The sequence below is a fragment of the Dermacentor silvarum genome, chromosome 2 (assembly GCF_013339745.2).
Source record: "Dermacentor silvarum isolate Dsil-2018 chromosome 2, BIME_Dsil_1.4, whole genome shotgun sequence".
Lineage (NCBI taxonomy): Eukaryota > Metazoa > Arthropoda > Arachnida > Ixodida > Ixodidae > Dermacentor > Dermacentor silvarum.
This window is the reverse complement of record NC_051155.1, coordinates 136790726-136862551: the sequence shown is the minus strand read 5'-3', so window position 1 is coordinate 136862551 and position 71826 is coordinate 136790726. Positions and strand designations below refer to the sequence as shown.

Below are 71826 nucleotides of genomic sequence, written 5' to 3'. Positions count from 1 at the left end.
TAGCCACAAAACACCAATAGACATTATATATCAATGTGCAATAAACATTACACTACTTCTGTGAAGACACGTTTCACTTTCGTGTTATATACCGATTCCTATATAAGAGGGATCAACCACCTTTTTATTTTCTTTCTGTATTTAGCAAGGGCGCATACAGGTTGGTATCAAGAAGGAGGGATGGGGAGTTATCATATCAGAGCAAATGAAGAAGCGCGCGCGCGCGCGCGCGTGTGTGTGTGTGTGTGTGTGTGTGTGTGTGTGTGTGTGTGTGTGTGTGTGTGTGTGTGTGTGTGTGTGTGTGTGTGTGTGTGTGTGTGTGTGTGTGTGTGTGTGTGTGTGTGTGTGTGTGTGTGTGTGTGTGTGTGTGTGTGTGTGTGTGTGTGTGTGTGTGTGTGTGTGTGTGTGTGGTGTGTGTGTGTGTGTGTGTGTGTGTGTGTGTGTGTGTGTGTGTGTGTGTGTGTGTGTGTGTGTGTGTGTGTGTGTGTGTGTGTGTGTGTGTGTGTGTGTGTGTGTGTGTGTGTGTGTGTGTGTGTGTGTGTGTGTGTGTGTGTGTGTGTGTGTGTGTGTGTGTGTGTGTGTGTGTGTGTGTGTGTGTGTGTGTGTGTGTGTGTGTGTGTGGTGTGTGTGTGTGTGTGTGTGTGTGTGTGTGTGTGTGTGTGTGTGTGTGTGTGTGTGTGTGTGTGTGTGTGTGTGTGTGTGTGTGTGTGTGTGTGTGTGTGTGTGTGTGTGTGTGTGTGTGTGTGTGTGTGTGTGTGTGTGTGTGTGTGTGTGTGTGTGTGTGTGTGTGTGTGTGTGTGTGTGTGTGTGTGTGTGTGTGTGTGTGTGTGTGTGTGTGTGTGTGTGTGTGTGTGTGTGTGTGTGTGTGTGTGTGTGTGTGTGTGTGTGTGGTGTGTGTGTGTGTGTGTGTGTGTGTGTGTGTGTGTGTGTGTGTGTGTGTGTGTGTGTGTGTGTGTGTGTGTGTGTGTGTGTGTGTGGAGGGGGGGGGGTTGCTTGTCGGAGAACACTATGGTTGGTGGTGGTCATTTGTGTTTTCACTTTGCTCTGCAGTACTGCGCATGCGCAGTACCGTGTCGCCAGGCTCTAGGGAACCCCGACGCTTGCGTCCCCCTAATCTAAGACTCTCCATTAAATACACCAGGACCATGACATCAACAGGGGTCGAATGCTTCAGCCTGGAGCCAACGTCTCAACAAGGGGACTTAATTTGTCTTCGTCAAGGCAGTCGCCCCTTGTCGAAACGTAGCTGCATCCTGAGACATCACCTGTTCGAGCACACTTCATCACTTCAAGTGCCCATTTTCCTGTGAGCCTCTGTGTTCTCTGGATCTTCTGGACCAAGCAATGGACCAAAAGGAGTACCAGCATGTATCCGGAAAGATAGAGAAGGGGGGGGGGGGGGCAGACACTCCCCCCCCCCCATCCATTTGTCCCTAGATTCCCCAGTATTATTTCGCGGTCGCGTGTCGAGGCGCATACTTGGGACGCATGACGGGTGCGTCGGTTCTCCGGAAACCCAGCCATGCCACCAGGTAGGGACCCAAAAGCACGGCCAACTGTTGAATGCCCAGGATGACGTAGACATCGTGCGTCGCCAGTCCGCACTCGTCGTAGAACCGGTACTCGTACGGCCACTGGCACATGGATCCCGCGTACGTCAGCAGGTAGGCGGCTGTGGCCGCGCGCAACCGGAATGGCCTTTTGGGCGTGGAAATAAAAAAATAACATAAATGTTATGCAGCAAATAGCGCCGAATTGATGCAACGTCACATGATATATCTCAGCGTCACACCAGTGAATGGTTGATCTGCGCCATTACCGAGCATCGTCCACCGACAGGAACGAGCGAGGCATCTGAAGAGGCACTGCTGACGACGTCCCTAGATGGCACTGCGCTACATGCAAGTCGCTTGCCTGTAGGCTCCCTACACGAACTACACCTTCTACCAGCGTTTTTACAGCAAAACATGATCATAATGAATCGAATATTGTGAATTATTCAAATTGGTTTCAAATCCCAATTAGGTACATCCCAAATGCCAGTCGTTGTGTGTGTCACGTCTCTCCTCTGTCCTTCGTCTTTTGACTGGTTTAAATTCTCAAGAATATGTACCAACTGACCCAGATCGCTACTCTACTACGTGGTAGAGGTATATCAGAAGGATTGTTTGCTGGGCCAGTTGATATAGCAACCTCTAAGCAGATCCTTTCCAAACCATCCTTCTGTAGGATATTACTAGTTCCCAGCGATGTGTTCGTTTTTCTTACCTCAGTATCAAGTTCTATTTGTTGCACTGCTCGCCTCCCTCTCTCTCTCTCTCTCTCTCTCTCTCTCTATATATATATATATATATATATATATATATATATATATATATAGATAGATAGATAGATAGATAGATAGATAGATAGATAGATAGATAGATAGATAGATAGATAGATAGATAGATAGATAGATAGATAGATAGATAGATAGATAGATAGTAGCTCTTGAAAAAGGTCGGTCCACCGACCGAAAATGTAGAGCAAATAAAACTAGATAACCGCGAAGTTGCACTTCTCTCCTCGAAGAGGCAGGACGTGTGCCGAGTGAGCTCCTGAACAGCACATCGCAATGTGTTGAACTCGATTTAAATCATGGATCCGGGACCTCAAAGAGGTGCGACGTAATGACAACGCTATTTCTCTCGCATCTATTACTGAATCGCCACTGAACTTTTTTTTTTTTTTAGCCCTCGACTGGTGCAGTAGCCGTACCTCATCCTCTGCCTCGTCCAGAGCCAAGCAGATACCATAGTCGTGGGGTGAGGCGCGACAAACTCAGAACGGCCTCTGCTGGGCAGTCTCCGGAATGGCGCCCTCGCCATCACCGCGCTCACTGTCCGTCGCACGCGTCAGTTGGCTCAGCAGCGTTGACAGGAAGTGTAGAGATCACTTTGGTAACGTTGATGTGGTGCAGAGACGCTTGTGTGTGTTTGCAGTGGTGCCGATGAGGTTAAGCGACCGCGCGGTGACTAGATTTTCTTATTCTTAATCCAAATCAATGGCTGATACCCATTACGGGGGATTCCATGGCCAAGGATCAAGCGGTTTTGCCAGTGTTTTTACAAAATTGTAACAAAAGTAAAACTTATAATATTAGAGCATGGGTGAGAGAAAATATAAATGTAGAAATGAGAAGAAATCGATAATGAATTCGTGATAATATACTCGTGTGGCAAACTTTTATTCTTCTTCTGGCGCGTCGCCGGTTTATACATGAGCGGGTAGGGGGGGGGGGGGGGGGGCGGCAGAGTGAGGTGAAGAAGAAGCGAAACGATGGAGTAGATCAATTTGTGGCCTATCCCCCTTAGTGGGTGCGAGCCATGACAGAGGTTCATCATCATCATCATGAAGGATCGTACAAATAAAGCCCCAGTGTTCGTAACTGTGCTTGGTGGTTCCACATTCGCAATTTAAAATCAAGATGTCGGCGTCAGCTCTTTTTGGTTCCTTCTTCTTCTCAGAATTGTGAATACAAATTATTTTCTTCGGTCTCTTTACTAAGCTGCAGTTATGTTACCGTAGCGTCGTTGTCCTCAGCACGGGTATAGCACAAGTATGCCATTTGCAGTATGCCACTGCAGGGCTATGTGCCAATTCCACTCCAACTCCATTCCGGAATCGCGGGCCGCTATACCATTCCCATTCCATCTGCCTCCCTAGAGGCCAACATTCTATTCTCATTCCATTCAGGGTGTTTTAAAGTGTGGAATGATTCTGTTATAAAGCCAACTCCAAAGTTGCGACTCTGCCACTTTTATTGAGATAGCAATTATATTGACACTTCAAGCGGATTTCTGCCGTCGGCGTCGCCGTGAGGTTCCGTATAAAGTCCAAGGGCGATAAAATCATCGCCGCGCGCCGTATGCGCGAGTGACCCGTGCGCTATCACGGAGAGCGAACGCACGGCGGAAAGCAAACGCGACTTCCGTCGCGCGAAAGCCTGCGGCGGTATTTTTCTTTATTTATTTATTTATTTATTATTGCGATAGCAATTATATGGACACTTAAACGGGATTTTTGCCGTCGCCGTCGTCGTCGCCGTCGCCATCAGGTTCCGTATAGATTCCAAGGGCGATAAAATCGTCTCCGCGCGCCGTACGAGTGAAAGCGGGGGGGGGGGGGGGGGGGGGGGGGGACGCGCGCTATCACGGAGAGCGGAAAGCAAACGCGATTGTCGCCCAAAAGGCCGTGGGGGTATGGGGGGGGGAGGGGGGGAGGTGGGGCGACGCTGTGCTACGGCACCAAATGCTTATCTTGCAACCCAGCGCAAGGAGAACTGGCAACGCAATCTCCCACGCGAAAGCAAAAAAAAAAAAAAAAAAAGCGGGGAGGCAGCGCGGGAGGGACGGGGGGTGCAGCTTCTACTCTGCCAACAAATACGCTTGCACTGGCTGTGGTGCCGTCGCCCGCACCGTCTCTTTATCTCCACCACGGCCGGGCTCGACTGGCGCGCGCACTCACTTCTTAAGAAGCGAGCGAGCGCGCGCGCCAGTCGAGCCCGGCCGTGTCTCCACAAGGCTCTGACCTTTATCCGCTGTCCATTCGCCGCTCAGTTTCCGTTGAAGCGATGGACCGCCGACTGTGTTGAACCCTTCACTGTAGCCTTGCTGCTGAGCCCTGCGGTGTGTGTGCCGTTAGTGTGTGGTGTGGTTTTCTTCGTACTTGCCGTGAGTGTACCGCCTTTGTTCAGCTCGGCGTGCGCGCTTAAGGATGCCGCACGACTTGGGCCGAAATTCGTTGTCCCGCGCCGGCTGCAGCGGCCGCGCCAGCGTTTTACCGAACATGGACTTCTTGACATCGACGGCATGGACTCTTCAACGTTCAAACTCATGTTCCGGTTCCACAAAAATGACTTTGACGATCTCTGTAGTGCCCTGCTAGTGCTATTGTAACAACTGTAAAACAACTGCAGACTTACTTTTTTGATTTCTCGTTCGCCGAGTAGCGCGATTAGACACCAAAAGGCGAGGATATCTTCCTCCATTGTTCGGAATTGAACGGATCGCTCGTCTGCAGTTAGAAAGCGATTCGCGCCGGCTTTGTTGTTGCTCTGTCCGTTCGCCATGGCAGCCATCTTTTGCCAGTCGTTGTCTGCGGTCATTCAGTGTGATCTATTCATGTTTGCTTGTGCGCGATGACACCACGCTTGTCAATTCAGTTAGAAAGCGAATGTGTCCAAGTTTATGCGGCCGATAAAACTACTCTACTATCCCTACTCCGAATAGCTCTCTACCAATTTGCTATCGCAATTGATGCTTCGCCTTTCGGGCGAAACTGCGACATTTTTATTTTATTATTAAATACTGCGGACACGTGGTCCAAGCAAGGAGGACGACATATGGTACATACAATGAAAATCAGATAGACAAAACAAACAGAACCATAAAATTACATGATTAGGAAGTGGGTTCAATTATACAATTCCATTCGGTTACAGTTCGAGGAAAAAAAAGAAAACTTATATGTGTTTGTTCTTGCAAAGTAAGGGGTTAATGCATGATATCATGTCTGCGGTGGCTTGTAGTTCTGGTTGATAACTCCGATAAATGTTCAGATGGGTCAAGGGGTAAATTGTTGGTGTGAAGTAGTTTAAGGAATTGAAGTCTCTGTTTCTTTCTTCTAAGTTCGAGTGGTTCAATGTTGTTAATTTCCGTAAGTTCGGTGGGGGAATCACACCTGGAAAACTTGTTAAATATAAATCTGACCGCTTTTCTCTGAAATCTCTCAAGACTATTGATATTAGTTTTTGTGTACGGATCCCAAACTATGCAAGCATATTCCATGCAGCTTAGGTCTAATTAGGGAGATGTAGCATAGCATTTTAACGTTAGATGGGGCTTTCTTAAGTTTGTGTCTCAACAGGCATAGTTTTCGGAAGGCTGAAGCGCAAGTTTTAGATTCCACGATAGTGTATTGTTAAGGGTCACTCCTATTTATTTATAGCTAGTGACTTCATGAAGAGGTGATGAACCTAACTTACATGTATAAATCAAGGGTGATTTCTTATGTGTCATTCGCAGTAGTACGCTTTTATCTGTGTTTAGTGTCATTCCCCAGCACCTGCACCATGCAAGAATATTATTTAAACTACAACATAAACTAGTTGGATCATGGAGAGAAACAATATCTTTAAAGAGCACACAATCATCGGCAAATAATCGAATTTGTACACCACCTTCAACCGTGTTTACAATATCATTAATATATAGAATAAAAAGAAGAGGACCGAGCACACTGCCCTGGGGAACACCCGATGTGACCGGAAGGCAGCCCGATTTTTCGTCATTTATATCAACGAATTGTTTCCGGTTAGACAAATAAGCAGAAACCTAAGAGATAAACATCTGAAGGATTCCTGGATTTTCAAGTTTTATAATTAATTTATCATGAGGGACCGTATCGAATGCCGTACGGAAGTCAAGGAAAATTATGTCAATTTGTCCGTTTTTGTCAAGGGTTGATGCAAAGGAATGAACTACAGTGACCAGCTGTGTGACAGTCGAATACCCTCTTCTGCAGTCGTCACTTTAGCGCAGTCTCAGAAGCAGATCCAGCACTTTAGCGCAGAATGCGTCCTGACGCTGTTCGTCACCCATGTTGCCACAGTATCACAGTGGTGTATAGGATACAGCAAGGATTTGGCCTTTCTCTTGAACAATGGGAGGTGTCCTTGAGAGACAATCTGGTGCGCTGTGAAGGATTCCTGACTTGTAGGTGACATGAAAGTCGAACTCCTGCAATATCAGCGACCAATGGAGAAGACGTTGGTTACCTTCCTTGTAGCGCAAAATCCAGCAAAGGGCGTGGTGGTCACTGACAACTTGAAATTTGCGGCCTATCAAGTATGGTCGCAACTGTTCTAATGCCTATTTCACAGCAAGGAATTCCAGTTCCGCCGAAGAATAGTTTACCTCTGCGCCTTTAAGTGCCCTGCTCAGGTATAACACTGGGCGATCATCTTCTTGCAGCAACAGACCTGGTAAGCCGAGACGAGATGCGTCTGTGTGTACTTGCAACATAAATTCTGGCTTCTCCGAGAATAGCTTGAGGACAGGCGGCTGACACAAAGCGCACTTTAATGTCTCAAAGGCCACTTGCTGATCCTCTTCCCAGGAAAAAGCAGAATTCTTCTTTAGGAGGGATTGTAGAGGTGCAGCGGTAACGCTGTAGTTAGGCATAAACTTCCTGAAGTACGACGTAAGCACCATGAATGACTGGAGTGCACGGTTCGAGGAGGCCGGAACATCTGAACAGCTGCCAGTTTCGATGGGTCAGGACTTGCACCATTTTTTGTGACAACATGCCCAAGGTAATTAATAGCAGTACAGAAGAAGAAACACTTCCGTGGTTTGAACTTCAAAGCTGCTTTCCGTTCCTCAGGTGAGAAACATGGTCTTCAAATGTCTGACTGAAGACTACGCAATCGTCTATGTAGACGAGGGCATTGTCATACTTAATTCCGTCAATGATTGTATCGACGGCTCGTTGACACGAGAAAGGAGCACCTTTAAGGCCAAACGGCATCCGTAAGAATTCGTAAAGACCCCAAGGTGTAACAAAAGCCGTCTTCTGTATGTCATCTGGATGCATGGCTATCTGATAAAAACCAGACACCAAGTCCATGACAGAAAAGTACTTGCTTCCGGTGAGCGCCTGCAGGGCATCTACAATCCTTGGAATAGGGTAAACAATATCTTCAGTGACTGCGTTGAGCCATCGATAATCGATGCGCATGCATGTTGTCCAGTCTTTCTTCGCTACTAGGACCAGCGGCGAAGCCCAAGGACTCCGAGAAGGCCGGACTATGTTGGCATCGATGAGGTCCTTGATCAAACTCTTGACGAGGTCACGTTGCTCAGGAGACAATCTGCGAGGTCGTTGGAAGATAGGCTTTGTATCCCCAGTTGTAATGCAATATTGCTCAATGTTACATGAGCCTTCATCCGTACTTGATTGTGCGAAGCAAACAGCATGTTGTGCCAACAACTAGCTCCTTCACGACCTGCAGCTCACTTGAGGATAACGTTGTTCCAATGTTAAAGTTGACGTCACCAATTTGGATTGAGCGATGCTGCGGGTCAGCAACTGCATAGGCTACTGGTTCATCAAGATCCTCAGGAGAAGGCAGGCATGAAATTTGGAGGATCTGTTGACAGTCTTCCACGGAGAGTTCAATGTCCTCTATTCCACTTGCTTCTTCCACCACTCCAATTGTCATCTGAGATGGAAGCACGATGGCTTGGGATGAACAGTTCGTCAGCAAAACCTTGACTATTCTTTCGGATGCATCTGCAACCATGGGCTCCACAATGACCGAATAGCAGTCGTACAAGAACTTTGTCCCTGTGATGACCATCACACAATCTTTATCTCTAGACATGCGATGCCAGTCCACTGGAACTAACTTCCGCGATAAAGCAGGTAGTGCTTGTTCCGTAATGAGGTGGACCTTTTGTAACATCTGAGGAACAGACACGGCAAAGCTTTGCTGAACCCCAGTCGATGATGGATCTTGAAGTCCGTAGGAAGTCGTCGCCTAGAAGCACTCCGTCATGAGGTAACCGCTTAACCACGACAAATTTATGCTGCAATGTTTGGCTGTCGACTGTTACAACAGTTTTGACTTGACCCAAGTTTTCCAAGTGATGGCCGCTTGCTCCTACCAAACGATAGGGACGAAGGCCCAATGGTTAGCTCGAGTCTCTCAACCAGTGATGCAGTAATCAAACGTTTCACAACACCTGAGTCCAAGATGCCTTTAAACGAGTCTCCGTTGATGGTGACAGGAACGGAAAAAATACCTGCTTCTGTAGAACAAGACACCTGCTCAATCACTGATGATTTCTGGCGGGCATTGGCGTCACCAGTTGATCGCTTCCCTGCTCTTTTGGGCTGGTGGACTCAAATTCCTCCTGCTACTTCAAAAATTCTGCAGTTAGTGGCAGACGACACTGTGTGACAAAATGTCCACTTCTAGTGCAGTTTAAGCGCAGTTTACGAATCCTGGAGGTATCCTCTTGGGATCTGTTAAAAACACGCGGTGAATAATTATCGGATGTCTCGGAGGCGGCTTCACGTTTGCATGTTCTCTTTGAGGCAGGTTTTTCTGTGGTAACTGATTCTCTGAGGAACCACTCGACTCTATGCTCTCCTTGAGTTGACGATTCCGCATAGACTTCCGAGACGAACGCTTTACCAAAACCGGGCGTTCCGCGGTCTGCGGTGTGGGAGGTTCAACCGCAACCACAATTTTAACGTTTTCCTGGTAATTGCTGATCTGGTCGAAGCGCAGAAAAGAGTCTATCATGTCATCCAGTTTCTCTAAATTCTTGTCAAAGAAGTGTTTCTTTGCCTTGTCTGAAAGCGTAGCCATGATGAACTGACACTTCTTCTTTTGCAATACTGTATAGTTACGTTGTTCGATGAGGTCCAGCTTGCGGTATGGGAAGTCTGTACACGACTCTCCAGCTTGTTGTGTAGCCCCGAACATTCGTCGCTTAGAGGTTACATCACAATCTATGTTGTAACGGCGACGGAACGCTGCCTTCACATCAGCCCAAGTAGCGATATTGGCCATCTTTACGTGGTGGCGCATCCATGTGAAATCCTTAGCTGGGAGCCTGGAGATAATGAAAGGTATCGCGACCTCTTCAAAAACGCTGAAGGTCCTGAACCAAAAATCAACATGATGAAACCAGGCTGTGACATCTTTCCCAAGATGCGGTAAGGAGCTAGCCGCGAAACTTGAACGTCGGTCGCGAGCATCTTCACCCGTTTACGAAGTTTACGTTTACGGAGAAACCGCAACAAGTGTCGTCTGTTTTCGCTCGTGACAGGCACCAAAGGTCATTTTCGCAACTTTTAGTGAAGAATAAATATAAATTCAAATATAATGAGAAAAACATTACTCGTATTAACAGGTACGACAAGAAATCATTCCATCAGCGAGGTTATCTCGATTCATGTTCTGAGCGGTTGTCTGTCCCTTTAAGTCTCCTTACGTGCATTGAATGTGGAAGCATTCTCGGCGTGCCGACTGTATCGACGTCCGTATTATTTCGACCTCCATTCCACGTGACATTCTCACATGACGGGTCACCACTTGGTCGTGTTACCTTGCAACTTAAGGCTCTTGGTCACGTGACTGTCACATGCCGTAATCACTTGGTCATGTGCTCGAATTGGGCCAAGTCAATTGTGCGAGTGGGCCAGGTCGGTTTTGAACGTGGGTCGACTCAGGTTTCAAATTGGGCGAAGTAAATTTTTTAGGGGTGGGCCACCGAAATTTTTTGGTGCACCAAGTCAATTTTGGCAGTGGGCCAGGTCGGTTTTTAACGTGGGTTAACTCAATTTTTGATTTGGGCCAAGTCAATTTTGTGGGTGGGCCAGGTCAGTTTTGAACGTGGGTCTACTCAATTTTCTAATTTGGCGAAGTCAATTTTGAGTGTGGGCCGGCCAAATTTTGGGGGTGGGCCAAGTCAATTTTGGGAGTGGGCCAGGTTGGTTTTGAACGGGGGTCTACTCAATTTTCGAAATGGGCAAAGTCAAACTTTTAGGGGTGGGCAACCCAATTTTTTAGGTGGGCAAAATCAATCCTGGAAGTGGGCCAGGTTGGTTTTGAAAGTGGATCTACTCAATATTTGAATTGGGTAAAGCCAATTTTGAGAGTGGGCCGGCCAAATTTTTGGAGTGGGACAAGTCGGTTTTGAACGTGAGTCAACTCAGTTTTCGAATTGGGCAAAGTCCATTTTCTGGGTGTGGGCCAGGTTGGTTTTGATTGCCATTGAAACGTGACCTCATCACTTGGTCACGTGGGTTTTCGTACCATCGGATGTTAACGCCGGATGCAGGATCTTCCGCTTCATGGGGCATATAATGCTTTCGCATTATTATCTTTGACAACGTATACATTACACGTAAAAAATGGATGAAAACACTAGCAAGATGAAAGGTAATTGAATAAGGAAAAGCTATAAACAAACTTTTTTGCGTCGGATATGAAGCAGTCGACTAGTCTAAGTGCATCATGGGCGACCACAATAAAATATATTGACAGGAAAAGGTTTTATTGCCAACATAATGAATGTGCATTTAAGAATACATTCTCAGAAAATTGAACCTTAGCGCTGCGGGCACCGGATAAACGGTGCCGATAGGTGTCGGAGGGGACCTGAGCCACAGGCGTGCTCTTCTGAACCAACCCATTGTTAATCAGGCTTGTGCTGCAGGAGTAAATTAAAGCCCCTGTGGTACTATAATTTGGGGGAAAGTATACATTACTAGTTCAACAATAAATTTGGGTGAGGCTTTATTGGCGTGGTACTTTGCGTTCCATCAAGGAAATGAACAAAACAGGATTACTATGAAATAGAAGAATAAGCGGTAGTAGAAAATAGACTATAGCTTGAAAGGTGGCGCACCTTTCGAAAGAAAAATTGGCTGTGGTTTAGCTCTGGTTAAACCTAGTCGAGTAGCGATAGCTACAGACCCCTGGCTGAGCTTGTTGTTAGACATGTTGTTATTAAACTTAGTGGTTTCCCACTAGACTAAGAAATGAGAGACGTTCTGGTCAACCAACGGGTAAAACTGAATTTTTCACAGCAATGAATACGCTTCTGATCCGTAAAGTAATGGGCTTTTGTGGCGAAATCGTCAATGGCGCTACAATCACAGCTACGAAGCGCGGGGTGTGACGTCCTATAGAAGACGCAGTGAGCGCCCAACCGCAAGAGACTTTACCAACGGCAAAAAAAAAACTAAATCATGGGGTTTTACGCGCCAAAACCACGATCTGATTATGAGGCACGCCGTAGTGGGGGACGCCGGAAATTTGGACTACCTGGGGTTCTTTAACGTGCACCCAAATCTAAGTACACGGGTGTTTTTCGCATTTCGCCCCCATCGAAACGCGGCCGCTGTGGCAGGGATTCGATCCCGCGACCTCGTGCTCAGCAGCCCAACACGATAGCAACTGAGCAACCACGGCGGGTTTTACCAACGGCAGGAGCGGTGGTCGCGCAGCGACCGCGACGAGGCAACACCACCTAGATAGCACAAGGCCTACACACTCCGATATATGACGTCATGCTACCTGGCCTAGCTAACTGCGATAGAATCTAATGGGGGTACTCCCGCGTAAGCAAGCATGATTTTGACGTCACCGCTTTCGTCACGCCAGCCTCGGCAATGGGAATTTCGGGTCAGGTAGCATGACGTCATAGATCGGAGTGCGCAGGCCTTGTGCCGTCTAGGTGGTGTTGGCCGAGGCGAGTTGCCGGAGCGAGACCCGTGTTGTGACGTCACACAGAGGGCGCGGCGAGCACGCCAGCTGTAGGGTGCCTCGATGCCAGCGCCGCCGTCGCTGGCATCGAGGCACCCTAGCCAGCTGTGGCGGTTGCCAGACAACGGCGGACGCGTGCTTGTAGGAGCGGTGGCCGCGCGGCGACCGCGACGAGTCGAGTCGCCGGAGAATCGAGGCCCGTGGTGTGACGTCACACAGAGGTGGGGGCGAGCGCCCAACGGCAGGAACGGTGGCCACGCGGCGACCGCTACGAGCCGTGTTGCCGTAGAATCGAGGGCAGTGGTGTGACGTCACAGTGCGGCCACGGTTCAAAGTGTGGCGACGGCGAAGGGGCAAAAACCTGGCGTAATGTAGCTATCGCTACAAAAACAGCACTAGAGACGCAAAACACGTTTAATTCCATATGGTTAGGTTTTCAAGGCATACTGGGCGCCTAGCTGTGGGTGCCGTGGGAGGGCACGAGAAGGCTTCGGCAGTGAATGGTAGGCTACTCAGAGCAGCGTTGATGACTCGTCTAGAAGCGGCGCTGGGAAAGGTTGCGCAGCGATTGTACACCCAGTAGAGGAAGAACGTCTGTGCCTTCAACAGACGGGTTGAGTTGAATGTGCAGCTCTTATACCAGTCAGAATAGCTGTTCAGAGTAGCCGCAGACATCAGGCCCAGAGCCGCGTGTAGCGCAGTCCGCCACGTTCTTTCATCCGAGTCGTCATTGAAGTATTTCTCCTTGAAGCACATGCGAACGGGCGGCAGACTCAGTCCACTTTCTTGGGACTGCCATTCCCCGTCAAGGAGGAAGGACCACAGTTCACTAGCCAATCCGACAGCCAGGTCGGAAAGGTCAAAGATCCCTTCTCGCGTTGAGCCGAGGTTGAGAAACAGGTATAGGTTCGCAGGAATGTAAATGACGTTTGCGCGCCTGACGACTTCCGGCATGAAGAGGTCCCTCGCTTCAGGAATGCTGCGCGCAAGTTTTACCCGCCTGATCTCGAAAGAATGCGAGCGAAGGGCCAGCAAATTTGCTGCGAAAGAATTTGACATATTTGGAAAAGGAACTCCCAAGCCTACAATATCACTAGGCAGCAATAGCTTGACTCGATTCAGTTGTTCAACGAGCGGCGTTACGTTGCTCCTGCCAAAGAAAAGTGACGACGACTTCAGGGCTGCCGAAGAAACTGCATCCCGGACTTGAGAAAATACATTCCGGGCGTGTTTGTCGGCCGCAATGCTCCGCATGCACTCCACTTTGACAACGTCGTCCAACTCGCATATACCAAAAAACCCGCACGTCGATCTCTGTAACCACGGACTCAAAGCAGGTGTTTCGGGTTGAAGAACTTCCACGCCGTTGATAGCAGCGCAGGTAACCACGTACGCCAGGGCCGCGGGCTGGTTTACGGCGTTCCCAATGAACTGAACGAGCTCTTCAAGTCGCTGAGAATCTCTCGCCGACAGCTCAGTCACATTCGGCAGCGTCGGAAAGACAAGGTCTCTCAGTATAGCCTGCCAATCGCTCTCACCGAGATCACGAAACGGTACCTTGTCGATACCCTGGGGGACATTTCGAACTCCTCCTGCTTCTCCCCCGAAAGCTTTAAGTTCTTTGTCTAACTCAGTGATATCATTGACCTCTAAGGTGGTGTTGAGAACATCGTTAAAAGCGCGAACAGCCAGGGTAATTGTTTGTTCTTGATGTCCTACGCCCAAGCACCGCAGGTTGCTTTCGAGCTGCAGGGTGGTCGCAGGCCCTGACTGCGTCGGATCCACGCCGAACGTCACAACCGGCGCCATGGCGTATCTGAGGCTCATTTCAGCCAACAGACGCACTATTTGCGGAGTGGTCATCGACGCGGATACGTTCCCCATCCTCAGCAGGGCGCGTGCGAAGTCGGCGACGCGTTCTCCCTCGTCCAGGCCGAGCCAGTTCAAGAACGCGGGACGCAGCAACGACACCCTCTCCGTGGCGACGCCCGTTCCGCTGGTCGCGGAGCAAACGTCTCTTTCAAGCTCCCAGGCCAAAGCTACTCTGAATGCCGGCGGCAGGTAGGAGGAATCGGGCTCTTCCGCGGTCGAGCACACATAGCTGTATAAGTCGGTGCAGGGGTCGCCGGTTGCGTTGAGCAGAGAAATGATCGGGACCATTTCGGCCCCGCAGTCGAGAACCGGCTCCTGTTCGTCCTGGCGGGACAACCGCAGTTGCTTGGGGACTATCAACAGCACGACGGCGATGAACGCAACCACCAGCGTGAAAGATGCGACGGCAATGAGGAGCAGTCTGCTGTGGGAGAGGGACTGCGCGGTGTGGACGTCGACTACCACGGCCGAGGGCACGATGACGGGGGACGACTCGCACTTGACGTTGTTTACGGCATCATCCATGGTTTCTTTGTTTGTTTGCCCTGTGACTTTGATAGAGGTAGAGCCACCTTTGATGGTGCACTGGTGATGATGATGATATCACTTCGGGGGATTGGCCTGGTGCACTGGTATGAAATGAACATCGTCGTCTTCATGTTCTTCTTTTTATGTCCGATATTATCTATATTTATTTCACATACATGATTAACTTAAAAGACTTTATGAGGGAAGGGTATTACATGAAGGGTTAGAATCAGAATCAAAATTCACTACTAATACAAATGCGTACAGCATGTTTTTTTTTTAGATACACCAAATTTTTTAAGATTGCTTGTGGTGGATCACAATTATAATCCTTTATCTAAATTACTCGATGAGGCAGCCATTACTTCTACGATAAATCAAGTTAATTAAATAATTAGCACAGTCACACTAATTACCGGTAATTAATTATTTTATGGCACATATTTTAATCTACGAATTATAGTCGGTAAATTCACAAGGCGATAGTATCCACTTGGAACGAATTCTCATGACTGCACCAGTTCCGAGATATTAATATTTAAAGTTTCTAACGAAGTGCATTGGCGTTCCAGTTACTTCTTTTAGGAAAATGCAGTTTCATGTATTGAAGCACAAAAGTAACTGGAACACCAATGCATTTCGTTGGATACTTTGAAAATTATTACCTCGAAGCTAGTGCAGTCCTGAGAACTCGTCCCAAGTGGATACGCCTTGCGAACTCACCGGCTATAATTCGTAGATTGAAATATGTGTCGTAAATTCATTAATTTGAAAGTTAATTAGCGTAAGTATGTTAATTATCTAATTAAATATTTTGATTTCTTGTAGAAGTAATGGTCGCCTCATCGAGTAATTTAGATCAATGGTTAGAATTGTGCTATCTGCCACAGGAAATATTTAAAAATTTGGTGCAGCTAAAAAAAAAAACACCCTATCCTCCTGAGACCCAAACACAACTATGGGACATAATCGGTCTTCAAGTAGTTTTATTGTTTGCTGTTATGCTATGAACTTGACAAAAAATTTTTAAATTTAGATACCATGATTAAATGCTAAAAGCTGCGTCTCAATGTAAGTAAAAAATAACTATCTCCATCATCTCCTCACGTTTGCTATGGTAAAAACTACATGAATTAACTGCAATATTAAAATCAGAATTATTATTATTATCATCATCATCATTATTTTCATACACCCTTCTGGATTCTCCATTGCCCAGGGTGCATGAAATGAAAGATATTGGTGTGTACTTCGACAAAACGTTAAGCTTCTCTTCATAGGTCAGATATGTGAAATAACGTGCCCTTCGAGCTCTTTGTATTGTTTGTCATTTATCGCATGACTTCCACTCCTCTGTTGCCTCTCTGAAGTTGCATTCTACTGTGTGCCTTCCACTGCTAAAGTATGCCTCTGGATTTACTGGCGAAGCATGCAAATCTAGTTCTGACCTCAGTGAACACTTCCAGAATAAATTTGTACCTATACTCAAGCCCAGTTTTTGCCGTTCTGGCGAACATAGTCCAACCATCTCAAGTATACCTCAAATCACACCTCTAAAATCAAAACGCATCATAAGGTGGTCATGTCATTATACATCGTCCAAAGATTCTTGATCATGTGTGGCGAGACGGGTTTGTTGGTTCATCTTCAATGGCAGTAGTGGAGCGCTTAGTAAAGAAGAAGACAAAAAGGAGACACGTGAACACACGGGCGCTGCTCATAACAATGAAGTTTAATTCCTTGACAGAGCCGAACAAAAGAGAGACGTGCCTCGAATGCACGGCACCGACCACGAGGACACATTGCCACAGGGGAGCAAGATCGACAAGACAGAGCGTACAAACAAGAAGAATGAAATTTACTTACACATGCGCCAAAAATTCAGTTCTTTGTCGGACAACGCTAAGGAAGCTTTGCTGATACAGGAACCGCCGTGATAATCAATCTGCTCCCTCTCCATTATTAAACGGGTGATTTCACACTTGCTGTTTCCTACTATCTGCGTTTTATCTAAGGGAGGGACACACCCACAAGCATGGCAATGAATAGTTAGAGAACCATCTGTTGTAGTTGTGATCCTTAAGCCGTTCGTTCACGTACCGTCCCGTTTGCCCAACGCAACACCGGCCGCATTTCAAGAAATGCGATAGACGACTTCCGACTTGCACTCAATGAACTTATTTTTGTGCTGCTTTTTGCAACTTTACTTTCTAAGTCGGATCAGTTGTCCTACACAAACTACCCAGCTTGCTAGGTACTAAGAACACAACTTGTACATTGTCCCGAGCAGCTAGTTTCTTCAGATTGTGCGAAACTTGGTGGATATAGGGAATGACGGCTACATTACGCTTCTCAAAAGGAGGTCCAATGTTCGTGTTGAAAACACCAAGATTGGTTTTCTTGCGTCGGGGACCCCTTCTGCGATTGACACTAACATATCAGTTGGATAACCGGACTAAAGAAGCCGTGAAACTTGCTCGTTGAAGCTGGATGACACTAAATGGCAACAAGACTTATCAGTTGCGAAATTAAAGCACACCTTAGTGACACTACGTTTTACCAGTTTAGTATGGATGGAATACAATGCCAAAAGCGCTTTATTAGCCCTGGGTGTACAACACCAACAGGTGCGGTGATCAGTGGACACAAATTTCACGTCTAGGAACCTGATGGTTCCGTTAACAGGCATTTAGACAGTCAGAAGAAGGGGAGAACACAATTACGTATAACCAATACGATGTCATCACACTCTTTCTGAAAACGCTCAAAGGGATAATCAAGAAACACAATAAAATCGTCTACATATCTGAAGATTTTCATTAAATTACTAAAGGATCCAAGGTGATGGGACAACCCACGGTCAAACTTTGCTAGAAACAAATCGCTAGGTAGGAGCCGATACAGACTCCTTTCTTTTGTAACAGCTAGAGGAATGTTGTTCTATTGAATGAAGGTCGAACAAAGGTAAAAGTTAGGCATTTCTAAAAAAAACCACCGACGGAGACCCCAGCTTCACAAGAAAATTTTACGGAACCATATTCATCCATGCATTCCTCTACACAACGTAACATTTCATCATGTGGCAAGCAATAGTATAAGTCAGTCACGTCTACCGAAAAGGCCTTCAGGACAACGTCTGCGTGGGCCTTTACAAATTCAACCACTTGATCAGAATTATTTACCAGAAACGGGTCTTTGATTTCCAGCTATCTTAAAATGTCATTTAGATATGAGGCGACTTGCTTTTGCCACGTGCCCAAATGATGACCTTGAAAGGGATCCCCTCCTTGTGTGTTCTGGCACTAAAAAATACATCTAATTACATGCTTTCACATTTTTCGATACTTTAGCGCAGTTTATCAAGACTCAGGTTGTTGCAAAGTTATAGCGCCTGAGCCTTTACTGTAGGCAAATAAACTGCCATAAGCTCATTAAAGACAACTGACACAGCCTAGTTAGCCTTTCTAAAAAAAAACCTTCCCGTGAAAATAGAACAAAAACGCCCTCTTTATCCGCGGAAAGCACACATAGAGAGCGATCATAAGATATGACGAAACACGCTTCACTGGAAGACCGCAGGGCGGAGGCTTACACCGATGCAGGGTATTCACTCCCTCAGAATTTAGCTTGTGTGCTTCCTCCTCAGGAACCCGCTCGGATACTTCACGTACAACAGAAAGAAGCTCAGCATTCGTCCTTTTAAAGCCTACCCCAAACTTTGGTCCGAGTTCAAGGACGGAGTCTGGAAGGCAAAAGCCTTCAGGGACGTGGACACTGCTGCTGACCTTTTGGTGGGATTTGGCAGTGAGGTTCCGGAGATTTCGAAGCTGTACGTTCCAGAGGTGCTCAGTAGCTTGGTCAGCAAGGCACCGAAACTGCTTAAACTGAGCCGACTTGATAAGTGTAACGCACTTTAAGTCTTGTTGCCATTTAGTGTCATCCAGCTTCAACGAGCAAGTTTCACGGCTTTTAAAGTCCGGTTATCCAACTGATATATGTCAGTGTCAATCGCAGAAGTGTTCCTCCGATGTACGAAAACCGATCTTGGTGTTTCCAACACGAACATTGGGCCTCCTTTTGAGAAGCGCAGTGTAGCCGTCATTGCGTATAACCACTAAGTTTCGCACAATCTAAAGAAACTAGCTGCTCGGGACAATGTACATGTTGTGTTCTCAGCACCTAGCAAGCTCGGTAGTTTGTGTAGGACAACTGATCCGACTTGGAAAGTAAAGAAAAGTTGAAAAAAGCAGCACAAAAATAAGTTGATTGAGTGCAAATCTGGATTCGTCTATCGAATTCCGTTGAAATGCGGCCGGCCGCCGGTGTTACGTTGGGCAAACGGGATGGTGCCTGAACGAACAGATTAATGAGCATAACTACAAAGTTAGCAAAACGCATTCAGATGACTTTCTAGCTATTCATTGCCATGCGTGTGGGTGTGTCCCCCTCTTCGATAAAACGCAGAAAGTAGGAAGGAGAAAGTGTGAAATCACCCGTTTAATAATCGAGAGTGAGCAGATTGGTTATCACTGTTTTTCCTGTATCGGCAAGACTTCCTTAGCGTTGTCCGACAAGGAACTGAATTTTTGCGCATGTGTAAGTAAATTTCATTCTTCTTGTTTGTACCTCTGTCTTGTCATCTTGCTCCCCGATGGCAATGTGGTTCACGTGGTCGGTGACGTGCATTCGAGGCACCTCCCTCTTTTGTTCCACTCTGTCAAGGAACTAAACTTCATGTGAGTAGCGCCCGTGTGTCTCCTTTTTTGTCCTCGTCTTTACTAAGCGCTCAACTACTGCTTGATCATGTGCAATTTTCCGTGCCGCTAAAGTATACCAGGCAGCATTACGCGTTTCCCGCGCGGCCTTCGGGCATTCGAGACTGTCATATGGCTCGACTCCAAAAAACATGTAATAAGTATTCTGTCGGCATTGACATATTTCAGAGTTCATTTTCTCTGTTTTGTATATATGTAGATTATCATGTTGCATGATAACTCCCTTTTATGCCTGCCTCCTCGTTTTCTGTTTCCCTTTTTGTTTCTATATCTCACATTGTTTTGTCTACCACATTTCTCTTCTCTGTAGATTTTTGCCCCGCGTATTACTCTTTAAGTGCACCAGTACGAAGGCTCCGTAGCTGTTCCTGGGCACTATAAGAAAAAAAAATGACCGACCGGCAATTCTGTGAGTCTTTTGCGCAGGCGGCAAACCCATACAGAGAGTAGGTTGTAAAAATGCCCATAAGCATGGACAAGAAAAGAAATAAAGGCTTCAACAGTGCAACAAAACTGCAATATTTGACTAATTATCGAAGTTTAGCTAATTAACTCATAAAATATATACATAACGGCCCATATATTGTAATGTACAATTTGTAGCCGGTGACTTCGAAAGTCGTATCCACACCGAACGAATTCCGTGGATGACACCAGTCTCTGGATATGCATTCGCAATGTTTGCGATGAAATGCATTGGTGTTTCTGAGCTTCAATTTTTGAGCTTCAATACATAAAAAGGCGTATTGTTAAGAAAAGTTCACCGACGATTACGATACTCCCTAATACGAAATTTCAGCGCGCTCTACACGTGTTTTCATTTCGCGGTATGTTGGCTGGCGCTATGTTTTCATTTCGCGGTGGTGTGGCGCGATTGCCTCGCTAATCGGGAGATCGCGAGAGGCAGCGCGTGGGTGACACGTGGGCGAGATTCGCAGCAGCCGCCGCAGGCAGACATCCGCTCATGAAGCGCTTTGGTGAACAGACGACATGCGCTACTCTGGCGTGCGATCGCGCAAACAGCTCGCTTTTCCGTTCCTTCGCTTGCCCTCTCTGGATTGATGCGTCAGCGGCTGTTGGGCGGTACCACAGATTTCCCACTTTGTGACGTAGCAGTAAAACCGAATGTGCGGAAAGCGAGCTGTTTGCGCGATCGCACCCCTGATGCCATCTCGTAGCCATCGTCGCCGCAGAGTCTGTCTTGCAGGGCACTACGCTATTCTTCTCACGCTTTCGCCATGCCCCCTCCTCCAATTTCCTCCTCGCACTCTCTTCGCTATCACCGTCTTTCATCTCCCGCTGCGCTCCACGTTCGCTCTCGTCCTTCGCTGTTCTCGTTCGCTCCGTTACGAGGTACGACGCCGATGCAGGAACGGGCGCCTAAGAAGCTGCGCTCTAAGAGTAAATAGAACAAAGCATTTTTACCGTAAGTTTGACAGCGCTAGAGCTAGCTTCAAAATTTGTCTCAAGTGGACGTACCTTATGAAATCACTGGGTTCAATTAGTATGTCATAATATGTGAGGTAAAGTAATTATTGGAAAAGTTGTTTAATTAACTTTGTTAATTACGCAATTATGCATTTTGATTTAGAGTGTAAGTAATATGACCGCCTCTTCGAGTAATTCAGCCGAATGAATAGATTTGTGACATCTGCTATAGGCGATCTTGAGAACTTCTTTTACTGTTTATGCATACGGTACGCAGACGCAGTATAGCGCGACCCCTCCACTTCCCCACCGGAGCGTTGTGCGTGACTGGAAAACTGCGCGCTTCCTTGCCGCTTCACGCCCTTGTGTGCGCGAGCCGCTATTGCCGGCTCACCGTCGCATGCTTTCACTCTCACATACAGCGTACGGCACGCGGCAACGATTTTATGGGCCGTGGGATTTATACGGAACCTCACGGCGACGGTGACGCCGACGGCAGAAATTCGCTTGGAGTGTCCATATTATTACTATTGCAGTAAAACGAAATCAAGAAAGAAACAATTTATGATGATTCAAAGGGAAGCTCCTTACTTTTAGAAGCCAGATCAAGGTGTCTTAGAAAGCTTAGTCATAAAGCGAACTACAACAAGGACGAAGAATATTGTGCTTGCTGCGGTAAAGCTAGGGAAACGATGGAACATGTTTTATTAGGATGTGAAGATATCTACTCAGCTGTTGATATAGGCTCAGCTCTCCTCCTTGAAGCCCTTGGGTTCAGGGATAGCAGGCGGAAAGTAAACATGTCCGATATAAAGATTGTAGTAGAAGGCAATTGGGGGTTTGATGTCAGAAAAGTAGGGAGACCACAAACAACGGAGGCGATAACTGTACGATAACACAAAGGACAGTGCCATACTAGGAGTATTCCATGCTCGAGCTGGTTGCATAAGGACAAAAACATACCGAAGCAAATATCTTCTAAACAAAAAGGCATGTATGTGAGTTATGTTTCTCTCCGTGGTGGTGGGGGTGTGCCGCTGTTCGAGTTCAGGCCGTTGCTGGTCTGGCGCTCCTGATGGCACCCTCGTTGATCCGGGCTCCTAGCCCTCAATCTTTCGTTCGTTGTCAGGCTACACGTTGCATACAAGGCTCGCAACAACTCCTCCGTATGTACACGTTTATTTACATATGTACATTTCGCCAACAGCTTGCGGAGTCATCGAGGGGGGCGACAACAGTGACGCCCGGCAAGTGAAGCGTTTGTCGGCACCCGTTTGCCGCGTTTGACGGTTTGAAACATCCTGCACATGTGGTCCATGCCCATCGGCTCAGCGACGCCTGCCACCCCGCTCTATATGGCCTATCTTGCTAGTCGATAGGGCGCGGCACTCCCGGGGCCTACGCACATATGGAAACGTTTCTGTAATGTCCTCATATGCCCGTTTACATGCATACAAGTAACATATCCAAGTAAAGGTCGTCGAACTTAACATCAGCTCTCCTCCTTGAAGCCCTTGGGTTCAGGGATAGCAGGCGGAAAGTAAACATGTCCGATATAAAGATTGTAGTAAAAGGCAATTGGGGGTTTGATGGCAGAAAAGTAGGGAGACCACAAACAACGGAGGCGATTAATGTACGATAACACAAAGGGCAGTGCCATACTAAGAGTATTCCATGCTCGAGCTGGTTGCATAAGGACAAAAACATACCAAAGCAAATATATTCTAAACAAAAAGACATGTATGTGTATGCTGCAGCTAAAATCCGGAGACCACTGAGCGCATCCTAATGGAATGCGACGGTATTCACCCAGTGACACTCGTAGGTAACGGACACCTTCCAGAAGCGCCTGAATCTGAGTCGAAGGTTCAACCGGTCAGCAGCCGAGATAAGCAAGAGACGTTTAGAGTATTGGTAGAAAAGCCTGCGAGGCGGCGAAGAGGCAAGACCTTCACGTCCCCACGTGGGAGGCTTAGGCCCAGCCAACTAAGCTGCTGGTTTCAATAAAAGTTTGTTCCTCCTCCTCCATTCGATTCGCTTCTGGCACTACTCGATTCCTATTTGATTCGGTCTCTAAAATTGCTCATCGCACCCCCCTAATATATGCCACGAAGGAAAAAAATATGTTATAGTTGAATGTATAGTTGAGGAGTGGTCACAGCACTGCGATCATGATTGGGAGGTACGTGGTTCAATACGCGTGTTAAAGGTTTTTTTGTTTGTTTGCTTGCTTGCTATATTACTTTTTTTCTACTTCTGCAGTAGTTGTTCTTTACCTATATATGCTTCACCACCAGGCCTGACATTGGTGTCCTACCAGGGGGGAGCGAAGCGACCCGACACAAAGCGCGGGGGTTAGGGCTTAGGTAGATGCCGCTTTAGCGGCCGCATACCAATGAGTAATGATACACTGTTACTGCGAATTAGTTGTATCGTAAAATATTCATTCCAGGTTATACTGCCTTTATTCATGGCTGGGCGGAGTATACGCAAAGCGTGCCTGTTTGACACGTGCTTATCATGCCGTCGAAGACGGCCCTGGCACTGCGAAGCGGCAAACCCTATGCTACGTGAGCCCAGGTGACCCCGAGCAACCACTTAGTGCAAAAAAAAAAAAATTTACGCTTTGCCATTTTGAAACAAGATTCCCAAGAAAACGTCCCCTGATTTCTCTGACCATATGGACCTGCCTGCAAGGAACCGCTCCCGCTGGCAACACTGTCCAAAAAATCAGTAGCCCCTCCCCTGCCGAGGAAATGGGGGTAAGCGAAGCGTGTCGTGTGTTGCTTCGGTGTCCCTCGGAACGAATTGCACTGACTAGCACCACGTTGTGCTCGAACCACAACCGGTCACACACACTGCAGCAGGCTCCGAAGTTCCGGTTGAGAAACTAGCGTTGAAACCTGGCCGTCGCACCGGGGAAGATGACGCTAACGATGCCGAGGCGTGCACCACCATTGTCGGGTTCCTGGAGGGCAACACGACGGTGTCGTTTGGCCTCAACATCGCGCTCCCGTAACTCGGGTCCGCGGCTCTTCGCTGGCGTGGCCTCAACATCGCGCTCCCGCAACTCGGGGTCCGCGGCTCTTCACTGACGTTTCGCCTGGGCTTCGGAAGCCCTCACACTAAAATCTGCACGTCGACGACGAGCTCTTTCCCGAGTGCGTTCGCGGCGCCGTTGCTCAAACGTTACCTGCTCCTCGGCGGAACGCACCACGCGCGGCCTTCCCATCCGGACGCCGAAACTGATCTGAGGCGAGTGATGCCCGGCGGAGCGCACGCCAATCCCCCTTCCTTTCTTTTCCCTCCTCGCGACACGCCAAAAGACCCTGAATGGTCGCGCGCGTCACGCGATCCGGCGCCGGCGCAGCTTTCCCCACACCTGCTCTTTCTTTCTTGTCCCTGGCTCATACCCGCATATCAATGGCTCATACTCGCATATGCAATGCGGGTATGCGCCACACGTGAGTTTTTGCGTGACTACAACACCACCGAAACTTGTCAGCCAATACACGCTTCGCTTGAAAAACAAAGTTGGCTACGATATTCAGGGCTTTTAGGGTCACGACGGCAGTTTCGCTTGGTGCTGTTCTCAAGTTTCTCGATTGCTGCGTTGAATCAAGGTGCTTCGTCGAAGCCGAAAGGGTACTTGCTGCTGGTCACCTTATATTGTTCGGTCTCAAGATTTCAGCGACGAAACAGCGAAAATAGTTGCTGCGCGTGCAAATGTCTGGCTTGCTTGGCGAGTCGCTTGAGATTTACAAATAAATAAATAGCCTTTAAAGTGAGCCGGAGGTTGAAGAAGGCATTTGTATGAAAAACTTTATTTCGTCAGCGTTAGTTCGGAAAGTGTTCGTGTGTAGCAGACCTTTCTGAAAGGTGCAAGCACTTTTGAGCGGCGTTGCTGCACTGCTGTTTTCTGACTTCATATAGGCATGCAACTCCGCGCTGCGACTTGCGTTGCGGTTGCAGTATATATCGCATAACATCCCACAATATCATGTGGGATGTTATGCGATATATACTGCAAAGTACTACTTCAACGTACTTTCTAGGTGCGCCACCGTCGACTTGGCTTTCGCAAGCAAAAAGTAAAGAAAAAAGCAAGCGCTTTAGGAGAGGAGGCTGCGGTGGATAGAGTAGATGGCGGTACTTATATAGTAGGGACTTTAACTCGCGGTTAAAACCCCTATATTTATAAAAGTAGCGCCATTCTTAGATCTTGCCGCCACCGCGCTCACCCCGGCGCTTCCTCCTCGCCCTCTCTTAGCCGCCTCCTGTCGCCCCAGCCTCCTCCGCTCCCCCATTGGTCAATCCGTGTCACGTGGAAGTTCGCGTCGCGCTTTTGTATATTTTTTTCTTTCCAGCGCGCTCCGACTGCCATTCTCGGGCCTGTGCGACGAAAGTGCTGTACGCACAAACGGATCAAACGTGTTATGGACAAGAACTTCGTTGTGATGGCATGCTGCTGCGCCTTAAGTTGCCGCAACCGACGAGGCGAGGGCGAAAGGCTTTTTTTTTTTTTTTTTTTTTTTTTTACCATCCGGCGTGCGCAAACGCTTGCTGCACACTTGATATTTGCCCCGTCTCGCATCGTCGCGTTGCTACTTCCAAAACGGCATTATTAAGACCAGTTACTGACTGACGAAGCAAAATCGCGCCTCAAAAACGTCTCCGCAGGGCGCGATCGAAGTTTTCCTCGGATTTCCTCTAGTAGCGCGTTAGCTTAGAAGAACTTCTTGCTGGGCGAGTTGGTGCATAGCTGTATCGGGAAGCGTTGCGCGTACAAACGGACAAACACAGGAAAAAGACGGATAGAGCGCAATTGCGCTCTATCCGTTCACGTCTTTTTCCTGTGTTTGTCCGTTTGTACGCGCAACGCTTCCCGATATAGCGCGTTAGCTGTCGTCTGCCACGGCAGGCCCGACGCAGGCGGCGCCACTGTCGATATCGCGCCTCGATCGCGCTGGTCGCGCCGAGCGCGATAGTGGAACGGAGGAGGAGGGAAGTAGATGGCGCTACTTTTATATATAGGGGTTTTACTCGCGGTAACTTCAGCGCGCCCCCTGGTGCAGTCAGATCGGTCGCGCGCGGCCAGATCTGTCGGTGACGATAGCTGGTGGATGGGTGTTCTGTGGTATCGCTTCTTCACCGCTTTTTCACCGCTTGTTCATGCAAAGGGAAAGGAAGGCGCTGCTCTGATAAGGACGCTGAACGGGCGCGCACGTGTGCGCCCGGCCGTTTTCTTTTTTTCTAAACTTTGACTGTCGTGACAGACCACGGTGTAAGATATATCTTACATCGTGTGACAGACTCGCCCGTATCGTGCATCGCGCCGTGGCACGGGTGAGTTTGCTGGCCGCGCGGCAAACACACATCAAAGAAAATAACCCCGCAAGATTTTTCTGCTTGTTTATCCAAAGGGGGAATAACAGCGAAAGGCTATAGGATGCGACGTTAATGGATTGCATATGGCTTGTTAAAGTGGCACGGAATGTAACACTGTGCATCGGGCACGCGCATTTTAAATCTTTTTCGCTTTCACGTCGCACGCCCAAGCATGTCGCACATTTTCTGACAAAAACATCTAAATAAGTTCTTGTGTTAGACGCTCTCAAGACGTTCACCAAAGTATACTCCGGTGACGCCAGATGTGGGCTGTTACCACAGCTGAAACCATAGGCGCCGACTACGGAAGGGGGGGGGGGGGGGGGCTGAGCCCCCCCCCCCCCCCGGGATCCGTAGCCTACGCCCCCCTCCCCGCCCGCCTTTAAAATTTCATTACCGGAGTTCTGTTACCCATGCGCGCACATAATTTGAGGATTCTCTTGCGTTGCCTCTACATTTTCACTTGTGTTGTGGCTAAAAGCTTACGGCACCATTGTTGGCGCGGACGTGCACGGCTTTTAATTTATACTTTCGCTTTATTTCGGCAAATCCTGACAATAGGAGGACAAGCGCATTAGAAGCACCTCATCCGTGTTACCTCACTTTAATAAATAAAAAAAAAATTCCGCTGCGAACACCACGCACAGACACAATATATTTAAATATATACAAAGGACAAAGGTTATATTTTTTAAAGAGAAGGAGGTAGCCAACTAAATGGATAGCCTATACCTAGAGAATGAATATGTTTATGTATGTCCCCCTCACTTCAAATTACTTTGCGTGCTTTTTTGACCCATGAAAAAAACCTGCCGACTTCAGTGACCCCTTCGGCAGAGTCTTCTATCAAAGGCGTGTGAAAAGCACGTGAGTGATATGTGTCTCAATATTGATTCTCTTTCCAGTAGGCAATGCTAACGACTGGCGACAAAACAAATGGGAAAAAGCAGCTCTTCTAATTATTTACATTTACGCATTAGGGATGGAAACATCACCTCTTGCATGCAGAGGCCATAAATACGGGGTGTTTCAGCAAACACTTTCAAAAAATTTTTAAAGGTTGCCTGTGGCAGATAGCACAATTCTAGTTCATGAGCTGGTCTACTCGAAGAGGTGGACATTACTTGCACAAAAAACTGAAATGCATATCATGGCAAATTTACAATATCATGGCCATCCAGAAGCACCAGCGGCGGCTACCTCATCCGTGTTACCTCACTTTAATAAAAAAAAAAATAAAAAATTCAGCTGAGAACACCACGCACAGACACAATATATTTAAATATATACAAAGGACAAAGGTTATATTTTTTAAAGAGAAGGAGGTAGCCAACTAAATGGATAGCCTATACCTAGAGAATGAATATGTTTATGTATGTTCACCTCACTTCAAATTATTTTGCGTGCTTTTTTGACCCATGAAAAAAACCTGCCGACTTCAGTGACCCCTTTGGCAGAGTCTTCTATTTCAATGGCGCTGTTCAAAGGACCATGCCACAGGGATTCTTTGATTCCTTTGGGTCAAAGGCAGCAGTTATAGTTCATTGCTCTGAAATTAGGATTGAAAGGCCACCATTCTTGCTCGCAAGGAGTGAAACATGGTCTAATTATGAGAACTGTAACACTGCAAAGTTTCTAATAGGCATATGGCCTCAGGGTTCCATATCATACATTTCTGAAGGCTGGGGAGGCAGAACCAGTGATAAACATATTGCGGAACACTGTGGCATCCTGGACAAATTGTCGCAAGGAGATATAATTCAGGCTGATCGAGGATTTGACATTGCTGACTCAATGGGTCTCTACTGTGCTAAGCTGCATATACCTGCATTTACTAAGGGCCAGAATCAGTGGACAGCTGTAGACGTTGAAAAAACGAGAAAGCTGGCCAACGTTCGAATCCACGTGGAACGAGTGATTGGCCTTGTACGCAACAAGTATCTCATAATGAAGGCTGTTCAGTCAATTGACAATGTTGCCTCCAAACCAGGAGATGAGCGCACGCCTCTTGACAAGATAGTAACGGTCTCCTGTGCTTTCACAAACATGTGCCCCCCCATCAGTAGTTCCTGCGAACTCCAATGAGCGACTCTGGCTTGATCTTTTCAGTGCTCCCCTTCTGAACTTCAAAATATCACTGAACTACCCTCTTTACAATCTTGAACTTCCTTTGATCGAAAGACTAAAGCTTCTTTTTCTTATTATTCATGATCTTATTAGCATAAACAAGAATTATCTTAGCATACAACCAAACACCTATTTTAGGCACAGACACAGCATGTACGTTCCTCCTCCTGTGTTTACCGAATGCTTTACATAAATTTTTTTTCCTAGGGCTGTCAATGAGCGGAACGGACTGCCGAACGCTATTGTGAAACTAACATCTTTAAGTGAATTTCTAGGGAAAAAATATGTTTTGCTTAAATTAGCACTTCATATCTGTTGAGTGTACGCATGTATCACGGCAATGTAGGCACAAATTAACATTTTTGCCATTGTTCGTGCAAGTGTTTGGTAATGCAGATACTACTCAATGTTTGTGCGAATGTTTGTGCAATTTGGAAAACAATATTCTGTTATTTCTCCTGCACCACTTGCAGTGCTTTTATTTCTGCATCCTGCCTAGAAATTGTGAACTACACTTTTTGTTTTTTTACTGTATTTGTTCTACTCCTGTTATGACCTTTTGCTGAGTTGACAGTATCAATAACTAAATAAAGAACCTTGTTATGGTGAAATTGTAGGGATATAAAAAAACGCCTTTTTTACTTTTGTTTGTTTCGATTCACACCGCCGCCGGGCACCCACCAGTTCAAATGGGCACAAGCGTACCCCGGCCTGGCGTTTGGGTTCCTTCAGGGGTTGTACGCTTGGGAAAGGAGCCCGTGCCCTGAATTCCCGTCGAAACCCTCGCGAGCACAAAAAACGACACATGCAGTGTTTGACTCCCCTTTTCTCCAAAACGCTTCATTACACAGGTCTTGTCATTGTAAATATTGCGCACTGTACCACTTACAATAGTGCAGGTCAATCATGTTCAGCAAACGGAAAAAAATTATAAATTCACAATCATTGATCTAAGCTGTTTATGACTCCAAAACACACCACACAGAAGCCGCGAAACAAGCTTATCTCCAATACTTAGGCCATGCTGACAAACTCGCAAGTCAGCCCAGAAGAGAATACAAATTTACAGCACACAGTACTTTGTTGCAAAAAAAGGTGATCAAGTCAAGCTTTCATATTGTGAAGTCGTACTTGAAGTTTCAGTCACAAAATAATAGTACAGGTTCCCAAAACAGTCCCGGTGGTAGCACCTTATCGGTTAGAAATTGCACGTTAGAGTGACTGTAGTAGTATTCTCACCACTGTGATGTGTCTTGACAAGGTCAGTTTGAAGGCGATGGTGTGACTTACAATGTGATGATGACAATGTAACAACGACGGCACCATAACTTGAACTAACTCGTTGCATGGGCAGTTTGTTCATTAGTCAGGACTGATGGCTTGTTTATTTCTCCTCGCAGTACCAGTGCTTTTGCTTTGGGGCCCTCGTGATACCGATACAGGTGTGATGAAACCACCGATATTTGCACTCTGGGTCATCACATGCTAGCATTTTGTCAGATTCTGGGCCTCTGCAAAAGCAATATGCGTTTTATGCGTTGTCAGCGCACTTGTTTGTTGTCGCTTTCCGCGTGAAGTAAGCTGCAAATAATTCTGGCATAATGACATGTGTGAAGAATTTCTTTGCAGCTGGTACTACAGAATCAAAAAATGCTTCGTCCCCGAGAACCCTCTCTATGTGCATAGATAACGGAGTCCACACTACAAAGTCACAGTACGCAACATTACACACTGCCATCTGAGCCTGGACCTGAAAGTTATATGGGTGCGTCCTCTTCAGGGTCTGGTTCCTATGCCAATTCTCAAGGCAAAAGTTTGGATCATTGCTTGCCACACTACTAGCAAGGGTGTAAGGGCACTTAACTTCAGCAACACCTTCACCACAGCATTTGCACTTGACCATTGCATCTGGCATGGCAGCAAGGTATGGGTATTGTGTACACAAATAGACCCCTGGCCTGAAGTGCTCGAAGCTTGTGTGCTGCTGCACCATTTCTTTTGCATAGGTCCTGATGGTGTCACGTTAATGTTGCAGCCCCCACGTTGTTGATACAGCAGTGAACTTGTGCTGTTCTGGGTAGCACATTTTCTTCAGTAGGCTGACTGAAAGTTCATTCACGCTTGTGGTGCACACACTTTTCAAAACAGAAGCGGTAATTTGCCCTGCGCGATAGCGATACCATTTGGAGCAGTTGGAACTCTTGTGCTACCTTCAACATGGTCACCCATTTGTTGGCAAGTCACCCATGTGGAGGTTGGCAAGGAAATCTTCGCCACGTTGAGCACACTCGAGTGTGTCCAGGTCCTCGGACAGTGCCTCTGCAATAGACAATTCCCGAAGGACACGTGGTTCTATACTGCGGGGTGGCTGAAACATTGCACTGTACACGGGGTGCACCATGAAGAGAGCTGGTTTAACTCCAGAATCTGCTATTCTTGAGTACAGCAAATTAATCTCTTCTTCTGTAGGAGAAGGTGGCCTAGTTGATTGCGCTTGTGTCGGGCATGCCGGAACCTGTGTGTCATTCACCTGCAAATGAACATTGTCCATCTTTTGCTTTTTCATCCTCGATGACGAGAAGTCTATGTCCTTGAGGCGCTTGTACTCTGTGCCTGGGCTGCTGGCTGGAAGCCATGCGTTCCTCTTCTCTGTACATGTTCTTGCATCTCTCAGGCGTACAGCCGTCTCAACAGCAAATAATATGGCACCGACGTGGGAGCAGGCTTCTCCAGCTCCTGCCATGCATGTACAATGGGCTGTGATGACAGAGCCATCAGCTTTAGCCAAAAACCAAGATTTTAGTGGTGGGTCCTGGAGTCTTTGGGAATGGCTGACCTGAAATTGAAAATAAAGTTTGCCTTGTAAACCAAGTTTTCACAAACATTTCTGTATGTGTGACTTCATTCTGATATTACCTCAAGAGCACATAATGCTTCTTTCCTGATTTAAAGGCCTGAATTGGCACATATTAGCATGTAAAACCACAGCCAATTTGGACCAAGTATCTCGCGTTGAGCTGCTGCAGTTCTTAGAAACGCACGGTAAATTCTGAAGATCACTGCATGCTTTCAATATATAGGACTTCTATTTAACGCAACAAAATGCATATGCACGGATATGCACCGAACTGTATACCAAAACTCGCAGAAAGAAGCGAACGCACGTTTTGACGTTTGGGGAAAAAGTGCATATGCGTGAACCTTTGTGACAAGAAAGCTGTCCGTGAATGGAGCAGCACAAAAAATACTGAGATAGTTTTCTCAGCCGAACACTAAGGAACGTATGCTTTCATGGACTCACCTCGCCGAGGACGATGATAAGACCCGACGACAGGCGCTTCGCTGCAACGTTCCTCGCCCAACCGCTCTTGAAGTAATTGTGCGCCTCCAGCGATTTGTAATCCTTCATTTCGTTCAGCGTGACGTAGCTCGTGGACAGGACAAGATAATTAATAATATCCACGTACGTCGTGGCGGGGAGCACATCGGGGTCTGAACTGGTATCCACGCCAACGTGCAGCTGGTACGGGTCCACGCCGTCGCACATTCCGACCTTTTCTTTGTAGCGAGCCCGCGTCGGCCCTACAAGTTCGCCCATGTAGGAAGGGCAAAATTCAGGGCTCCTGACTTTTGCCATCGCAAAGCTTTCACGACAGCAAACATGCGGCGCTGACACGTAGAAGCAAACGCCGAACACAAACGCAGCGGTACCATAGGCGGTACAGCGGGCCAGCGGCTAGTAGCGAGGTGCCTACTGCAGGGTTGCCAGGTCTAAAATTGTCTAAATATCGCGAAATGTAGCCAGAAAAGTAGCCAGTTGATTGTTGGTGCAGTTGGTGTATAGTATTCTAGTACACTCTAGTTGAAGCTTTCAGGCCGGGCGCGCGCCGCCGCCGCCGCCGGCGACTGCGGCTGCGCAGAGGATTTTCAACAAGGCTCCGAGGCGGAAAAAAATATATGTTGCAATCATGGAGGAAGGAAACAAAACTTCCTCCATGATTGCAATGCAGTTTGGCTGTACATGTCGCGCCACCTAACAGCGGCGGTGAGCACCCGCGAGTAGGCCCGTACCGGCACAAAGTTGGTTATTATTCTATGACCGGCATTTCACCTTTGACCATGCTTCGCTCAGGCGCACCTGAAAGCTTCCTTTTCAGATTTTTCAATGGATTCACCGCGACCACTCGGCAGCTCCTCCGTGAGAAGTGTGAACAAAAAGAACATGCGCATATACTGCTGCTTTAGGTATTTTCACAACCGCGAAGGGGATGTCGGCATCAAATTGTGCCGCTTCCCTTCAAGAATGTGGGGAGAAACCCGGCGGCTGAAGGTGGATCGTCGTGGTTCGGGCCGTCAAGTAAGAGTCGCTCTTGCGAATTTCTGTTGAACTATGACGCAAACGCAAAATTAAAAAATGAAAAAAAAGAAGAAGAAAAAACACAAGGCATCCATGAAAACGCACTATAAAGCGACAACTGCATAAACACGCGTTATCTGATTCCCGCTGTTGTAAATTGGTTTGGATAATTGTTTAGCTAGTCTCGCTCCAAAACAAATGCGCAGTGGTTGTTATGTGTCAAATCTAGCTTCGTAAGCGCTCCGCGTTGGACCTTTGTACGCACTGTAGTTCTTGTTGTGCATTAATAAGCCAACGTGCAGCTCCTTTCTGCGCCTGGATCAAGACGCGACTGCTGAAACCGGGCTCATTCATGCCGTCGTTTTCTCGCGTTTAGAACAACAGAACTAAGGCTGGAGTGCACCGCAGCACACATCGAGTATTCGCAAAATAGCACTTCTCTCGCGCACGCTAGCACACATTTGTTCAGTCTTGGTGTTGCTTAGTGTCAGCTGATTGCTCTCTGTTATGTTTCAGCGGTGATGACCTCTCACACTGGAGCCCGAATGACAACACCAGAATATGCTCGAGGCTCTTTGTCAACGGAGAAAAAAGCTCCATAAAGAATCATTCAAGTTACCTTCCAACTCGCCAAAACCTCGACAAATGTGATAAGCAAGGCACGCTCGAAGTATACTGAAGCTACAAATGAAAGTTGAAAAACGTCTACGGCCGTATTTGCCCACTTAAGCGGAATAAATTATTTATTTGTTAACTTACTTTGAGTTCGACGTCGTAAACGTGCTTTATTTGTCGTGACAAGAACTTTGCTGCGATGTCCGTCCTGTTTACTTTTTTGACACGAAATACATGGTTGTTGTCATAAAGTTGACGTCCTTTCTCGAGTGTCGGTGGTCGAAAATGGGCCTCAATGTTTTCAATTGCCTTAAAAACCACAGTTTAGAACGCCCGACTTGTTTCAAATGAGCGCCGCAGAAGCATGCCTTCGTAGAAGTGGCCGCCTCGGTGTTTCGCGGAACTGACACGGCGGCGCTGACGGCTGAGCCGATCGCTGCACCGCCTGACCATTGAAGGGAGCCTCGCTATCATCGTCCAATCGGAGATACAGGAGAGAGAGAAGCGGCGTTTATCAAAGGATGGCGGTACTTTTCTTATATAGGGACTTTAACCGCGAGTAAAACTTCCAGGGGCTTTAACCATCGGAATTCTTCTGTCTCTGTGCTTTAACCGCAAGCGATTCAAAGGGCCGTGCTCATGCTCGCAAGCATTCGCTCGCCGGTGCTCATGGTTCTCTTCCCAAGTTCTATCGAGTCTACATAGCGTGTGCACCGCTCGTGGCTCTTTTGGTCACGTTCAAACCTTGACCAGCGCCTGCAGATACGGTGCAGTTCCTTACGGTTGTGAGACAAACAGTCAACGTCTGGCTTGCAACCATGCAACTTACTTTGACTAGACAAAAACAATGGAAGCCAGCAGGCCTTGTGGTTCCGTGAAAGAGAAAGAGCTGCATAGGAATTAAAAAGAGACAGTCAACAAAACAGTCAACGTCTGGCTTGCAACCATATGTGACTTACCTTAACTAGACAAAAACAATGTGAGCCAGCAGGCCTTGTGGTTCCCGTGAGAGTAAAATACGTATACGGTACGTATACGTTTACCTGCTACAACTTGCACGCCACTTTTGTTTTGGCGGGCCCGTGCATCTTTTGTGTGTCCAGGGCAGATATATTTTCAATAGTGTTATGATGATTTTGTGCAATTAAAATTAATCTGCATAATTACACGTAAAATAAACATCAGGGCTGCAACTTTACAGACTGCTGAGCATCTTTTGAAGTGTGAAGCAGGTCATGAATTTTAATTTTCTTACATTCTTGTCACCCATATATCGTTGTCAAGGTTTGTATGCTGTTATAAATTTGTTTTTTGTCTTGCTGTAGGGCACATGTTGGAACGGAAATAAAGAGTTCAACAGTGGCTAAACAGCCATATTTTTCATCAGTTGTGTGCTCAGCAATCAAACTTAAGGTAAACATCTAGAAGCATGCTAGGCTTGCCTGTTTTGTTGACTGTCTCTTTTTATTTCCTATGTAGTTATTTTACTCTCACGGAACCACAAGGCCTGCTGGCTTACATTGTTTTTGTCTAGTTAAGGTAAGTCAAATGGTTGCAAGCCAGACGTTGACTGTTTTGTTGACTGTCTCTTTTTAATTCCTATGCAGCTCTTTATCTTTCACGGAACCACAAGGCCTGCTGGCTTCCATTGTTTTTGTCTAGTCAATGTAAATCACATGGTTGCAAGCCAGACGTTGACTGTTTTGTTGACTGTCTCTTTTTATTTCCTATGCAGCAATGTTACTCTTTCACGGAACCACAAGGCCTGCTGGTTTCCATTGTTTTTGTCTAGGTAAGGTAAGTCACATAGTTAGAAGCCAGAGCCTGAATGTATGCTTATTCGGTCGCTTTGTTTATGTGTGTGCACAATCTCTGCATTGTTTCTATACTTTTGGTTTTTAACCATTTGTATGCTGCTACAAATTTGTTTGTCTTGCTGTAGGGCATATGTTCCGCAAACAGATGAACAGGGGCCAAACGGTGTTTGTTTCGTGCAGTTTCATGCACACCTAATTAATCTTAAGGTAAACCTGTAGGAGCATGCAAGGCTTGACTGTTCTGTCAAGTGGCTTCTTTTGATTTTTATGCACCTCTTTTGTGTATTGTTATTTCTTATTTGGCACCATGTGGCTGCCTGGCTGCCATTTCTGTTAGTCATGGTAAGCCAGAGCTTAACTAATTATATTGCTGTTGAAAATGCTTGCTGTTTACTGACAACTGTGGTGTTGATATATAGTTTACATGCTTTTTGTTCCGGGGATCCTTTTGTCCTCAAGTTAATGTAATCGCAAAAGGGGCAAAAATCATTTCATCCTTGCACTAGCCATGGCTGCATCAGCTGCATGTGGCCTTTAAGATGGCAGCGGCATGCTGCATTGCGTAGTATACCGGGACTTTGCTGTCTTGGCTTCTCCTCTGTGTAGCTTCCAGCACGCTAGCAGGCAGGAAAATAGTCTTGCATTGGTGTTGTAACTTCACTTATGGTTGCAGGATTGGAAAACTTTTTGAGGCATGAGATTCGTGAGATGACGTCCTTTAAAAGTGAGGCCATTCTACGATTAGTTACAAGTGTTTCAGGGTCACTTTATTAAGAGACTGGTTTTATTGGCATGTGGTACAATACCGCAGTGATATTGTAACAGACATTCGGAAGGAGCAGTTGCCGGCCTTGATTACCAGTTGCTACAACCTGTTGCTACAACCAACCAACACCAGTACCTAAATAAATGTAACATACTCTTGTAAGAGATTTGTTTGCAAACCATCTAACTGCTAATGACCTACTGCAAGTCGTGTGTGGATTAAACCATTTGCCAGTTTAATTTCACTCTACAGTAGCTTTTTCATATCATATATGCAACTTTAATTCTGAACGTCATCGTACAGCATAAGATTTTAAAAGTATTGCTTAAATTTATAAACTAAATGTGACTGAGGTAAAGCAACGGCACATATTTTGCTATTTGAAATACCGAATTGTACATCTTTATTGTAAATCAAGTGGGGCTTACTCACTTTTTTCTTCACTGTTGTATTACAGAGCCAACTTCTGTGGGCAGCCAGTGGTATCGAAGAGGGAAGGGACCTGGATTCCTGTGGTTACTGCAGCTACGTCTTATTTTATGTGGTCACCTTTTCTACTGTATTTAAAAATGTTGTAAAATCATTCTGCATGTCCTTTAATTTATTAGTCAATAAAGCCGCTTTCTCGCAATGTCAGGTTGCAATTTTTTCTGCATGTTGTTATGCACATTTGCTTTGTATATGTATTGCACATTTGATATATGTTAAAAAGTTTTATGCAAGTTATTATAAATAATATAACGTAATGCTTCAATTTTATTTTCAGTTCTAAATAATAACATGTGTACTATGAAGCTAGCATACGGATGCATGGTATACTGAAGAAGTGGCCATTAGTTTTGCTTACCAGGTCACTGTAGGATGACAATCTATCAATGCTGCTTTAAAGACAGCTATAAAAGCCTGAATATTGTTTGTGAAGCCATTATACGTTATGACTTCGGAAACAACATGCGGGCTTTTATAGCTTAATTAAGAATTTTGTTAGACGTCCTTAAATTTTGTTATAATTTATAACAGAATTCTGGGAACATCTAATAAAATTCTTAACTTGTTCTTGTCAAGACGTTTTATAAAAGCCTGCATAATGTTTCCGAAGCCATTATTACAGAATTCTGGCAACGTCTAATACAATTCTTGAAGTTGTTCTTGTTGAGATGTTTATTAGCCAACTTTTAGCGTAACGTTAGCAGGGCTTACTGAAGTACCTGTAGACGTCCACAGCTGGAAAATGTCTTGACCAGGACAGCTATCAACTTTTGAATTATCCGTTCAAGATATCTTTTAGACATCAAATAGCTGCTTGTGTGTTTCGTGGGTATCACGGCCTCGGCGACGCAGGTCCGTAGGGGGCGTCAGAGGTTCGATGACGTAGTTCACCGGAGAAGTTTGCTGGAGAACCCAGTAGGGTCCATGGTATCGGGAGACAAACTTGGAGGAAACACCTAGTGTCGAAGTAGGAGGCACCCACAACCAAACGAGAGCGTCAGGCGAAAACTGGTTGTGGGGGTGCCCATCGTCATGATGAAATTTCTGTAGTGCTTGTTCGTGTGTGGTTAGAGAGCGAGCTAGTTGCCGACATTCTTCGGCATACCGGGCGGCTTCGGAAACTGGTGTACCCTCTGATAAGTCGGGACGGTAAGGAAGAATAGTGTCAATGGGAAATGACGATTCTCGGCCATACAGAAGAAAGAAACAAGAAAAGCCCGTCGTTGCTTGGGGTGCCGTATTGTAGGCGTACGTGACATAGATGAGGTCCCAGTTGGTATGGTTGGAGGCGACATACATCGAAATCATGTCGCCAAGAGTTCGGTTAAAGCGCTCTGTCAATCCATTTGTTTGCTGGTGATATGCGGTGGTACAGCAATGAATAATGCGGCATTCATTGAGAAGTGCTTGAATGACATCGGCAAGAAAGACGCGGCCTCGGTCGCTCAGGAGTTCGCGGAAAGTGCCGTGACGTAGAACGAAGCGTTGAAGCAGGAAGGAGGCAACGTCACGAGCCGTCGCGGCTGGTAGAGCGGCCGTTTCTGCATACCTTGTGAGGTGGTCTATAGCTACAATGACCCAGTGATTGTCAGCAGCTGTGTATGGCAGAGGCCCGTATAGGTCTATTCCAATCTGGTCAAAGGATCGCAAAGGGCACGGCAAAGGTTGCATTGGTCCAGAAGAGAGGCAAGGATCAGGCTTGCGGCAGTTGACATTCTGTGCAAGAGCGAATGTACTTTTGCACAAATGTGTACATACCATGCCAATAAAACCTATGGCGTAGTCTGGTGTAGGTCTTGAAGAGACCAGCGTGTGCACACTGCGGGTCGGCGTGGAAAGCGGCGCATACATCAGTGTGGAGCTGCTGGGGTATGACAAGCAGCCATTTGCAGCCGTCGGAACTGTAGTTACGGCGATAGATGATTCCGTCGCGGATGGCGAAGTGCGAAGCTTGTCGGTGTAGCGCTCGGGATGGTGGGCGTGCAGGTGAATCAGAGATGTAATCTATCAAAGATGAAATCCAGGAGTCCTTGCGCTGCTCCAAATCCATGTCAACAGAATCGAATGGGGGAAGTGGGTCGTCTAGGACGGAGACACTGACAATGTCGGCGTGGACAGGCGAGCGTGAAAGAGCATCGGCATCGGCGTGCTTCTTGCCTGAGCGGTAGACAAGCCGTATGTCGTACTCTTGGAGCCTCAGTGCCCACCGGGCTAGGCGGCCACAGGGATCCTCGAGGGACGACAACCAGCAAAGTGCGTGGTGATCGGTAACAACATCAAAGGACCGGCCGTACAGGTATGGACGAAATTTTGTAATGGCCCAGATGATCGCTAGACATTCTTTTTCCTTGACTGAATAATTAACTTCAGCTTTCGTGAGAGTGCAGCTCGCGTATGCAACAACATATTCTTGGTAGCCGGGCTTTTGCTGGGCGAGCACAGCGCCAAGATCAATTCCGCTAGCATCCGTATGGATTTCTGTGGGAGCAGTGGTATTGAAATGGCGCAGTATCGGTGGTGTTGTAAGCAGGCAACGTAGCGTCGCGAAGGCCTCGTCACAAGCCGGGGACCATGCTGAAAGATTGGGCTCTCCCTGAAGAAGCTCTGTGAGCGGTGCCATAATCGAAGCGAAATTTCTAATGAAGCGGCGGAAGTACGAGCAGAGGCCAATGAAACTACGCAAGTCCTTTAAAGACGTTGGCCTTGGGAATTCTTTAACAGCACGGAGCTTTGCGGCATCGGGGAGAACACTGTCCTTCGACACGACATGTCCGAGTATTGTCAGCTTGCGTGCCCCAATGTGACATTTTTTCAGGTTGAGTAGGAGGCCAGCGTCACTGAGACAGCGTAAAGCCTGCTCCAAGCGATGAAGGTGAGTAGGAAAATCTGGTGCAAACACTACTACATCATCCAAATAACACAAGCACGTGTTCCGTTTGAGGCCACAAAGAATAGTATCTATCATCCGCTCAAAAGTTGCAGACATGTTGCAAAGCCCGAATGGCATCACACGAAATTCGTATAAGCCATCTGGTGTGATGAATGCAGTTTTAGGCTTATCTTCTGCAGCCATAGGTACTTGCCAATAACCAGAGCGTAGATCGAGGGTAGAAAAGAACTCTGCACCTTGTAAGCAGTCTAAGGCGTCATCGATCCGCGGCAATGGACAAACATCCTTTCGGGTTATTTTGTTTAGGCGACGGTAATCCACGCAAAAGCGGATCGAGCCATCCTTATTTTTAACTAAAACGACTGGCTGATGCCCATGGTCTGTCGGACGGTTCAATGACACCACACTAGCATTTCACCTACTTACTCATCAATGACGCGTCGTTCTGTCAATAATACGCGGTATGGTCGCTGCTGTAGTGGTGAGTGAGCACCGGTGTCAATTCGGTGACATACAGTCGTCGTTCGACCCAGAGAAGTGCTATGGCTGTCAAAAGCAGGGCGAAATTTGTCGAGGAGACGGAGAAGGTCATGGCGTTGCTTGGGGTTTAAGGCGTTCTCGATGACATGGCTGAAAACGTCTTCAGGCGATGTGGCAGGTACGGGACTACCGAAGAGGGTGTTGACCTCGGACGATCCAATAGGAAGTTCCAACGTGGTAATGGTGTCGTAAGGCTCCACAGTGCCGAGAGATTCACCGCAAAGCAATGTAATCGGGAATGGGAAGTGGTTGTAGACAGGAAGGCGAGTCGCACCTTCTTGAAGGCCAAGCAGCGCGGTTGGGAGTGGCGAGATGTGGCGGTGAATGAAAGCAGTGGAAGGTGTGAAGAGTATGGTAGAGTCGGAGGCAACGGAACAGGATGCAGGTGCCAGAACGGATGCGTGCGGAGGTATCTGGATGTCGTCAGTGAGGGACAACTTGGTGCAGGAAAGCGAAACGTCGTCAGACATGGCATTACCAAGCGAAGAGAAGGCAACTTCTGCACAGCCCAGTCAAAAAAAAAAAAGAAACAATTGACTCCAATTAGCTTTTCCAGTAGGAATCAACTGGGACCAATAGGAACCAATTGGAAAATGCTTACTTCCAACCGGTTACAATTTGATCAGAGGAGAAACCAATTGAAGTTGCCAATAGAAATGAACTGGACCCAATTGGAACCGATTGGAAAATCCCTAGTTCCAACTGGTTACGATTGAGTCAAAGTACGTGAAACCATTTAGGTCCGATTGGACTTGCCAATTGGAATCAACTGGGCCCCATTTGGAAATCCTCCCCTCCAATTGGTTACGATTGAGTCAGGGATGGAACTAATCGAGTCCAATTGGACTTGCCAGTTTGAACCAGCTATGCCCACCTTACATTCCCAACTGAGTCTAATTTGACTACCAATAGGAATAAACTAGCTAGACAGTTTATGAACCCATTCAAGGAAGCTGGAATGAGTTATAGCTATATATGCATGCAATACTAAGGCTATAGCAAACCTGTTTCTGACAGCTGGAATCCTATTTAGGTTTGCTTTGTGGGGTATATATGTGTATTGGTATTGTCCACTGGTGCAATTTGCCATTCCAACCAATTGGTTTCAAACCAATTGGCACCCATTGGATACACTTGGTCACTCCAACAAAAACCAATTGGTCACGTTCCAGTTGGTTCAATTGGTCCAGTTATGTACTAATTTACGATTGGAAATTTTCCAATTGGTACCAATTGGAAATTTCCTAATTGGAGTCAATTGCTTTTTTCTGACTGGGAGGAGCAATCAATGACAGCTTGGTGACAGGAGAGAAAATCCCAACCTAAAATAATATCACAGATATGGAAGCACCTGTGTCAATGAGGGCAAGCACAGAAACACCTTCAACAGCGACATCAATAACGGGCGGCGAAACAAGAGGGCTTGAGCGTTGCGACGATGACGCAGTTCTTGCCTCGGGAACTGCGCCACTTGGTTTTCCATGTCAGGCGGTAGAGGGACGTGGACGCATCGGGGAGAGCGAGTGACGACGAGAAGGAGAACCGCGGTCAGAAACTGGGCGAAAGCTTGGTCGGGGAAGGGGTAAATCGCGGTCTAGAGCGTAAGACAACGGATGGTCATACGCTGCTGTGCGTGGGTTGTCACATGGATGAAGTGGATGGCGGCGGCACAGGCGTGCAACCTGTCCGGGAATACCACATGAATAGCAGATGGGCCGATTGTCCGCTGTGCGCCAGGGATTAATTACTTGATGGACCGGAGGACGTGGTGGCATGGAGGTAAAAACAGAGCTAGGCATCAGAGGCGGAGCCCGGAACGTCGGTGGGCGTGGTCGTGCGACGGCGTCGGCATAAGTCAATGGGGCGGTGAGTTGAGTCGCCCGCTCCAGAGAGGAAGGACCTCGGACACATGTTCTATAACGTGTCGTAGGGTCGGACTAAGAGATGAACTTGACTCCGGCGGGTTGGAGATAAGGGAGAGCTGGCGAGCAACTTCTTCCCGGACGAAAGCCTTGATCTACGAGACGAGGATGGAATCTTGAAAAGGAGAGGTCAAGCTGGACAACGATTCCTGATGGGGAACAGCACGGCGGGTGAAGAGGCGTTGACGGCGGAGCTCGTCATAGCTTTGGCATAGTTCACTAACTTGGGCAACAGTAGAGGGACTCTTTGAAATCAGCATCTGAAATGAGTCCTCATCGCTGCCCTTCAGTATATGCTTGATTTTATTGCCCTCAGTCATGGATGCATCGACGCATTTGCAGAGATCGATGACATCTTCGATGTAGCTGGTAAAGGTCTCACCAGGCTGCTGAGAGCACGACTGCAGATGCTGTTCGGCACGAAGCTTTTGAACAGCAGGGCGGCCGAAGACCTCGCTGAACTTTGTCTTGAACACAGTCCAGCTTGGGACTTTGCTTTCGTGGTTCCGAAACCACAAGTGGGCAATTCCGGTGAGGTAAAAAGGGACGGTGGTCAATTCCGTGATGTCATCCCATTTCTTGTTAAGACGGACGCGTTCGTATGATGATAGCCAGTCATCAACGTCGTGGTTGTCACTGCCGCTAAAGATGGGAGGGTCCCGCTGACGGAGTGTGCCGGGGCACACAGGGGGGGGGGGGGGACGGATGGAGAGCAGGTGGTGGTAAGCTCATGGCTCTTGCGGAGGTCATGATGGCAGGGAGGATCCGGCTGCGCAATTCCAGGATTATAGGAGACCCAGCAAACCTCCACCAATTATGACAAGGAAGTCTGGCATGGCTGTGGACGACACGAAGGACGCCGACAGGAAGACACAACAGCGTAGGCTTAGCCAGGTGCACCAGGAGCAGCGGCGAGCCCGAGCCCCACTTCAGCAGCACTGGCGATCCGGTTGTGGAGCTCTGCACGGCACACTTCTTCTTCCTTACAATATATATATATATATATATATATATATATACAGGGTGTTTCAGCGAATACTTTCAAAAATTCTTAAAGGTTGCCTGTGGCAGATAGCACAATTCTAGTTAATGGACTGGTCTACTCGAAGAGGCGGACATTACTTGCGCAAGAAATTAAAATGCATAATCGAATAATTAACATAAATTCACTAATTAAGTTTTTAACTATTTACCTGATTTCTAAGGTAAACTTTTAACTTACCTGAGGATTTTTAACTTACCTGATTTCTAACTATTTACCTGAGATTCTTAACAAAACGTCGCTTTATGCATTGAAGCACAAAATTAACTGGAACGCCAATGCATTTCGCCGCAAAGTTCTGGCATTAATATCTCGAAACTTGTGCCATCCTGAGAATTAATTCCAAGTGGATCCGCCTTGCGAACTCCACGGCTACAATTTGTAAATTGCAACATGGGCCATCACGTAATTAGTTAAAAACTTCCGCCTCTTCGAGTAGACCAGCTCATTAACTAGAATTGGGCTATCTGCCACAGGCAACCTTCAATAAATTTTGAAAGTGTTCGCTGAAGCACCCTGTATATATATATATATATATATATATATATATACATACATATGCATACATGGGTGGGGTTCGGAAAGCTGGTCAGGCCCCAGCCCCCCCCCCCCCCTCCAGAATACTGAACACTTTCCGCCTATGTGGTGTTCCAAACAAACATTACGAACAGTCTGATCACTTGCAACAGAAATGCTCCAAAAAAAGTGCGGTAGGCCAAGTAATAACAGCTCTAAGCCTGTTGTCAAGAAGGCGACACCGCAATCACTTCCAACTGCTCCCATTAGGTATGACAGGTACGATCACTGGCAGGAGCATGTGCGCACACCAAATGCACAGCATTGCCGCTGTGAGGGATGCCCAGCCAAGAGCCGAATTCACTGCTGAAAATGCCACGTGTGTTTGTGCCCGTCAGCTCAGAATAATTGCTTTCATCTTCACCACACAAAGTAGATCCCAGATGGTTAAACAATCAAGGAAGAGTCACAGGAAATATGTTTTGCCCGACTTGCCTAGCCAAGCGAATTAGAAAGTACAGTGCAACATTTTTTCCAGATTGAGGCGCCCTCTGTCCACAAATGTGGACAGCACGGGAAACTATGAAAAAATACAATTTATGTTTCCATCTTTTAATGACTCTTATTGAAACATGGAGAGCCGGAAATGATGTTAAAATAATTTTTTTCATTGCCAGATTTAATTCGCGCCTGAAGGGGATATAAATCCCTTCCCTGCCTTTTTCCACCAATACGCTATTCATCCCTTGCTTATCTCTACTGCTGGTCAGTTGATGCTTCTGTGAACTTTAAATCTAAGCGCTTCTGTAAGGTGTGCGTTACTTACGAGTCTCACTGGGCGAATCCTTCACATTCCATTAAGATGTGCTGAGTGGTCCCCGGAGTTTTGCGGAAGTGTATACACAAGCTTCGTCATGTTGCCAATATTTGTTCCAGTATGTTCTTGTCCTTAGGCAACATCGCTCGAGCCTCAATTAGCAAGGCTAATTCCCTTCGTGTTATCATACAGCTTCTCCCTTCTAATTTCTTTCTTCTCATTCTTGTAAATCTCCATGGTCTTTTTTTTTATTCTTTGCATCCAGTTCACTGTCTCTGTTTCTCTCACTTTCTTTTTGATGAATTCTGGTTGACTCCTTGATTACTCCAGGTAATTCGAAGGCGGCGAGCGAAGAAGGCGAGAGACATCTGATGGTGGGGCAAGGAACCCAGCAATGTGCGTACTCCACTGTGATTGGTTGGCCTATTCAGCAACAGAACAGCCAGGTCGCACACCCCCGGTCCCGAAACCCGGCGAGGTTCACGAAGAAAAGGCGACTTTCAAAAGTCGTCGGTCCCTAAATAGCAATATTTGCCGCCAGATCTAGTGACGAAATCGCCAAAATGGCAACACTACGCCATCTCACGCCTCTTGTCCGCGGTTGGTCAAGTGTCGACCTTTTCGCCGGTCAGCGGTTGAACCATCCTTTAAACGCAAGTGGTTTGGGTATGTTTGTCACCTTATCCCCTCTGCATAACATAACATAATCAGCTAGCGCAAGACAGGGGTAATTAGAGATCGCAGGGAGAGGCCTTCGTCCTGTAATGGACATAAATATAGGCGGATGATGATGATGATACCACTTATACCACCTATACTATACCACTACAGATGTGCTGGTTAATGGCTCTATTCTCAACAGAATTACAAAATTATATGAGAAACGCTACCTAAATATCATTACTACAACAAATATACGCTTCAACGTAAACACTACTATTTCCCTAAAATGATTGAATATTTAAAATGTTGCATATTTAAATGCAACTAATAGCCAACTGATCGCATGTTAAAAAGTAGTCCGAGTAACTCAATATGATTACGAACAATATACATTTAGTTTCATTCGTCAGGTGTAGCACTAAACGTTTTTGAAGTTTGTTAAGGTTACATGAAATACCCGATATAGTCCTCTGCAATTTTATATTTTTCTACATCAGTATTTTACCAGGTTCCAGAAAATTCTAGAAGCACTTTTGCTTTCCTCAGGTACTTGTGAAACCCAACGATTAGCTTTGCTTTTGCTTTTCTCCTTGTCCAGGCTCCGCACTTCCCTTTTCTCCTGTTGATATAATTCTCATTTTGTGTTCATTTTCTCCCGTGTCATCTGCGCACCGTTTTGAATGTGTATTCTCTGGATGCTTTGCACCGCTCCTCAATTGCCTGTCTGATTTTCTTATTTCGCCAGTTACGTGGTTTTCTTCACCTACACCACAAACATATGGGACTTTATTTCTGGGTCCCGCTTATGCAGTCACCTGCGGCATCATCAGGTTGGTCAGTTCATCAACATACAGTTGCATATAACACAACAAAGCAGGGCATTTGTGTCTGTTTGCAAGGACGTAATTAGTCATTCAGAGGCATCGTTCAAGGCTGTTTTTGCTGCAGCATCCACCTGCTCATTCCTGACGCCATAGTGTGCAGGTATATTCATTGAAAGGCAAGTGTGGCAGGGGCCTAGCCCGGAGGGGTGGAGGAGTGGGCATATACAAAGCACGTGCACCCCTCTCCCCTCGGCCTTACCAAAGCCAGGATGCCGGATAACAGTATGGTATAATAATCTATAGATTTATTCACTGTTTGCTTTGAACACGACTTAAAATAAATGAGTTAGGGCTAACTGCATTCAAAGACTGTTATCCATATATGCAAGGTGCTAAGTCAGATACAAACAACTTTCAATATTTGTTTTCTTTTCGTCGTTTATTAACAAGCATACAAATACACGGGAGGAGACTGTGTATACATCTACTGGTAGAAGTAGTGTTCTTTTTTTTTTTCTATGGAGTTTACAAAGCTGAGCACACAGATCGCAGTGCAAAAGAAAGCAGTTGAAGAAATAAGAACAGAGATAGAAGAGTGAGAAGAATGTAAGAGCAAGGTGTCAATGTTCGTCTAAACAGCTAAATGAAACAAATAGCATGACATGTTTCCTCTTATCAATGTTGCCTTGCCCTTTTTCTTCAAGCAGTATGGGACCTTGTAGTCCCTTAGGTGGGGGGCATGGGAAATTTGGTGGAGGAAAAGACAAGGAAGAGCTCCGAGCTGGTAAGGAAAAGCACATGTCATACAGCAAACGATAACCTGCGCTCTCTGTACACATACACGAGGTTTGCCGAGTGAGAGCAGCTAGTGTTTCTTCTCTGTCTGCTGTTCTTTTTATCGCTCGCTGAAAGTTTAGTTGTGTTGCTCTGTTCGTAAAGGCATATCAACACATGGCAGCTTTGGGAAGGTAGGCTTCTGTATGAAGTAGGGGAAAAGAAGGCTGTAAACTAAATGTGATGTACGCAGCAGCGTGATAGAGAAGTCCGCATAAAACAAATTGGGGCTTTACATATAAATATAAACATCGAAGGACTTCTTGTTGCTTGCTTCTGCCATAAACTTTTTTTCATCTACTGACTAGTGCTTGGTAATCAAGTAAATCTTTCAAGAAAAAAAAGAGGCAGTGTGGCCGTCTAAAAGAGTTTCGAGAAAATGGCTCTGAGTGTTGTTGGTCTGCACGCTGTCACGAAGTGTATAGAAAGCTAGGGCTAATGACTGGAGGTATATGCACCACCTCTTAGCAGGGGCAGTCAAAAAGGACGAGAGGACCCCAGTTCCTTTCCTTCCTCTATCGGTGCAAGAACCTCGCACGCGAGGTCCTCAGCATAGCACCACCAGTGGCAATTATGTAATACGGCAGTAATTTGTTGGTAGTGATTTCAATTATTTTACTCCTCATGTTAGATTGAGCCAGAAATATGCCGGCACTTTGCATGGCTGAAGATACTTTTTTTTTTGGCTTTGGCCGAGAAGAAGATAAGACTTTGATGAACAACAGGTTGACCGTGACAGGAAGTGTCGTGCCATACGATGCACACAGGTCGGAGTGGGTTTGGGCGAGTATGTAGCATGTTTCAGCCAATGTGCATGCTCTCCACATAAGTGTGTAGATATGAGTGAAAATTGCTTATTTTCCCAGCTTTTGCGAAAAACGTCACAATGTTACAAGGAAGAAAAAATGAAAACTGCCCGACAACGGTGTACTTGTATGTAGCATGAAAGTGCAAAGTAACTACGCATCCGAGGAAGTCTGGTCTCTTGCTGCTTAGAAGCAGCACTTAGATGAAGACTTCATTTTGCAACTAACTCTGTCTTTACATAAACCCCATGCAGACTACAGCATCACTGCGTCAACATAGCCTATGCACTGCTGACGCTCTATTTGACTCATTGTTGCGATGGTTTTCTTCTCATATGCCAGACAAGCACTGACAATGTTTATTTACCGTGGGACCTTATATGCCAAATTGAAACAAATAGGTTGCTTTCTTGTTAACCATTTTCTCTAAAAACATGCTGACTTCATCACCCTTTATGTGCGACTTTTCGAGAGTACAAGTTTAAGAGATGGATATGTAACGAGTCCGCGATGAATCAATGGTTCATTTCTGTCAATGGCATGCACCAAACATAAAACACTTCACATTTTGGCCCCTTGGTTATGAACATGCTAATTAGAAACTGCAGAAATATCACACACCTCAGTTACCTTTCCTCTGTACTTCCAATCACTACGATTCTTCTAATTGCGTAAAAAAATTGTGTGCCATTATGAAGCACATATCAAAAGTAAGGTTGTAAAAAAAGAAGTGAAAAACTTGATATCAAAGCTGGCTGTAATGTTCCTACACCTGTGTATAAGATAAGGTATATGATTTTAAAAGTGGCATACTATATGGTTAGTCATTCGCTTAGCAATTGCAACCATATAACATGTGTTTGGTAACTGCTGTATGTAAATGTTCAGCTGTGAATACAGCCATCCATCTCAAACCTGCTTACTCATGCATGTAAAAATTGAGCACAGTCTGAAATATTCAGGCTTCTGAAACTGCTCAACTCATTATGCATATAAAAACAAGTTGTCACTTAGGTGGCATGGCCGCTTTGGCCATGGCATGGTACAAATGCTTGTGTAAAGTCTTAATATGACACACTGCCATAGCAGTCTTGCAAAACAATTCTTTTTAATCTATGAATAGTAATCCTGTAATACTGCCAAATATGGGTGCTAAGAGAACACTAAAAAATGCTTTAAAAATTTCCCTTTCACTAAAAACTTGCTTACACTGTGCACCTATATTTAGTTAGTTCTCAGAATGACTGTCATCTTGGTGTTATCTTTGGTTCCTAAAGAAGAAAAAAGGCAAAATGTGACACATAATGTCTCACAAAACAAGGACTGTTGTCAAAGCCTCCGAAGCTTGCAAGCTAAAGGCCTGACATCATTCCTGCACCACTGACCATTCAAAACCTAGTTTTCAAAACAGACAAAAAACAGTTTGAAGCAAAAGAAAATAATGATAATGTTAGGAGAGCTCTCGTACAGAGAATAAAGCACCACTTGAGTGAGGTGTGACAAGGAATGAGAGGGATTGGTGTGCAACGCTTCAGCGTTTCTGAAGGGACAGCATAACGCCAACAGGTTACCATTTCCAGCATTGCACAATTGGATCGCGACATCAACGCACTGACAGAGATGCATGTGTGTAGGTAGTTCTGTGTGTTTGTGTACTCGCGAGCCAGTGTGTTCACACATTGAGTGTTACTCATTACAGTGACGGGAGCAATGTTTACATAGGGTTGCAGAAAGTCTTGTAAAGTGGGGAGACAAGATGCGCTGCAGCACCAAAATCTATTCAAAGGTTCTTGAGAAGCTTTTCTTTCAGCAGGGAAAGGGTAGAGGTTGCACCAGGGTCTGCCACTGACAAACTCTGGCAATGACACAGCGTTAAAACTTATTTACACAGCTGCATACATAGTAAAAAGAAATGAAAATGCATGCCGAACAAGCATGTCGCACCAAGAGAAAGAGCATGTCGCACGCAAAACAGAGCTGTCACTGCTCGCTATACAGCAACAACCAACTTGAACTTTGTCATTGAAGTCGCAGCAGCTGCTAACCCCACATCTCGGAAAGGCCATGGTACACAGCTGAGAGAAACGAGACAGCGTGGTGTATATAGGCATAGAAACCTTCACAATATGAAACAGACCGAGTACACCAAATATTTTCATGCAATTTCCGTTTTCGCTGTTACTTAACAGCTGCAATTAGTATAAGCACACCCAGCACTTGACTGACGAAGTCATAGGTTGTAAAAGGAAGGGCAGAAGTTACTATGAAATAATAACAATAATAATGGCCAGCTCAAAACATATGCAGCTGGGGGCAGAATGTGCCACTGGAAGTGCTGCATGGAATTTAATATAGCAAAATAGTGAATCCAACACATCACTCGTTAAAAGGACGTGATCATGGACAACACTTTTCTGACAGCATAGTGATGAGCATCAGGCAAATATACCTCACAAGTTCGATGGCTTGAGAAACGAACATTTCCCCAGCATACAGTTACACAGCCTGTTTGTTTGTCTTTGCCGTGTGTTGCGAGCAAACCATGCCTTTCTAAAATATCTTTTGTATCGGGAATTGCTAAAATAAATTGTGATGACATAAAACAAATGAAAGCTTGTTATATGCAACTCTTTTGTATAGTATTTAGAGTGCTTCTACAGTTGGTGACAAGATGGAATTAGCCACAAGACAATGACAAGAGTCTTCAGCACAGCTGTCAAACTCCTGGAATAAAAGAAGAGACTCAAAAGGCTAAAACTGCACAAGATATATGTTGTATACACTTTTGCTCAAAGTGCAGGCTAGAAAGAGGTACACGAACATAAAATGCAAAAATACAGGCGATGGTGACAAACAACACTGTCATCAACGCATTGCGGTAGTGCTAGACCAATAATGCGAGAACAGTTAAAAATGAAAAACACTCCCGCATGTGCACCAGAGAGGTGCACTGAGCCCTTGGAAAGGAAGAGCTAAACAAAATTGACATTGTAAACATTGGCGCATAGTGTCTGCGTCTCTCATCTCAGACCGCCTTCCATTCTTGTGGATTTTACAAGAGCCTAGGAAGACATGGAACACCCTCTAGTTGTTCGTCTTGGAAGTAGCATTTTCATGAAGTCTGTACTCTAAGTGAAAGTGCTTAGATGGCAGGGTGCAATGCGCCTATGTTTTTGTGGTGCGATGCATGGTGAACTTGAATGCCAGGCTTATAGGTTCACATTTTCCTTTTCCTCCCTACAAAATATCCGCTTTATTTCTGAATTAACTGTTTAGAAAAGCTTTGGCTTGCTGCTAAATGTCTTTAAAATATATTGTGATCAAAAATACTTTTCCTGTTTTTTTGTCTAATGCAGTCTCGTCCATGTTCATTTTTGCATATTTCTCCTCCTTCTACACCTTCTCAGTGAAGCGGAAGGGAAATTTTTTTGTCCTGAAGCATATCATGGAAGCAACAAAGCTACAATTAGACTGGCAGAGGCAAGTTGTGGCAGGTTTCTACAGTGGTGCTGTTTTTTACTTAAGTAATGCTGATGATTCTATCTGGCACCAAAGCATCCAGTGTTGACAATGCAGCCCCTCAGTTTTCTTTGGATGGATCTACCAGGCGACACATATAGAGACTCCACGAAGATGTCATCCGCAGATGACAACACAAGAGTGTTCCCAAACCCCGTTCTTGGAAAGGACACCGAAAGAAGCGCTTCATGAGAGATACTGATTCACCTTGGGTGTTATGCGCATGTGACTTGCTTGACCAGTATCGAGAATGTTGACACTGTGGAAGGCCGCAAAGCCCAGACAGGGCTTGCTTATGCATGTTACTGTCAAGGAACTGTCAATCATGCACACTGCATAGTTTACTTCTATATAGTATTTTTTTTAATGATAAACACTTGCATGACTTTTCACACTTCCTGTAGGCTATGTGTTTCAGCCGCCAATTTCAGTAGCCCATAAAGGCTTCAATCACACTGCTACACTGGTGAACATAAAACCTCTCTCTCCTGACGTGTTCAATTCAGTGACCTGCCAAGAACCTACAGCATATAATAAAACAATCGCCTTGCCTACCCACGTTAAAGGTAGGGGCAACAAAAAAAAAAGGAGTGTATGTGTTATGTGTGTGTGTGTGTGTATGTGTGTTGCATCTGCCTAACTCAGTTTGCAGCCACCTCTACAGGCTGTGGTGGCGGTTCCGCAACATCGCCATTTGCCTTCTCGACCTTGTCTTCAGGCTCAAGTTCCTTGTTTTGTGGGGGCTCAGCAATGACCTCGTCGGCCTTCTTGGTGACCTCTTCAACTTTCTTGGTGTCCTCGACAGCCAACTCCTTCTTCTCATCAGTAGCCTTCTCTTCATCATCTCCTTCTTTCTTCTCATCCTTTTCATCATCTGCCTTTTCACCATTCAAGTCGCCATTCACATGGCCCTCTCCTGTAACAGTAAAGAAAGTGAACAGAAAAAAAAATCTTATCAATACTACCATTAAGGCCAAGGTGATCATTAAGATGAATAAAGGCTTATTAAAAGGTCACTTGTTATGAAGCCATGAAATATGCATTTAGTAGAAAGACAGGATATTCCAAGATATAGCTGAGCTTGTATCAGCACTAATGGAACTTTAAATTTCAAAGTGCACATAGTCATTGCAAAGTCCTCAGAGACAACCAACCCAGGGTTGCTTATGAGTCAGAGTACATGCTGCATTTCCATGCAGGTAGCCCACATAAAAGATTTCAAGGCATTTAAAAGGGCAATAAAGCGATTTCCAAATTTGGATGTGTGGTATTGGACCACAATTTGCATGTTATTACAGCGCCATTCTGTCACATCCCAGAGCTCTATGTTGTCATAAAACACAGAAATTAAGCAAATATATGGCAACTGCAATGACTATATCGATGCTTATGCAGACTGCTCCACACTACGAATTAACATGCATGCGATTTGTTGATACTGCCACATTTTTATTATACGTATTGAAATTTGCTGCAATCACGCTTCGCTGGAGTATTCTTAAAGAACCTTGCTTTTAAACAAGCATTATTTTCTTGTCTACTAGATAGCTAACTTCTGATATATGGTGCAGCATTATGCTTTACTTATTATAGCCATATTTGTGCTTTTTAGTCATTATTTTATGCATCTTCATTAGTTACCTAATTGCTGGCATATTTCTTATTCAGATTTGTTATTATCTGTTACTCTACAGGTTCGCTTGGCGGTGCACCCATGCATGCGCAGATGGTGCTGGACAGATTGTACGCGTCGAAGCGCGAGCACAGATAGTTGCGCCAGAAAGATATTAGGCTTTAGCGCACCGGCACAAGCTTTCGCATGCCAGCAAGCATGCGTGTAATTTGGACTTAACAGCATACACTTCAAAGTTTGTATTTTTATCTTTGTTCTTAAAATTTTAAATGTAATGTACTACACTATTCTTTCATAAACAGGAAGTCCCCATACAGCCCTACACCATGTGACCTCATCCAGCATGTTTCAATATGAATGTACACCACTGAATTACTGATACTGAAACCCAGTCTCATCCTATATTTATATGCCCAATGCTTCGAAATAAAGCGAAAGTGAACAGGTCGTAGCACCAGTCCTCTCAAGCCGGTCAATATTTTTTATCCCCGGTGTATTATTGAGACCCTATAGATGCTGGAAACAAAAAAAAGCATGTGGCCGGAGTGAAAACGTCACAGTGCATGACACAGTCTCAGGAATTTTCTCGTTATAGCACAACACCTAGCACCTTGTCACACCCATGCATCCCCAGTACTCATAGCCCAACAAGGTTGAAATCTTGGGTGTTTAGATGTGGATCCATGAGTTTGGGTAGTGCAACAAACAAGGACAGAAGAAAGGATACTTATTTGCATTTCTTTTGTCCTTGTTTGTCACATTACCATAACTTGTGGATCCACGTGAACACACCCAAGTTAGACACCACAAGTGCTTACGTAGTGCCGCAGATTAGAGACTGCATAGTGGTATTAAATTGCACTTAAAGACTGTACCTTTCAAATGAATGCTTATAGTATATTTTTATGCTTTGTTCTAAAAAGTAAACAGCCTGAAATAATAGTGAAACCTTGTTACAGTTGAGCCCGGATATATCGAATCTGAAGGAGGTCACATAAAAGTTTGATACTATAGGTAATTCTATATATGAAATAAAAGTTTATTACAAATATTTTGAAGGGGATTTTACAGCTATTCGTTATACACAATAATTTGTTACATGTGGGTTCGATATATCCGGGTTAGACTGTATAATTAAGTCGCTTCCAAAACAAAAACACCTTGATTTACATTTGATATTCATTATAAGCATATATTTGCTACATGCTGTTATTGTCAATCCACGTTTTAGATTTACTTCACCTTGGCAAAAAATTATTATACCCATATGTGAATGACTGCATGCTCGTACACTCAAATAAGGTCAGTAAGCAAGCGACAGCCACCCATCACTGCATTGCGTTGAATGTAGCTGTGAGCCACTCTATAAAGATTGCACCATAGTGTCAAAATACCAAGATGAGTCTGCACAATTGATATCTGAAACCTTCCACATCCAAAAGAGTGGCGATGCATGCATAAACTATCCTTCCATTTCACTCCTTCTGTAGGAGATATCATTCCTATCGGAGTGATTTTGTTCCATATTACTTCCAACTTTTCAGTTTTTCTTGCAAAGTGTTACGCTATATATTTATGCTGCTTGCAAGAAAAAGACATCTGGTTGTTAGTTAGCACCATTGTCTCTCCCTCTCTTACATGACGTTCCTTTGTGCTGTTTCTGCTCAAGTTATATGCACGTTCAATATATAATGGTCCCACTGTAAATTGGGCACACATGCATAAAGTTCAGAAGAAGTTTGCAAAGCGAGTCTGTCGTTCAGCAGTTGTCAATAGTTGTCTTTATTTGGCAGCATTTTGAATAAACAACCTTTCAAGACAGTGGAAGACAGATTTTTATGCGAGCCACACACATTATACTCACGTTAGAGTAAACCGGAAGTAATGTTGGAAGTACGTTCATGTTAAAGTTCAGCTAATCTGTGAAAACTAAGCAAAATTTAGTGAATTCTTCCGAGCTGATCAGGTAACCTGTCAAAACAGTGTTAAGTGGAGTCTACTGTACTGATTATGTATATGGTGCCCACGAAAAACCTTTTTAAGCGGCTTCCAAACACAGAAACTACATTATTATGGCAGGGCATTACGTGGGGAATGTTTTATCATTCCACCTTTACCAATAGAAAACGTGTTAGGTTTCTGAGGCATACATCTCTTTAGCACTAATGCTGTCATTGAAAATATGAAGTAGTTTTCTTTTTTTTTTTTGTACAGTGTGGTGCAGTCTTAGGGAAACACATGAGTGTGGAGCACATGCAAACTTTTCCTTCTGGCTATTGTACAATCACTGGGCTCTGCAGCAGATGAGTTGTGGTTGGTGGCACTGGCACCTTTCTACACGCCTGGGCAGGGCACCGACATATCCTTGACCAGAACTTGCAGCTAAAGTGCCAGCAAAGTGAGAGTTACACATTATAGTGTTCCCTTTAGCAATGGACTGCACTGTACCTTTTCAGCTTCTAGAAACTCTGGTGCTTCAGCAAGTCCCATACAGCAACCTTGTAAACACATTCAAGTACTTCATTCAGCCGACACCTTCCTTCAAAAAGGGTGTGCACTGTTGTTAAACACAAGTGAAAGTGTATATAAAAGCCACTGACCTTCGGTCGAAAGCTCCTGCTTCTTCATCTTCTTAGACTTCTTGACGACACCCAGCTGGATCATGCTGTAGGCAGTGTCCAGGATCGACTGCTGCACATCGCGGGGCTCAATCTCGAGCACCTCACGCATGCGGGCATTGTCATATGTGCTTGGCTTGTTCAGCTTGGACATGAGCAGCTTGGAGTTCTTGTCCACCAGGCTGTTGAGCCACATCAGGAAGTACGGTGCTCCAGCTGTTGAAATGCTGTAGCCTGCAATTCACAATGTTGTCTATGAAACCTTTTGTGTCACACTGTCACATTAACGGCCTGTTCTGCATCAGCAGATTACTTATTCAGGATGGACATTCAGGGTTGCCAAGTGCTACCACTATGCAACAGGGAATTGATGCATCACTAAAGGGGCCCTGAAAATCCTTTCCTTCCAACCTGAGCAACGTGCTCGAACGCGTGTGATCAGCCTGGATAGCGGCATGACAGGCCACTCCCCTGGCCCGTGCAATAATTCCTATACACAAGTGATCCACAATAGTCAGCCCGCATGACCACCTACAAGATGAATACCATCTTTTTAAAAGCTGTAAATGCTTTGGACATAGATGAGCTCTCTAAACAAAGCCACCTTTTCATGGGCCAGTCAATCAGACTTCATAAGTCCAAGCCACAAAAACTTCAAAGGAAGCTGGGAAGTCTTCTTAACAGAAAAAAGAAAATTAATAAAGTTTCCTGTGCATTGCCACAGGCAGCTCAGGAGCATCAACAAGCATAAAGCAAAGTGCCGGAAAGGTGTGTCGTGCATCTCACCATGCGGCTTGAACTCCTTTGCAAGTGCTGTGGCCATGTCCTTGACAGATATGCACTGGTTGGTGACAATGTGGCGGTTCTCTGCTGCTCCTGGCACAATCAGCGCACGTATGTGTGCCCGTGCCACATCACGAACATCCACCACGCTGAGTGATGCCGGAGGCACCAGTGGTATAGACCGGTCCATGAAGCGCTTGATCAGCTGTATGCACACACAGAAACATATACATCCCTCAGAAGCTGTCAGAAATTCATTCCATACCTGGATTCGAATATTGAATTGCAAGTGCACGCACTGCCACCGAAATAACATGCACGCTTTTGTTCTTCCTGGTACCTGCCTGCCTTGCAACTCACACAGTATTAGCTACATCCATGACAGCTTCAGCAGGTGAGAAACCTTCCTCACCTAGCTTTAATTGGACACTAAAGAGAAACACTAAATGAGCTTGAACTGATACAGTATTGCTTAAAAACTACATTTTAGACTATTTCGCATTACTAGAAGAGAAAGTGAACGCCAAACTTACATTCTTTTTTAAGTTCGTGCCAGTGCATCAGTGTGATGTCACAAATTTCAAAGTATTTTCTCTCATTCTCTAATGAAGGACGTTGTGGCATGGTAAAAGTTCTTTAAACTTACCAAGTTCAGTCTTTGGGTCCTTTAAAGTAGAATGTAGTTCGTCCTTACTAATATTTTAGTAGTCCATCAATATGTAGTCTATTTTTACCAATAAAAATCTAGTCAATCAATATGTAGTCCATCTTTACCAATAAATAATTTACAAGGCCCGAACATGACATCATCAAAATCACAGCAACCTGGTACAGAAACTTATGCTGACTTCGCCTCTAATTTTTTGTTTTGTTTTGTTTTGCAACTTTTCTGGGTGATAAACTTCCTATCATGGTGAGAGTGGCTTCTTTGGTGTTGTACAAGCGTAGTTTACCAATACAGCTCAATTTATCTTTCTCTTTAGTGTCCCTTGAACCACCATCACACTTCACTTTGTACTGCCTTAAAGCACAAGTCTGAAGAATGTGTCGATGTACCATGGCTTGGCAAATGGTCATGCCCTAATGACTTACAAGTACAGTACTGCGTTTTCGTAGTTCATTTTGGGGAAAAACTGGAGTAGGATGTTTTTTGGTGTTTATTCAAATTATAGTTAGTTGAAATTTTCCTTTACAGCTAAATAAAATTTAGAGCTTTTAGATGTTTTTTTTTTAAACTTTATTTGCTTTTTAGCTCCCCCGATACCAAAAAAAAGAAAAAAGAGCCTAGCAAAAAACTAACGGGGGGGAATAACCACAAGAACATTTTTATTTATAGTCAACATTTGCAATTGCCAGAAAGGTTCATCGCGATTAAACTTACTGTAATATATACATGCATATTTATGGAATACAGAATTGATCATTGTAGCACGCTCTTTAAGAATTATGGAACAAAGCATAGAGAATGTTTTTTCAACATTTGCACTAGATAGCAAAAACGTAGATCCAGCACAATACGTGAAAGAATGGCCCAGTACTTGAGCAAGCATTCTTTAGAAAACTGGAGAATCTACGATTTCTTCAACAGCATGTGCCTGACATTCTCATAACTCCCTTGCCTGCAAGGTAGTGCTATGCCCCGGTGGTAAAATGGTAGAAAGCAGCTGCTCCTATGTGGCAAACGGTGCTGACTGTTCTGCCTTCATGTTTGGGTTCGTGATCTGAGCGTGGTACAAGAGTAATGCTGGTGTAATAATGCAAGCTGTGATAACTGTTTCCCTATATTTGCACTGCTCCACTTTTCTGCAACACGTAGCATTCTTGGAAGCTGTTAATCACTACCTAGCGCTTCCTGTCTACACTGTCAAGGATGCAGTCAGCATCTGTGCGAAGGTTGTCGCAGATGTGCCATTTTATTGGTTTAGCAGTGCCTGCAGGGGCGTGGAAAGCAGAGGGAAAGCAGCTTTTCACTTTTTCTCAACTTTCATCATGACACGATCAGGTTATCACAACTGAGGGCACCAAAATCCAGAGTTCTTCGAATGAATCCGAATTGTCTTTTCTTTTTTTTTTTACCGACGAGTATTTTTCAATTATCATCAAATTAATCCAATAACCCAGAACTCTACTTTTAAGCCATGTGCATGTGCCGTTTACTGTAACTGGGAAGGAATTCACTGTTATTCCTGAGGGTCTGTGCCCAAAAGCATTATTCCCATTGTGATATTGGACTAAAGAATGACGATTCACTATGCACTATGTTCTCGATTTTAATGAATTCAAAGCTCAGACAGATCAAAACTAGTACCACTTAGCATCTTTCACATAACATTAAATGTTCAACTCCTACCAGAACACTAGTGGGCACGCCATGGGTTGTCTTCTGCAGCAGAGGTCCAATGCAGAGTCCAGGGTTAATGACCACCAGCTCAAACTTCTTCTCTTCTGCAATGTGAACAACACAAGGTATATGTTAATTCTATGCTTAGATATGTACAATTCATGGCTACTAAGTGCAGTCACAAGAAACAGTGCATCACGCTGCATCACTGTAGCCTTTGTATGGCCACAATTTGAGGAGGTTCCTGACGCGGCACCTTATTGTTGGTTGTCATTAAACCAACAGAAGGTCTGAAGGCTTTATGGTTCTTAATTGAGAAACGCTACCTTCATTCTTCGGTTGCACGAATATAGGTTTTTGAATCTGAATTAAGCAGTCTGCAAGTTCAATATTCACCAGATGCCAAATATAATATTCAAACTACAATTATTGAAGCCTGCATCAAGCAAGGATAAATACAATTGTGATGGCATGCCTGATGGCCCCTTAGGGAGTCTGCTGTTAAAGCAACTTAGCTAGAAGTACTTAGCTATTCTTGTGATCTTTCTTCCTGGTAAAAGATTACTTTTGTGCTGGATCGGGAATCGTTGCACAGGGAGGGCACAGTTACATCGTCAGTTGTGTGGGGGCTGTCTGTAATATTTTGCACTAACCTATGAAAAGCTAGGTGACTGTCTTATATGCACTTTATCAATTTCTATCTATTTGTATCTGGTTAGCTGAGTTGAGCCTGCTATGATAGTGTTATTTACCATGATCTGAAATGTTCATTCTGTGAGTTAAACAAGCTTCGATATTTCCCTACCTTACACTATTTATAGCCAACAAAACTTTAGTGATGCTTGAAGTAGAGTGTCATCATCTTTTGCCATTCTCATACAGACTGCAGTGGCCTTTCACTTGTGGCTCATTCACCTGTCTCATATAAGCTGACAATAATTACCAGTAAACATATTCAAAGGGACATCAATTGGCCATTTTTACGATTCTGCCATTTTTTCCCTCTTTTCCTATGCACAAGAACATATAGCATTCAATCATAATATAAAACCAATTTTGTAAGCACCTCTGACACTGAAATGGATACAAAATTATTTGGTCGTTTGTCCCGGAATTGCAAGCAACAGAGCACAGATTGTTCGCTTTACTAACGCAATAATTACAGTGATGTAATGTGGGTTGTAGAACAAGCACTCAGTAATGTGACATCGAATGTGAACTATGAGTGAAATGATGACATAGTTTTCATTTAAAAAAAGTTCATACAGTTATCTCCTACCACTCTACCGTATCTGCTATTCTTTCCCCTTGTCCTTTACTCCCATGCCCACACACCCCCATGTGCTGGCCACCGTTCAAGTTGGTTTGCTGGATAAGGTGTTTGCTACAGGCCCTGGCAGTCTGGGTCAGGAATTGCACTGCCTGTGCATCTCCACTGGTCAGAAGCATGTTACTCTTTGTCCATACGTTCAGTGTTGCATTCAGGTGTCAGCAGCCCGGGCTATGCAGTTATAGAGCAGCCAGCAGCAATTTCCGCACTTTCTCTTTACTTTATGAAAGGAAAATACAAAACAACCTATTACTTACTGCTGTACACCTTGCTAATTCGGAAAATAGGATAATTCGAACTCGTCTTGTGCTCCCAGCAGCCGTATGTACTATTTAATGCAATCGACCTCTCATTAATTTGCACATATTTTGCCGCACGTCGGCTAAGTCGGATTTTGAATTCTCGGAGCTCGGCAAGCGCGGAGCACCACAAATAGGCGACACAAAAGAGCAAAAACTGCACCAGCGTCCAAGCGAAACGGAAGCGGCAGAGTCCACATCGCCATGGTCATCAACGAACATCGTACGTGAATGACAGCAACGCCGGAACACTTAATGCTCATTTGGGTCTTTGAAGCCTTCATTCTTGCATTTACCGCCACGCATAACACCGCGCAGCCATCTACGATTGCGTCGATAGCCACCACGGTTTCGTCCAGAGCGGTTGCAGCCTATAGTTTCATTTTGAATTGCCGCACATGTCGGTGCGTGCCTTAAGAAATGCAAGATCATCGTACGTCCATGATTGCACCGAAAGTGAACGCAGTTGCGGCAAACAGTAGTTTTGTTTTGACTCGGTGCAAAGCTGTCGAGAATTAAGCGCACCGGCTACATCGTAATAGACTGACGATCTATTGGCAGCCAGCTCACTGGTGAAAAAATTATCGGGATGTGCGCGCGGTAGTGAAAAGCATGTCAGATGAAGGTGCGTGCCACGGCCACGCTGCGAAGGAAGTCGCAAGACCTTTGCTGCTGCGAGAGCCAATCAGTCGCTAGATGACGAGAGTGTGTTGACTTAGTAAGCTTTTTTTTTTTTTCTTGATAACCTCGATAATTCGACATTCGGTTAATTCGGACATTTCTTTCAGTCCCGTGAAATCCGAATTAACGAGGTTTTACTGTAGTTTTAGACATTATTGTGAAGAGAAAAAAACACTGAAAATGGTATGTTACACTTTGAAGCAAAGCAAAAGCTGCTTTAGATTTTCAACAAAGCCATGCACGGAAACCTAGGTAACAAATTTACCTGGCAGCTCCTTCACAAAATCCCACGCTGCCTTCTCCTGGAGCGTCTTAGCCTTGCCATAGGCGTCCAAGGTTGTAGATTCGGCATTGCTCCAGTCAGCTTCTGTGAAAGGTTTGCCTTCACGCTCACTTAGGGCACTCGCTGGCTGGGACTGATCTGCAAGGTCAATAGAAGAAGTTAACAAGACATGAGTGAAGTTGCAAGTGGGTGACAAGTGATGGCAGCTGTCACTCCAAGAGTTTGGGATGACTGACAGCAAGTGACCACATGTCCCTTACTTTTTGTCCCAGCCCCACCTTATCCATCAAATTTGTCAAGCACTTCCAGTGCACCTACACTACACAACCACAGGATTCGAAAAGCCAAGAATCATGGCGAGCTTTATTTGATTGATACTATCAGTTCATTTAAATATGATACAGCACACAAAGATACACAACACAATACGTGTCTGTGCATCTTTGTATAGTGACATTTCATCATAACAGTAAAAATGTGCAAAGCAACATATGTTGGAAGAACACATGATGGCGCAAGCACTGCCTTTACAATAATCATGTATGTAGTATATGCTGTTCTCGCAATCTGCCCTAATGGAAAGAAGAGAAGCAGCTGTATTTCACTGTACATGTGTCTTCAGGGCTGCTGCACCACTGGAAGAAGCAGTAATTATTAACAAACTTTGTAGTGTGTGATAGCTTCTTCAACAGCAGACACACTGTGTGTGAATAATTTGTGGAAATTAGGCCATTGTTTATAAAAAACATTCAACACATCATTGAGTTCTCTAATTCAACACATTTCTCTAATACACCTGCTAGACGCCACCTTCAAGCTTCCATCACTTCGTCCTCTTTTTACGTAGGTACACATTCTTTCCGTCCTATTAGTTTTCCCACTGGTTTGGGTAGCGTAACATTGCACAGAGATGACAGAAAGGAAACATGACCATCTGTCATCCCCTTGTGATGTCACGCAAGCCAGATCAGTCAATATGCATAGACTAGCCTAGAGATGGGTCACTCAGGAGCAAGCCGGATCTTTTGAGCCGCTCTTTTTAAAGAACAAGTGAGCCGTGGTTCAGTAAAAGTGAGCAGCAGTTCTTTTGGATAGAGGAAGCAGGTTCTCTCTTCGTTCAGTGAGCCGTGCCGAACCATTCCGTCAGAGCCGGGTCTTCTGGTGGGTGCGACTTCCGCGTCATATTAGCGGTGCGAGAAAGCAACTGCTCTCCCGCCCTTCCTCGCAAGATTCGCAACCACCCCCTCGCCTTCGGCTGTCTTTTGAGCCGCTCTTTTTAAAGAGTGAGTGAGCCGAGTGAGCTGTGGTTCAATAAGTGAGTGGCAGTTCTTTTGGAGAGAGGAAGCCGGTTCTCTCTCGTTCAGTGAGCTGTGCCGAACCGTTCTGTCAGAGCCGGGTCTTCTGCTGGGTTTCGTTTTCTGGCCGACGAGTGGCGGCTGGCGTGGGCAGACTCGCACAACACGTACTCGCTCGCTGTGTGCTGTGTGCGCGGCAGTCTCTTTGGTTTTGTGTGCGTCCTATAGTGTGGCACCCGATGCCACCGAAGGGAGAAGTATAAAAGCCTTAATTGGCAAAGAATGGCGTCATTCGTTGCCTGCTGCTGTTCGAACAATGTCTCATGACTCTCGCGGATCGTGCATCGTGCGCTGGTGCAACACTGCGAAGACGAAGTCTTCCGTGTCTTTAAAGACAACAGGTGAAAGTGCAGTTTACGTCCTGGTCTTTATTTGTGCTAATTAGTGTAGTCATGAAATGTCGCCCATGTCATCCACTTCAGTGAATTTTCTGAGCGTGTATCATTAGCACATCAATAAAATGAGGCCAATGATCTGTTGTGCTGTAATAAGACTACTTTTTTTTGTCTTGGCGTATGATGGCATGATCGCCAGTATCGCACGAGCGCTCAAGAGAGAGAAAAAAAAAACGTAGGGTTTTATGGATCTTACATACGATTTGTGTATTGTACTTCAAGAAATGATTTCGACATTCATTTTGTGTGGCATACAGCTCACTCATATCATAGTGAGCGTGTGTATGTGAATAAATTAATAAAGTTGAAAGAGAATTTACAATAATTTTTGTTCTTATATTGGCCAAAGTTTATTTTAAAGTACCACAAAAACAGACAAGCTCCTGTAATGACGATTCAGTTATTTTTTTTTCTGGAAAAAAAAAACGCATCAGATTCTGTCTGTTACAGTATCATAAGCATTTTATCCATAATATCAGAAAAGAAAGGTTCATTACAATTAAAAATTTGTGCTTTTAAAGTAAATAATTAATAAATATTCTCCAAACATAGTGAAAATACCTATAACATGGTTATTCTACTAATGCATAAATCGTTTTTTCAAAGCCAAATAACTAGACTATGCATAACACAGGTTAGAGATTTAAGTGAACTGGTGAGTCGTTCAAATGAACCGGTTCATTTCAGTGAGCTGAGCCGTTCCGAGCCGCTTACTGAAGTGAGCTGTTTTGCCCATCTCTACACTCGCCCAGCAAGATGCTGCGTTAGTTTTCCTATTTATAGGAAAACGAAGAGGAAGAAGCGCTCTTGCATCTGTCGCTCGTGGACTACCTCGATTGTGTGAGATGTCATTGCAATCTAATAAATCGTCACAGGGCCATCAGGTTTGACCTGATGGTCCCCGAGTGGGCCTAGCCAGGTGACGTCGAGTTTACTCGCATCTATTGTGGACCCAATAAAGTTCACTCACTCACTCACTCACTCACACTGCACTTGTAACAATATTGTAAATGGTCTAGTTATTATGATCATTCCTACATCATCTCAGTGGGTGCCTCTGCATGCCCAGATCTGCTTATACTGAGTGGCATAAAAATTGTTATATGTGCTCCAAGCAGCACAAACTTTATTGCTGTTTCCCATGTCATAAAGACTGCAGTATTCGTGTACATGGAGGCGAGGCATGACCTGGGTGCAAAGCAGATGTTTAAAAAAGCACTGGCCTGACATTTTCAGCTTATCATTAATCACTGAGGTGCCTTAAACAATTTACTATAATACTTGCTCCTGTAAACCAATTTAAATTTTGGTACCCAGCAGGTGGATATGTATCACGGTGCGTTATATCCCTCCATTTCTGCTATCACTGGGGCTGCCACACACAAGCACAGCCAGAAGAAACGCGCACAGCACTCTTGCTTATTTTTCATTAGCAATGTTATCATATCCAGCCTTATTGCTAAGTGTCATTCTTTTATATGCGACAAGCATGTTAATGAGGTTCTACAATTCCCAAAAAATGTGTCAGTACTACTCATTTAGGATTTTCCTACCAAAGACGGCACTGATGGAGCTGGTGAGAACAACCCTCTTGACAGTGCCGGAGTCAGCACAGGCTTGCAGCACAGCCTTGGTACCATCGACGGCCAGCTTGAGTAGATCATTGTCCTTGGAGAGCGAAGAGTGCGGTGTGGGTGCAGCCACGTGCACTACATATGTGCAGTCCTTCACAGCACTGCATGGAAGAACATGCTACCATCAGGCCATGAGCAGAATATGCAATACATGTGCGGGGAAAAAAATCTGTCCCAACTTCCTCATTAACTGCAAGACATCTACACTCAGCATCAAACCACAGTTAGAGGTTGTATTAAGGTTACTTTGATCTTTTCGATGTCAACTGGAGCCATTGTACCTGCTCAAGAGTGCGACATTCGGTTAATTCAGACATTTCTTTTGGTCCCGTGTAATCTGAATTAATGGGGTTTACTGTAGTAAGAGAAAAAAAAACACTGAAAATGGTATGGTACACTTTGAAGCAAAGCAAAAGCTGCTCAGTGTGTATGCCAGTGCATCTAAGAATTAACCAGCACACTAATATGTATGTGACGCTTAAAATTTTCGCACTCCAAAAAGGGGGTGTGGGCCTTACACGGATGGGCCATACATTAGTATATGCGGTATTCTATGAGTGACAATTGTGGCACTGTATACAGCACATTAGGAACACCACAGTGGACAAAAGACTACTTTCGTTGACAGAGAAATGTGTGTCCCATCTGATTATTTGCCCTGTGTCCCTAATACTACACTTCTGACACCCTCTCCCCCTCACCAAGTCTTCCATTCATCGTGAATGCACGACTTAGCATCCCATCAAAATACCTTTGCTATATCCGATACTTGTTATGAGCATATCTTATATATATAGTTACATGCTGATAGTGGCAAGAAAAATTTAGGTTTACTTCGTTAGATATGATAATTTGTTATATCAAGGTCAGACTATACTTTAGGACAGTACAGAGAGACAAGTGTGTGCACAGCCCAGCAGACTATGGAGAGGCAGCAGCATGTACTCAACTCTTTCCAGGTGTCCTCCTTGAGAAGGTCTGCCTGGACCAGCTCGATAGGGTACTTGGCATCAGGCACCAACTCACGCAGGAACTTGGTCTTGTCCTCCTGCTCGAGGTTGCGCACCGTGGCCCGGACGCGTAGCTCACCTTCCTCCAACAGCTGCTTCACAATGTGTGAGCCCACATAGCCCGTGGCTCCCGTCACCAGCACGACTGTAACGAGAACAAAGACGTGCCCAGTGAGTGGACATGGCATCATAACTGGTGCACAGTGGCCAAAAGACATCAATCTTCAAGTTGCCAAAGATCCCACTGTAAATAAACAGCATTTATAATTTATTTTATATCAGCCTCGGCACTTACACACTCCCAGGTGGACATGGTGGAGTGCAAGGAGGTGGTGGGGGGGGCAGGGCAAGAAATTGCTTCGGGAGCGAAGACTAGAGATTAGGTATGCACGTTCAACATGATCTGCTTCGCATTTTGCCTTAGCAACCTCATGTCTTGATTACAAGTTCGGAAAAAAAGGGTCACGTTAACCTGCGCCAAGACAAGACACGGAATTTGACTCCATGTATGCAAAACTGCTTCCTAGCACTATATCACTATATATAGTACCAGAAGTATATTGCAGCCTCTATGTCACTGCAAAGGGTGACTAATTAAAAATACTTTTTTTCTCATGATCCTGTTTGCTACGCTATATGCATCTGAACATTCAGTGCGATGCGACAGCATCATCGTAAATGCACATCATGCTGTCAGGTACAGGAGCTTTAGTGCACAAAGAGTGAATGGGGAAGGTACGGGTCGGGCGGGTGCTCCACTTCCAAAGTCATTAGGCCGACCCAACAGGACAATCTAAATATATCCGCCATGATGCAAGACAATTAGTCGCGATTCCGTAACAATTAACATAAAAATACAAACGCGAGCAGAACACACCTGTCTCGCTTTCTCGTTTCATGACAGCAATGCTATACGTTTGCACATTCAATACCGCATAATGAGAGAGTCGTTAAGCGCAAAGCCAAAGCTATCGCATGGAAGTATATCCCGTAGTCGAAGTACTGAACGCGTCTTGTAGATGGCACACACGCACGACCACGCCGGCTGCCGTCAGCAGCGCATGCGTGCTACACAACACTAGCGAAGCTTAGAGAGAAAAAAGAGAGAGGGAGAGAGAAAGGGGTAACAGCCGGGATTGCCACGTGACCATGGCCTGAAGCTGTTGCCATGGGAACATGCGGAACAGCGGGAGGAGGGAGCAGTGGCATTGGCGGGCGGCTCCCACTAGCCGTGACCTTTGGCGAGTTCACTGATCGCCAGAAAAGCGTCGCCATAGCAACCGCATGCGAGACATCACGTGACTTGCCCTTCTCCTTCCTACTCTTCCTTCTTTCTCAATCCTTTTCTTCTCTCCTCTCCATCCAACGTCCTTTCCCCCGCCGGCCTGCGCAAAGCGCGCCCCTAGTTTTTGGGCGCGCTGCTGCTCCTGCTCTAGCTTTGCCGCCGCAGCCATCCCTTCCGCTCGGTCGCGCGGCATCTGTGCCCGGCGCGCGCTCATCTATCGCTTCACGCCCCGCGTGCGGCCACTTTCTCGCCGGCTCTCCTTTGCTCATTACGCATTGCGTTTTCCAAAGCGCTTATGCTTGCCGGATTTCACGAGCGTCGCTCGAGTCTGCAGCCAGCATGTGCTGCACTGCATCGCGACGATCGACGGCCGTTGCTGCAGCGAGCCCAGTCGCGTTTATACGCTACGGTTCGCTGTCTTCCGACCCGGGTTTCGTGGCTTCTCTAACGCCTCGTCACTATTTCCGCGCGCTCCGTTTCGCCTTCCCGAGATCTACGCCCGCGTTATAGCGTCCAAGCTTCTTTTTATTTATTTATTTATTTTTCTTTCTTCATGATCACTTCAATTTCGCGAAATACGAGGCGATTGCAACCATAGCTCGTCGGCGAATGGTAAAAAAGCACTGCGAGCATCGAAACTGGCCATGCCTAAATGTTCGACAGTATGCTTAAAGAAATAAATGAGGAAAGATCAACGAAAACCTCGTTCTCCGCATCGCGAGTCTTCGCGACTGCATGCGTGTTCCTCGGTGTAAGGGCTTTCACGACCAGTAGCGTGCACTTGCAGTGCGTAATGCAAATCGGGCGGGAGTGTATTGAGGATATATGCTTCCAATCCGACTAGGAATCCAGACTCCTCTCTCTCTCTCTCTCTCTGAGTGCGTGGTATGCGACAGGAAGGGTACTGAGCGAAGGGCTTCCATTACAACATATGATAATTGTTATTACAGTGTTTCACTGAGGAAATTAGTAGCGTCTCCAGTAAAATCACGCTAGCGGTCAATTACCTATATGGTGCCCGAGCAAATTTCCCCAATTAACACCTGTTGCTGGCTATCGGAATGCGTCCTTCCCGTTTCGCAGACTGGAAAGACTGAAGTGGATACACTGAACAATTTCTCTCGTAGTCCGGATAATCGCATCCCTGATATTAAACGCTATAAGAGAGGACACAAGGAGCTCATGCCGAATGGGAGAGAAACTGCAGGCGCCAGCCGTCTCGTTTAGCGTTAAGCTGACGGGAGAGCAAAAGGCACTGCGCGTTCAGCCTCAACTATAAGTGGTTTCGGTCCATGCAGATCGAGGCTACCATATGCATATATGTGCTGCCCACCGCAGCGCATTCTTCCTCCTGCGTAGTGATCTACGCGTGTCCCGCCCCTACTACATACACATCGCACCATCGTCCAGCACGAAGCATCGCCAGCCAACCCTTCTTCCTCCAGCACGCTCCCCGCCGCCTTGTTTCGCACCCCGCTCCTTGGTCACAACTTTGCCCCTGCCGAGTCTCTCTATGCAGCGAAGAGGCTATAGCGCAGAACGAGATGCAGAAGAAGCAACGTCAGCGACGTGCCCTCGCAGCAACATCAGCTCAAGTCGTGCGCGCAAACGCGAGGGCACCGCACAAACACGGGCGGGGCCAACGACGACGTTTATCACGGGAAAGGAGGCCGGAGAACGCAGCGGGAGTCGGGGAAAGGGGGGGGGGGGGGAACGGGCTTCCACAGGGCTGTCGCAGTTTCGGTATCTGCTTTTTGTTTTGCGAGCCGCCGCCGCCGCCGGGATGTAGCCGGCTTAAGCTCTCGCCAATTTCGGCCCGGGCGCCATCGGTTTGCGCCCCTATCGGTTTAAGAGCCCTGTTTACCGTCGTGCCCGCTCCCCCCCCCCCGCCTTTTTTTTTTTTTTTTTTCCTCCTCACGAACCATCCCGTCACTTTCGTAGGACTGCCGGCACTGGCGTTGTGAGGCTGGCGTTCGAGCTCCGGAATGGATGTTTATACACATCTCTCTCGATGCATGCCGCTTTCCGCACCACTTCTTGCGCATGCGTGCCTACGCGCTCGTTGGTATCCCGAGAATATTTCTTTTCTTTCTGTCTCTTTCTCCCGTTATCTTTTTTCGTGGACGGTAAAAGCTGCTGCTGGCTGATGTGTCCACGCGAAAACCGTTCCGACGGAGTTGAGAGTCGATTCGGAGGTCACCAAATGCCGATGGAGTACACAAGGAAGACTACGTATCGTCGTGTTGAGAACAAGAATAAAGCGACCAGTCCCATGTATGGGCGATCTGTGCGTCAAAGTGTAAGACTGGCCACCTTTTGTGACGGGCCTCGTTGTGCGTGTGCGCGTGAGTGTGAGTTTGGGAAAGGAAATCGGGGGCAACGCCATCAAGCTAACCATAAGGCGGCGTCGAATAAATGTAGCATAAACAGCTGGCGATACGAACATGGAGGCGGTGCTCGGTCCGATAAGAAGTCATCAAAGCAGAACGGACAACGAAGAAAGAAGCGCGGTTATATACATGAATGCATCCCTTAAATTTAATTGTTAAAGAAGTCAGACAAGCGCCGCATCGGCCAGACCTTCTCGGAACGTTTTTCAAGCTTTCGCCACGCGAGCATGCACTACCCCGACGCAAAGCGTTCTTCGCCACACGACATGCTTGTCATACAGACGAGAGACAGTAACAGGCACAGAGCGAAAACGTACGGACTCCCAAAGTGCTGAGCAAAGCAGAATGTACTGAGAAAGAAGTTACGTGATGAATACACACACAAAAGGGATTAGAATAAGCAGCCTTTCTAGAACACAAACGAAAGCGAAAATAAAATGCCGCGCCTTTCACAGCTCTGCACACCAATGAATTTAGACGAAGAGGCTGTGCAATAACACACACAGAGAGACACACCATTGAAGAAAAAAAAAAAAAAAAAAAAAGAAAAGAAAAGAAAGGAAGCAAAGGGCCAAACTAGTAAAAGAAAGCCCTGAGTATGCAATAACCAATCTCCTCCCCCGGCATCATAATCGCGCGAGAAAAGGGCTATGCCGCGGCGACAGCGATGATAAAGCCAGGAAGACAAGCTTGGGTCACGAGAACAAAGAAAGAACGAAAGAAAGTACGAGCGGCGCGCGCAAATACAATCAAACGCGGAGGGCGATCGAGCCGGAGAGGACGAGCAGCCGGTGACAGTTAAAGCGCGCTTTGGAGGAACGAACGACGGCGGGGAAACACAAAAGGGGCTAAAAAGCAGCGCACACATATACAATATAGCGCCGAAGGACAAGGAACGAGGAGGGAGGGGGGTCTCTGCGCCACAGCCGAGCTGCGATCCATCACGATTCCCTCCCACTTCCTATCTCCCCCTCACTCTCTTTCCCGCCACCGGGATTGAAGGATGTGCCCGGCGTAGTTTGTTCTGCAGGCTGGCGGCGCAAGAGGCGAGACGAGAGACGCCCGAACAACGGGCTCCCGCCGCGACTATAGTGGGGGGAGGTAGAGGGGGGCGGGGGGGGGGTGCATCCTTTACTGAAGCAGCGAGAAGTAGCGACCAACGCACGCACAAGCCCACACTGCCGGCGCGTCCGTCCCGAATAGATGGATGGACAGAGAAAGGAAGAGAATAGGAAGTCATTGGCATGAAAGCGAGATACTAATGGCTCAAGCCGACCGGGGCACCACTGTATTGATCTCTCCCTCTCCAGGGGACAACGAACACGGGGCTACATATAGTCAGCCGAGGGTTGGGTTGCACACGCTTGGTGGGCCTACACCATTCGCGCCCTCCCGTCACATTTATACGTACTATACTATACGTCACGGTTAGTGGTAACAAATATTGAAGCAACCGCCGTGGAGTGGTGGATGACCGGAGAATTTCCGCTCTACGGCTTATTCAACAATTACGACGAAGCTTCGGATTTCGCCTATCGTTCCTCTTTTTCCTTCCAAATTTGTATCTTGTAACGGTGGCGCTATAGGATTTACGGTCGGGCTTTGTAACGACCAATTGAGGACTAAATCACCGATGAGGGCGAGTGACCGACGGTTCAGCAACCCGGCTAGAAACGCTTGTGCAGTTCTTGTCAGCATCGAATGAAAGAGAGAGAGAGAGAAATAGACTACAATGAGCTTTGAGCAATATATTACATACATGCTTCTTATCAGTTTCGATGGATAAAGCGTTTACACCAGAAAGCAAGTTAAGCCGTACCATACAGTGGGAGAATAAGGATGAGTTGGGACATAGGCACCCACAGTCTTCATGCGTTCATTATAAACAGTCGAAATCGGATGTCAGTTATTTAGCGAGTTAAATAGGCGGCCGCGTCATTGAGATGACGTGGCCTATATACGCTTGCACAGTTGCGTTGCACGTGCTTTAAGATACATTTCTCGGCTCTTGCACGCCTGGATTGCTTTGTTTAGTGGTGAGCTGTAAACGGGACCCCCGGAGGCTAATTCGGTCGTGCGGTATACGTTTGGCTATTTGTGCTCGTTGCATTCTAGGTTTCGGCAGGAAACGCTGTTCACATAGAACACTCGCAGGACATACACTGAACGTTGCAACCACGCGAAGCAAGCAGACAGAGAAACTAGAGTAGGTATATATTGACTGAATTGAATTGTAGGAACAATAACGAAAATGGAAATCAAAGCGGAGGAGAAGACAACTGGTCGTAGGCGGGAGCAGAAATCACATCTCGCGCAATACGTGTATACGATGTCATTGAACAACGGCGGCTGCTCTACCGTCAACGTTCTTGGATATTTTCTAGCCTCTTCGGTTACCGTTATTTTTCTTGCTTCGTACACTGAATTACAGCATTGAAAGTTCAAGTTTCTCACTTAACTTTATTTCTCTCTCTCTCAATCTGCTCGTTCGCTTACTCTCACAGCACATATGCACGACGGCGGCCACGCGAGTGCATGTCTTACGTCTTTAGCAGTTTGTTCTTTTCCGAGTATACGGCCGCAAATGATGCTCGCCTTTTTTTTTTTTTTTTAACCGTGGAATGTGTTTTGTAACTGCCTCGCGTGACAAAAAGAAAAAAAAATAAAGAAACAAGAACGTTGAAAAAGCGCAATTTTCTAGGAAACGGGCGCGGACGACGGTTTCGAAAGGAAACAACGCCGGGTGAAACCGGGCTAGCTCCACTTTTCATCCAAACACTGTTTCGCTCGGCTTTCAAGGCCTCGCGTAATACCCCTCGCGTCGGCAGAAAAAGCAACCGAGGCAACCTCTTCCATGTAAGCAATGACAACGAGTCCGTAAAGACAGAGGCACAGAAAAAGGGAGTGGGGGGGGGGGGGGGGGGGGTTG

At 45.9% G+C, this 71826-nt stretch overlaps 2 protein-coding genes and 2 long non-coding RNA genes across 6 annotated transcripts in view; 2 read left to right on the top strand and 2 right to left on the bottom strand.

Annotated features, from left to right (window-relative positions):
- Nucleotides 1-28895: 28895 nt before the first annotated feature.
- LOC119441111 (uncharacterized) lies at nucleotides 28896-32176 on the bottom strand. Its single transcript, XM_037705804.2, has 2 exons — nucleotides 31745-32176; nucleotides 28896-31279 (listed from the first exon to the last, which is right to left on the bottom strand). The coding sequence occupies exons 1-2, from the start codon at nucleotides 32078-32080 to the stop codon at nucleotides 30665-30667; spliced, it is 951 nt and encodes a 316-aa protein (XP_037561732.2). The 5' UTR covers nucleotides 32081-32176; the 3' UTR covers nucleotides 28896-30664.
- Nucleotides 32177-32547: 371 nt separating this feature from the next.
- Nucleotides 32548-33541, top strand: LOC125943664 (uncharacterized). The gene is made up of 2 exons (XR_007465825.1): nucleotides 32548-32800; nucleotides 33317-33541. It is a non-coding gene; the product is annotated as an uncharacterized LOC125943664 (long non-coding RNA).
- Nucleotides 33542-33941: 400 nt separating this feature from the next.
- LOC125943665 (uncharacterized) lies at nucleotides 33942-36647 on the top strand. Its single transcript, XR_007465826.1, has 3 exons — nucleotides 33942-34828; nucleotides 34895-34954; nucleotides 36456-36647. It is a non-coding gene; the product is annotated as an uncharacterized LOC125943665 (long non-coding RNA).
- A 9474-nt stretch (nucleotides 36648-46121) lies between these two features.
- Nucleotides 46122-71826, bottom strand: part of LOC119441817 (uncharacterized) — a 177375-nt gene continuing 151670 nt past the window's right edge. For 2 of the 3 annotated variants that reach the window (XM_037706443.2, XM_037706444.2), the window contains exons 2-8: nucleotides 65163-65367; nucleotides 64132-64313; nucleotides 60811-60966; nucleotides 58245-58339; nucleotides 55898-56099; nucleotides 55094-55345; nucleotides 46122-51776 (exon numbers count right to left, since the gene is read on the bottom strand). In XM_037706443.2, the coding sequence (XP_037562371.1) occupies nucleotides 51502-51776; nucleotides 55094-55345; nucleotides 55898-56099; nucleotides 58245-58339; nucleotides 60811-60966; nucleotides 64132-64313; nucleotides 65163-65367 (1367 nt within the window). In that variant the 3' untranslated portion in view covers nucleotides 46122-51501. Of the gene's footprint in view, nucleotides 51777-55093; nucleotides 55346-55897; nucleotides 56100-58244; nucleotides 58340-60810; nucleotides 60967-64131; nucleotides 64314-65162; nucleotides 65368-66099; nucleotides 66247-71826 lie in introns of those variants that run through there. The other variant, XM_037706445.2, reaches the window with a different exon arrangement.

Bases quoted from the DNA above. Each gene is read 5' to 3' on its own strand.
- LOC119441111 (XM_037705804.2), bottom strand. From the start codon at position 32,080: ATGGCAAAAGTCAGGAGCCCTGAATTTTGCCCTTCCTACATGGGCGAA. The intron at 31,280-31,744 runs GTGAGTCCATGA...TTTCAATTTCAG, and splicing joins TTATCATCGTCCTCGGCGAG to GTCAGCCATTCCCAAAGACT.